The sequence below is a fragment of the Mandrillus leucophaeus genome, unplaced genomic scaffold (genome assembly GCF_000951045.1).
Source record: "Mandrillus leucophaeus isolate KB7577 unplaced genomic scaffold, Mleu.le_1.0 Scaffold241, whole genome shotgun sequence".
Classification (NCBI taxonomy): domain Eukaryota; kingdom Metazoa; phylum Chordata; class Mammalia; order Primates; family Cercopithecidae; genus Mandrillus; species Mandrillus leucophaeus.
The window spans coordinates 1394324-1464222 of NW_012102488.1; the positions used below are offsets into that span (position 1 = coordinate 1394324).

General features: G+C 51.5%; 2 protein-coding genes across 4 annotated transcripts; one reads left to right on the forward strand and one right to left on the reverse strand.

Annotated features, from left to right (window-relative positions):
- The first annotated feature begins 5095 nt into the window (after positions 1-5095).
- PSTPIP1 (proline-serine-threonine phosphatase interacting protein 1) lies at positions 5096-47477 on the forward strand. 2 transcript variants are annotated; one of them, XM_011982672.1, is made up of 15 exons: positions 5096-5607; positions 28130-28230; positions 28444-28518; positions 35387-35421; positions 35596-35702; positions 37943-38005; positions 38632-38730; positions 39612-39657; positions 40686-40765; positions 41367-41465; positions 42448-42544; positions 43022-43112; positions 45656-45711; positions 45952-46085; positions 47195-47477. In XM_011982672.1, the coding sequence occupies exons 1-15, from the start codon at positions 5572-5574 to the stop codon at positions 47324-47326; spliced, it is 1251 nt and encodes a 416-aa protein (XP_011838062.1). In that variant the 5' UTR covers positions 5096-5571; the 3' UTR covers positions 47327-47477. The 2 variants fall into 2 exon arrangements, with proteins under 2 accessions (XP_011838062.1, XP_011838063.1); XM_011982673.1 differs by lacking the exon at positions 43022-43112 and having other exon boundaries at positions 42448-42578.
- A 9110-nt stretch (positions 47478-56587) lies between these two features.
- TSPAN3 (tetraspanin 3) lies at positions 56588-68062 on the reverse strand. Of its 2 annotated transcripts, none has more exons than XM_011982674.1 (7): positions 67373-68062; positions 66682-66873; positions 66406-66480; positions 64788-64889; positions 63363-63515; positions 62972-63055; positions 56588-57529 (listed from the first exon to the last, which is right to left on the reverse strand). In XM_011982674.1, the coding sequence occupies exons 1-7, from the start codon at positions 67385-67387 to the stop codon at positions 57437-57439; spliced, it is 714 nt and encodes a 237-aa protein (XP_011838064.1). In that variant the 5' UTR covers positions 67388-68062; the 3' UTR covers positions 56588-57436. The 2 variants fall into 2 exon arrangements, with proteins under 2 accessions (XP_011838064.1, XP_011838065.1); XM_011982675.1 differs by lacking the exon at positions 67373-68062 and having other exon boundaries at positions 66682-66755; positions 66788-66851.
- Positions 68063-69899: the final 1837 nt, after the last annotated feature.

Sequence of the window (69899 nt, forward strand, 5' to 3'; positions counted from 1 at the left end):
TTTGAGACCAGCTTGGCCAACATGGTGAAACTCTGTCTCTACTAAAAATATAAAAATTAGCCAAGCATGATGGTGCATGGCTGTAATCCCAGCTACTCTGGAGGCTGAGGCCGGGAGAATTGCTTGAACCTGGGAGGCGGAGTTTGTAGTGAGCCAAGATTGCGTCACTGCATTCCAGCCTGGGCAACAGAGCGAGACTTTGACTCAAAAAAAAAAAAAAAAAAAGAAAAAAAGAAAAGAAAAAGAAAACAGGTGTTTATTTGCCTTCCATCTTGCCTGCATTTTGTCCATTTGTCCATCCATTTATTGGTCAGGGAAGGCTTTCCTGAAGAGGTGACATTTGATAAGAGGCCCAAGGGATAAGGAGTAGTTAGCTGGGCCAAGGCAGGATCTAGGATGGAACGGGAAGAAGCTTCCAGGCAGGGAGATCATGTGCGAAGAACCTGGGGTAGAAGAGAATGAGGCAGAATGGAGGAATTGAAAGAAGGTCCGGGAAGCAGTACCAGAAATTGACGGAAGCATAGTGTGAGTTGAAGTTTTGAAGAGTAGGCTGGACCAAATTATGCAGGGTCTGTAGGCCATGTAAGGGCAATGGCCATTGTCCTGAGAGTAATGGAAAATCATGGCAAGGTGACAGTGGGACGCTGACATGAACAAATGTGGATCTGAAAATGTCACTCTGCTATGTGGAGAGCAGACAGGAATGAGCAGGGTTGGTTTCATAGATGTGCAACTTGTGTAAGGAAATTGCACTTGGGGTCTAATGCTCTGAGATTGCCATCTTGGAATTCTTAATCACATTATTTTTGAATTTGCTTTTCTTAAGTACAGTCTGGTGGGACAATGAAGCATACATCAAGGACTTGGTGCTTTGGCTCCTGTGGTCCTGCTTCCAACTGCCTCCCCTGGACTGGTTCTCAGTCTCCTTCTCCACTTCTGCCTAGCAATCACTGCCACCCCCTGCCCCCAGCAGAGACCTGAGTGCAGGCATGGTGACAGTCAGGGTGAAGGGCACACCGGGTAGCATCTGAGGATTGGCCATGGCAGTGTGGCCCCTGCCCCAGGCTGGCAACACCATGGCAAATTCAACAGGTGACTCAGGGGGCTGAGCCTCTCACTCACTTCTGACCCAGGTCCCTAGTGCATCCCGGCCTGGACTTTGCAACACCCCTGGGAACTGCCTGTCCACTGTGGGTTGGTGAGGCAGGTCCATGGGAAATGGCAATGCCTGGCTTGACTTCCTCAACCCCCGCTGGGGAATGCAGAACACAGGTCAGCGTGGTGGCTGGCAGGAGCAACTGGTCAATTTCAAACAGAACTGAGTCAAGTCAGAGAGTGGGGCGGGGCAGGTTGTCCCACAGATATTCCCGTGCCCAAGGGAGTGTAATGTTAAATAACAAATCAAAAACACCATTCCAGGTTGAGAGAGAGACTGCAGTAAAGAAATAAGTTTTATATATTAGTACCTTTAACCACAATTTTGTCCCTGCTTTTTAAGTAAGAGGTCTCACATTTTTATCTTCCACTGGCCCCATAAATTACGTAGCTGTCCAGGCAGTGAGCAATCAGTGTGATTAAGCCTGTGAAACTGGTGGAGGTCCTGTAAATATTGATCCTCCTTCTGTGGCAGCTGGTGTTACTGGTTTTGTTGTTTATGTGGCTCAGAGGGATGGATGAAGTGTCTTCAGGAGCTGAGTCCTGCCAGTCGGTGGTGGGGGCTGTGACAATAAATGTTATAAAACCTGATTTTGCATTTTATTCTTAATCCTTGGAGCTACTGCTTCTTGAATTCTTCAAGCAGATGTGTTCAAATACCATGCAAAACAGGCAGGGGCTCTGCCTAGGAGGGAGATGCCCCCACAGCCTGGCTTGAGGCACAACTGCACAGACCTCAAGGCAAATTGTTTTGAAGCAGCTGGAACAGTCACTAAAAAGCGGTGATTTTCAGGACTGTATTCCTCTCTCCAGGGGCCTGGGCGTGGGTGTGGATGGGGCTGCTGGGAATAGGGGCCCCCTAGGACAGTACTCTTTTCTGAGGGGCACTCAGATGTGTCTCAGTCTTGCTCCTCCGTCTCCCTGACATCCCACCAATCCACCCAAGCCCCACCCCACCTGCCCCAACCAGACCTCATTCCTGTCTAAGTCATCACAATATCTTCTTCTGGTCTCACCCGCTCTGAGCCACTCCTCATGGAGAAAGAACTTCCTGGAACCTGTCTGTCAGTCTCTGGGCCCCTCAGAGCAAAAACCAAGTTGGCCTCCCCTTGAGGCCCCAGGCCCAGCAGGACCCTGCAGGAGTTGGTGCTCAGCAGTGCTTGTGTGCCTGGGCTGAGGAGAAGGTTGCGGTGGTCACGTGGTTGGCTTTCAGAATCCATGGCTGTCCATTTGCAAGGCCAACCATGGGGAATTATGAGCACATGACCCACTTTGGGCCAAGGAGACACAGGGGAAGGTCTTCTGGGGAGCTGGGCAGAAGGGAGAGTGCAGGGGTTTTGGAGAAAATGAGACACAAGGGCAGGTGTCCTTTTCTTTCTCTGCTTGTGGCTGTGTCTGGGGTTGTAGACTAGAGCTGCTGCAGCTCCTTGGCCTCTAGCCCAAGGAGGAAGATCATAGAGGCAGGAGAAACTCAGAGAGACTGAGCAGAAGCCCTCAAGTACCACAGCTGGAGGCTGCCCTGCCTCCAGCCCCTTTGTGTAGGTGACAGCACACATCCTCTGTGTCAGACCCTCTGGTTTATGTTCTTTGCAGCCAAAAGCATCCTCAACTGATGCAAATAACACAGTGACTGCAGAATAGCATGTGCTAAAGGCCCAAAGTGGGTCATGTGCTCATACTTCCCCATGGTTGGCCTTGCGAATGGGCAGCCTCTCATCCCAATAGCACCATCAGCCCCGGTGGCTTCTCTAGACTGTTTTTCTATCTATCAACTTGGGTGAGAGGGTCTCGAGGTAGAACTGGAGAAAGGAACAATGAAACCCATTTTGAATAGAGGGCTGTTGGTAAAAGACAACCGTGGAAGTTAAGAGCATGTGCTTTGACTTCCAACAGATCTCGGACCAAAGCCCAGCCCTCCGCTTATTGTCTGTTACTTGGGTGCATTACTTACACTCTTTAATCACTGGTTTGCTCATCTGTAAAGTGGGGATAATGACAGTGTAAGTGAGGCGGTCCATGTGAAAAGCAGAATGATGTACCCGGTGCTGGGTAAGTACTCCAAAGCCCAATTGGCTGTCTGGTCGCCCAGCCTGGGGAGCTGCAATAGGTAAGGGTGGAAGGGAGGGGAGGAGGAAGATTCTCTAGCAGAGAACTGCAGAGTCTCTCCAGGGGTTCCTCCCATTACTTCCTTCCCCAGTTGCTCCAGCCCATCACCAGCATGGCCCTCCATCCGGAGCTGCCCTGGCTGGACAAGTGCAATTGGGAAACGAAGGCCTCATGTGTGGGAACCTTAAGGTTGGCTTTGAGGGGTGGGAGGATTTGCCAAGGTAAGGAAGATCAAGGAAAGCTTGCCAGAAGGGAGGCTGGGAACAGAGCAGGTGGGAGTGGGAAAGGTGCCTCTGGGGAGAGGGAAGAGGCCTGGCCGGAGCGAAAGTCTCTGGGAGGTGATGGGAAGGACACCTAGAGAGGCAGGGCAGGGAGCCCAGCTGTGAGATTTTCTGCCAATAAGAGGGCAGGAGACTTCTGTTAACAGAGGGTCTCTACACTGCTCCAGACCTAGAGGCATCATCCCATCTGATGGATGGAGAAACTGAGCTCAGGGAGGCTGAGCCAGTGCTATCAGAGGTGGTGGTGCCATTGGGAGGGGAGGTGCAGCCTGCCTCACTCTATGGCCTACAAAGTTCAAGGGGATTTTTACACTATTAGTTATCTTCAGCTGCAAGTAACAAAAAACCTGACTGGGGTGCCTTACAGATTAAAGGTTAGCTCAAGTCCAAGGTTTCTGGAGGTGAGGGCCTTCTGGGGGCAGTCCCATTGCTCTGCAATTCTCCCCAGAGTGTTTCCTCTTGGGTGGCTATTTCAGAGCCTGGGTGTGCACCTCTCTCTAAACCCTGGGCATGCATAATGGGCACTTGGGAGCTCAGCTATTTCATCTGCAGCAACTCTCATCTATCTTACCACCCCGTCAGCTGTAAGGCAGACATCAGTGAGGGTGGTGATTTGTGGACAATCCCTGACTCATCCCATTTTGCCAGCCTGCCCTGGGCTCCGGACTTCCTGCTGCATCTTCTGCTGAGGGGGCAGGGCCTGGCTCCTCAGGGCTGGGGTAGGGGTTCTAGTCCAGGGCTCTTCCTCAGGTGGTACCACACAGTGCCCCCAGCACCTGCACACCAAACTGGAAATTCCAGAAATATTCTTGACACCGTCTCCTTTCCAAAGACTGGGTGTGGCAGATGAGGAAGCTGAGGCTCAGCGAGTTGGAGAGTCTATTAAGGTCCCTCAGCCCTTGAAGGGTAGGGTCAAAATGAAACAAAAACTGGGCCTCAGGCTGGGTTTCCAAACACCCTACTCTGTACCTTGATAATCCTGTTTCTCTCTCCGTCTATTCCCATTCACTGAGTCGGAAGTCTCCATCTTCAGAGGGGGGTTTTCTGCCCCAAACAGTGTCTAATCAGGAGACTTGCGGCGGTGGCGGTGGTGGGGGGTGGGGGGCAGTGCCGGGACCTCAGGCTGTTCTCCTTCATCTTGCTGCCTGCTCACCTCACCTCTGTGTGCTCACAGCCCCCCAGAGCACAGCTGTGTCTGCCCCCAGACTGTGGGACCCTTGAGGGCAGGACCTGGTTCGGGTCCTGGAGCAGCCGGGGTTTGATGCATGACAGATGCCCTAGGCCTGGGTAAGCCCCTCAAGAATGGTTTGCTTGTGCGGGGTAGAGAGTCTGGCATCTCTGGGCCCAGCCTGGAAGGGCGCTGGGCTGGCTGGCCAGTGACACACCTGGGGTTCCTGGGCCCCTCCTGGCCACACTGTCGGTGGACCTCAAGCTCCCTTAGCATATGACCTCTGGAATAGTGAGCCCGCGCCTCTGGAGGGGCAAGCAGAGGCAAGAGCAGGATGGCAGGTGGCAGGCGGGGCTGCACAGGGGAGCACAGCAACTCCACTTCCTGTGGGCGAGGGCCCCGCGCCCGCCCGGGGGGAGGTTGCACAAACCTTCCTGCGCAGGCCTCGGGCTGCCTGCCTGCCTGGCCTGAACTCCAGCCTGCCTCTTCCACTGGCCACTGCCTCCCACACAGGGCTGGCATCCCTGTTCCCTGCTCTGGGTCCCAGACTGTGTCCTCCATCACCCCAGGGTCGGCGAGGGGCTGGGCTGGACACCAGGGCCCGCCCTCCCATCACTGAGCTCCACTCCTTCCTCATTTTGCTGCCGATTCTAGCCCCAAACAAAACAGGTTGAGCCTTTTCCTCCCCTCGGCAGCTCCTCTCTGGCTCATGGCTGCCTTCTGAGTGCTGCAGACGGCGCCGGCCGGGAAGGGGGGCCTGGGCCAGCCCTGCCAGGACTGGGACGGTGCTGCTGGCGCCTGGCCCTCCATCAGGCCAGCCTGTGGCAGGAGAGCAAGCTTTGCCGCGGCAGACGCCTGAGGATGATGCCCCAGCTGCAGTTCAAAGATGCATTTTGGGTGAGTGAGGATGGTTGGGGGCACTGAACAAGTGGAGCGGGCAGAGCTAGGCTGAAATCTCCATGCAGGTGATGGGATGCGGCTCTGAGAGGGGAGCTTTCTCATAAAATAGTGGTTGATTCTTGGTCTTAATAGTCATGGAGGTGACCCGGGCCCCCACCCTTCTGGATTGGAAGGCAAGTGGACTCCATGAATGAGGGTCCTCCTTTCTGCTGCCCTAGCTGTTTTCTCCTCTGGGAGACCTCTCCCCATAGCAGGAGCTCCTCAGAAGAGGGTGACACATGGGTGGGGGCTTGAGGAGGATGTGTGGGGCAGCAAAGGAGGGGTCACAGATTTAGAGACCAGACAAACTTGGGTTCAGGTCTTGGCTCTGTTACTTATAGGCTGGGCAAGTCATTTCTGTCTCTGAGCCTCAGTCTCTCCATCTATATAATGGGGATAAATAAAAATCAACACACCAACTAAAGCATTGGATCAGCAAGGGGATCCAGTGCACTAAAGACCCCAGCCCCTTGCCTCACTCCAAATGGTAATTCTCTTTCCCTCACCCAGCCCCTTGTCCCTTGCAGACCTTAGGGATCCTTCAAGGAGGCAGCCAGGCGGGCAATTGCTTGCTTACTTTCTTAAATTCAACACAGGCTTAAATCAAGTCATTTCCCCCATGAAATAAGGGCGCCCAGCCAGTGGTAGAGGTAAAGTGACTTGGCCCGGGCCACGTAGCCTGCAGCCCAGCTTGGACCCCCGGATCATCTCAGCATTTTTCCAGCTGTCCTTCAACTCCCCCTCTGCCCCTCAGCTCCAGCTGTGCCCAGGGCTCTGGGGAAAAGCTGAGACCTCTCTGGTTGGAGCTGTCCTGGGGTGCTGCCTCCAACCCCGAAGAGGACTCTCTGGCCCTCGGCTCAGCCGGCTGAGCCCCAGCCAACTGCCCTGCCCTCCCTGGGCCCTTTCCTGGGGCTGCAGCCAGAAGGATGAGAGCCACGGAGCCAGGCCTTCCTTCCCTTCCGGCCAGCTCCACTTGGGGCCTGTGGCCAGCGTGTGAATGTTCTGCTTCCTCTGCACTGACTGCACAGTAGGCAAAGGACCCCACATGGGGAGGGCACCTTGTGCCTTTCTGGGCCTCAGTTTCCCCATCTCTACAAAGACAGGGTGGGCGCAGCCCAAAGAATCGAATGGAGGCAGAGCTGCCTCAGCCCATCCGGAGGACCAGGCACCAGGATGCTCAGGGCCCAGGCTGGCAGCTGGAGCCCTGGGGGGTGGGGGATGTGAGTCACCACCTTGCTGCCCTGCCTTGGTGTGCAAAGCTGGGGGAAGGGGTGGGGCCTGGAAACCCAGTCCACTCTAGCCCAGGGCAGGCCAGGACCCCTTGACTATCTTATCACCGAGACCTCTGTCCAGGCCCAGAGCCTAGTGCAGAGCTGGGCAAGGAGCAGCCCCTATGGCAGGATCTGGGCACAGGTAGGGGTGGCGTATAAGGGATCAGGGTGTGGCAGCAGCAGCAGAAGCAAGCAGCCAGCGCCTGTGGAGCTTCCTGAGCGGCATCCTGCCCACACTCTGAGCTCGTCGCACCTCTGGGCTTCCTGGCCTCCAAGTGCCTGCTCTCCTCTGTAGCTGGCTCCCTGGGTCTGGGTTGGGCATATAGTTTCCCTAGGGAAGGCCAGAGCAGGAAGGGGAGAGAAGTAGCCAGTGGGAACCTTTCACACTGAGTCTGGGCCGACACCCCGAAAGGTCACTGTACGCATCAAGGCATCACCTGCCCCAGGGCTCTGGATTCTAATACCTCTTCCTGATGCTCAGCCCATCCCAGTGCATAACAACTAACATTTGCTGAGCACAAAAGATGTACCAGGCGCTGTTCTCAAGATGAATGCATATTCACTCATTCAATCCTTCAAACAGATGCTACTGTTCTCTCTCTTATTCAGATGAGGAAATTGAGGCACAGAGACATTAAGAGACTTGCGCGAGGTCACACTGCTGGGATTAAACCCTGGCAGGCTGGCTCCAGCACCTGTGTTGTCGCAGGATCCCTCTATCTTTCATATCACTGGATCTTTTGGCTTCGGGGTAAGAGGAAATCCTCTTATCTCCCAGAGGGGTAAGAAGATCAGACAAGGTGGCTAGAACAATATTTTGAAGCTTCATTTGTAGACAAATCTGTAAAACAAAAAAGGCACACTACTCTGACCGCAGGTGTTATGTTAGGAACAGCCCAGCCAGCTTGGCCCTTGTCTGGGCCTTCCCCCACCCCAGCTCAAGGCACTGTCATTAAACTCTTCAGCCTGCCAGCACACTGTTTAGAAATGACTGGTTTTTAGGCCGGGTGCAGTGGTTCACGCCTGTAATCTCAGCACTCTGGGAGGCCAAGACAGATGGATCACTTGAAGTCAGGAATTCAGGACCAACATGGCCAACATGATGAAACCCTGACTCTACTAAAAATACAAAAATTAGCCAGGCGTGGTGGCATGCTCCTGTAATCCCAGCTACTTGGGAGGCTGAGGCAAGAGAATGGCTTGAACCCAGGAGGCGGAGTTTGCAGTGAGCTGAGATTGCGCCACTGCACTCTGGTCTGGGTGACAGAGTTGACAGAGTGGAGGAACCCTACTTTGGCTAAACTAGAAAGATCATGTTTGATATCACAGCCCTTCAGTTATCACCCATATCACCTCACCCATACAGAACATGGGGCGGAGGAGGGGAGCTAGCCCTGCTGCGTCTGGCTTTAGCTCACAGTAAGGGAGGAAGCAAAAGTGGTTTCTCAGGAGCCAAAGATGATTTCCCTAAGAGCTTTCCTTAAAGCTCATATACTACACTCCTAGGAGACGTCCCCTAGCTTTTACTCAGGTCCTGTGAACTCTAATTTCACCCACAATTTTAACGAACTTGGCATGGGGTCTTTTAGCCTATAGATGTAGCAATTGGTGGCAGTCTGCACAGTATCTGATACACAGTTGGTGATGGATAAATGTTGGTGGACCTGGACTATGAGAGGACATTTCACAGGCAGGGCAGTTAGCAGCCTGATTGTAAGGAAGGAGACAGAAACAGTCTGAAAAGCAGCTGTAATGGTACAGAAGTAGTGGGGACACTCAGCGTGGGAGCAGACACAGTCCTGTCCCTCGGTCGACCTGTTTTTGTAATTTTATCAGTGTGACCACACAGTATTTATTTATAGCCTGATTTTAGCTGCAGCTGAGTGTTCAGATGCATGCTGCTGTAGGAGTGAGGCAGGGCAGACCAGCCACAGGGGAGGGAAGGGATAATGTGATTTCTGTGATACATGCAGATGATAAAGAGCATCATCCCTTGGCAGGAAGTTTGTAAATGAGCCTCAGAGTGGGACCTGTCAGTGAGACAAGGTTGAGTCTGCAAATCCCAGCTGTCCGAGCGGAGAGGGCGTTAGACCTCATGTTGTCTGGCCTAGCACTGAGTCTAAGGAGCTGGGAAACCCAGAGAAGGAAGGGTCCTCCCCCTGCCCCCAGTTTGTCACGGCTCCACTCCCAGTAGGCGGCCGAACTATTGCAAGAAATGTCTGTCTGTATCCTCTGCACAGGGCTGATGAGTGGGGTACCAGCTGAGGATGTGTTCATAGAATAAATGAATGGACAGTGAATGTCTCCATGGTCCATCTCCCTTCCTGAACCCATTTTTTACTTCATTTCACTTTTTTTGGAGACAGAATCTTACTCTGTCGCCCAGGCTGGAGTGCAGTGGCACAATCTCAGCTCACTGCAACCTCCACCTCCTGGGTTCAAGCGATTCTCCTGTCTCAGCCTCCCGAGTAGCTGAGATTACAGGTGTGCGCCGCCACATCCGGTTAATTTTTGTATTTTTAGTAGAGGTGGGGTTTCACCATGTTGGCCTGGTTGGTCTCGAACTCCTGACCTCAGATGATCCACCCACCTCGGCCTCCCAAAGTGCTGGGATTACAGGCGTAAGCCACAGTGCCCAGCGCTTCATTTCACTTTTGTTATATTCTGCAAATATTTGGTGAGTAGGGCTCTCTACTAGGTGGTCCACCCTGGACCCCTGAGCTTCTTCACCCTGCAACATCTAATCAGATGAATGAGACTGTCTTGACCTGAAGGAAGCCATGGTCCAGTGCCAGGGCTGGAGGAATAACTGAGTCAGGCAAGGAGTGCTCTGAGAGGAGCAGCATCTCAACTGTGCCATCCCCTCCCAGGCCCCCCATCCCTCACAATATATATGTCCATCTAATGGCCTTTGCAAAGATGTCATTAGATATTGTTTTAAGAGGGAAAATCTAGTTCTGGATCAGATTCTATTGAGATCCACATCCTATCCCTTTTAGGGTAGTTAAAAGGAAAAGTAAGGAGCTGGGGAGGCTGGGCCACATGCACTACAGTGACCATCACCCACCCTTTGGGTGGGAACCACCAAGGGGGTATGGGGACAATAGGCGTGAACTTTCCCCTTGACATGTGGGCGTCTCTCCCCTTTGAGGTTGGGCTCTGGCTCCATCTGGAAACCCCTGTGCCACACTGGGAGGAGCTGAGCCTCCCCAAGCCCATTTAACAGGTGACAGCATTGATGCTGGGTGGGGCAGTGACTCACCAGCTTCACACAGTGGGACTGGCCAGGCTGGTCCGCCCCTTCCCTATGTGGCACTCAGCCGCTGGTGCCTTTTCCCTCCCCAGTTCTGAGACGCTGAGATGCCCATTTATGAGACTACAGAGGAGGGGACTGAGGGGCGCTACTTTGACCTGTCACAAAGCTGCCTGTCTCTACCCCCAGACTTGTCTACCATGGCCCAGGGGCATTAGGAGAGCCTGACATTTGCTGGGCACCTGTTCTATCCTGGGCATTTAAAGATATGTGTGTGTGTGTGTGTGTGTATATATGTATAATTTAAAGTGTGTATGTGTGTGTGTATATATATATTTAAAGTGTGTATGTGTATATATATACTGTCTAAAGAAACAAAATCGACTAATATAAAATCCTAAAAGGAAAGTGGGGAAATGGAGAAAACTAGGAAAAGAAAAAGCACCTTTAGTCTAATCACACAACTGCTAAGATATTGCTGTGTTTGGGTGAGATTGCCTTACATAAGTGCAAGCATATTGTGTACACAATTTCATATTTTCCCTCTCTTTTAAAAATTTTTTATTTTTGCAGAGGTGAGGTCTCCCTATGTTGCCTAGGCTGGTCTCAAACTCTTGGGCTCAAGCAATCCTCCTGCCTCGGTTTCCAGAGTGCTGGGATTACAGGCGTGAGCCACCATGCACGGCCCTCCCTCCTTTTTTTTCTAGTATTCTAAATTTTATTTTAAATTGTAGTGAAATACACACAACATAAAATGTACCAGCTTACCCATTTTTTTGGTGTATGGTTCAGTAGCGCTAGTGTTCACAGTTTGCCACCCTCTCCTTTTTTTAGTGTAACTCACTCCATCAGGAACACTTGCGGGTGTGGACATGGGTTCCTCATTTTCGGCCACACCGATGTTCATGGCCGCACAGTGCTCTAGCTTGTGAATTTGGTGACTATGCTGTGATTTTTTTGCCCAATCCCCCATGGCTGAACATTTAGGTTACTGACAATTATTTATTATTCTGGACAGTAACACCATAGGTAGATCTTTGACTCCAAAGGGTTTTCACTTGGGGATGATTTCTTTGGGCAGAGGAGGCTAATGACTCTTTTCCAGGGGAGGAGGCATTTCTGGGTGAAAGAGTGGGGGCAGTTCTTTAGCCATGGGCACTAGCAGCCACTTTGGGATCCCCCATAGTCCTCTGGTTGGGCAGGAGCTTTTTCACACAGAAAGGAGGGACCCCAGAATGGCCTGGAAGGATCAGGGCCTGTGGGTGGGGCCCTGCTGGAAACTAGAGCCTGCTCTGACTTTGGGGAAGGCCTTGCAGCCCAGCAAACTGCTGTGGCTTTGAAGGCCCTGGACATCCTGCCTTTGCTGCCACCAAGTACCTTCTCAGCACCTGCCTGGCTGCATCTGTCAGAAGGAGTGAGGACGGAGGCTCTCCCTTTCCTGATTGGGAAAGCTCTTTAAGACCTGGTGTTCCCTGTAAAAAGCAGAGAGTATCTAGCAGTGTGTCTGGTCGGCAACCCATTGTGAAAAGTGGGGAAATAAGCATTTATACTGGCACAGGCTTGTTGTATTGACAACAAAAATCTGTGGACGGATGCACAGGGAGCTCATTAAAGTGGTTGCCTGTTGGGAGAATGAGAGAAAAGAGATGGATGAGGGATGAGGCTGAGCGTCTGTGAATGTTTTCAGGATTGATGTTTTTATACTGTTTGATTTTTGAACCATATGAATGTATTAATTATTCAAAATTAAATCAAACAATTAAAAATGAAAAAGATGACATTTATTTCAAGTCCCATGAAGAACGTTTCCCTGAATCCCAGCTACTTACATCATCCCCTGAGGAGCAGCAATGCTGCCTGTTTGCTGAGTGCCTGTTCTGTGCCAGGCATGGTGCCATTCAGTCCACATGCTCCCAAACCCATCGTCAGTGTCTTCCTGACTCTGTGATGGGACCTAAGGCACGGCAGGATTAGGACCAGACCAGGGTCACCTGTGCAGGGTAGAGCAGGGACTCCCACCCAGGTCTGTCGAACTCTATTGCCCTCTGCCCCTGAATTCTAGAGAGTTTGCTCTTGCTTCTATTTTAATTTGTGTAGGATGAAAGGATGGCTCCCTACATATTAACATTGGTGTCTATGGATTTGGAAGTAGGATTCTCTCCATCCCCCATCTGATTTTCTGCAAGTCAATACAGAGTACCTGTGTCATTAAAAAGAAAATATTTAAAAAGAAAACTAAGTAATTCCTGCTTTCAAGACTGAGTTGGTGTTTCTACGCCAAATTTGTGGTTTGCTAGCATGCCCTTTCCACACACTGTGCATACTTTGTGGTACATGGGCCTCTGGTGACCAAGAACTTGGTTCATCTGTGCCCGTTCCACAGGACATGGCTGGCTGCTCAGGTGTTAGAAGATTGCAGAGGTTTGTGGTCTTGCTTGCTCTGCTTTTGCGATGCCTGCTGATGGTCACTGCCAGGATTTGCTAGCTGCAGGGTTCTGGGTCGATTTGGTGTTCTTAATTCAATTTTATTCTTGATAAAAAACAAGATCTGCTTCTTGATGACCTGCTTTGTGCTCCAGTCCCCAGGAACCCACGTGCTTTTCCTGGCTGCTCCTGGCATCTACACAGAGCTAGGGCAGCCCCTGGGATGGAGAAGGAGGGCCTTTCTTTGGGCTTTGGAGGGTCGGTGAGGATTTGAGATGTCAGGAGGACAAACGGCACTCAAGGTGGGAGGCACGGCATGGGCAAAGGTGTGGAAGGGGGTTTGGAAGACAGTTTTCTGGCCCAGAGCATTGTGCAAGGTGACTGGTAGGAAGGGAAGGCACGAGCTGGATTATGAAAGGTCTCTGCCCTAAGTGGTGGCAGAGATACTTTCTTCTGCCTTTCTACACCCTCTCTGGTGGTGGCTGTTTCCTCTCGTGCAAAAGAAAACAGAGGCTGCAGGCTGTGAGTGGGATGCCCTTCCTCCTCACCCAGAGCCTGGCTGACGCTGCAAACCACACAATGGAGGGAACTTTGGGTGGAAACCAAGACTGCCTCTGCTTCCAGCTAGAGAGAATGATGCCCTGGGCCCTGGGCCGCCCACACCGGGACTCCCATTTGGGTTGGCTCTGGAAGATTCCTCCCTCACAGACTCAGTAATGACTCATCCTCCAGGCTTAGAAGGAAATGGCTTCTTGAGAGGCCGAGGCGAGTGGATCACCTGAGGTCAGGGGTTCGAGACCAGCCTGGCCAGCATGGTGAAACCCTGTCTCTACTAAAAATACAAAAAATTAGTGGGGCATGGTGGCTCGTGCCTGTAACCCCAGCTACTCAGGAGGCTGAGGCAGGAGAATCGCTTGAACCCAGGAGGTGGAGGTTGTAGTGAGCTGAGGTTTCACAATTGCACTCTAGCCTGAGCAACAAGAACGAAACTCCGTCTCAAAAAAAGAAGAAGGAAGCGGGCTTCTTCGAAGCCTCACCCAGCCCTCACCCACACTTGCTGGATGGCCTTGGAGAATCATTTTCCCTTTCTGAACCTCAGTTTCCTCATCTGTAGGATGTCAGGGTCATCATCACTTAAGAAAAGGGCTTTGAGGATGGGGTGGCTCAGGGCAGTACTAAGGGAGCACCTCCTCCTGCGGCTCAGGGCAGCGCTAAGGGACCACCTCCTCCTGCAGCTCAGGGCAGTGCTAAGGGACCACCTCCTCCTGCTCACCATAGTGGGGTAGCAGACCAGGAACAGGTCCCAGGGGACCCAGATTTATAATTGGATATGCACCTATAGGGTGAGCCTTATACATAGATCTTGCTGTTTCCAGAATGCCTCCTCCACTGATGTTCAGCATTGCATGTTATACTCCACCATTAGAGAATCATTCCTTTGGTTTCAAGTAACAAGATGATCTATGTTATATCTCACTGAATTCCAGCAATAGTCCTGTGAGGTCAGTATTCTTATTACTGTTTTACAGAGAGGAAACTGAGCCTCATGGAAGGGATGTGGACCTGGGGGATGCCACAAGCATGGAATTTCAGACTGGGCTAGGCCTGGATGCCACCTTCCCAGGTCTGGGTCAGAGAGCCCTTTGCAGTTAATGGGAGGGTGTGGTGGTTTTCTGAGGCCTGGCACACTGAGCAATGGGTGATGGAGCAGGCAGGAGAGTGACAGCTCCTCCCACTTGTGTTGACAGGCCACCCACCATTGGGCAACAGGAAGTGCCAGCTGGAACCCTGGAGACCAGCAACCAGTGTGGGGATGTGGTGGTCAGATGGAACTCAGGGCTTCCCAGCTGTGGCAACAGGAACGGGAAACAGTCACACTGGGGAGGAAGTGAGGGGGTGATGGGCTGCAGCAAGAGCATGCCTGCATGGCTAGAGAGAGTGACCAAGGTTGAGAGTAGTTGGAGATAAGGTCAGAAATAGAACAGTGGCCAGGCGGGGTGATTCACGCCTGTAATCCCAGCACTTTGGGAGGCTGAGGCGGGAAGACCACTTGAACCCAGGAGTTCAAGACCAATCTGGGCAACATGGTGAAACCACTTCTCTAAAAAAAAAAAAAGAAAGAAAAAAAAAGTACAAAAATTAGCTGTACCTGGTGGTGCACACCTGTAGTCTCAGGTATTTGGGAAGCTGGAGTGGAAGGGTCACTTGAGGCCAGGAGTTGGAAACTGTAGTGACTGCATGATCACACCACTGCACTCCAGCCTGGGCAAAAGAGCAAGACTGTCTCAAAAAAGAAAAAACAAAGAAAGAAAAGAAATGAAGCAGAGAGCCAGACTGTAGGACTGTCATTCTAAAAAATCCCAATGCCTAGGCCACACCCCAGGTCAATTACATCCCGATTTCTGGGAGTAGGACCTGGACATCAGTATTTTTCAAAGTTCCCCAGTGCCTCCATGTAGAACTTTAGGTTGACAGGCGTCAACATAGATAATTGTGGTAATTAGTTACCATTGCTGGCCGAGCGTGGTGGCTCATGCCTATAATCCCAGCACTTTGGAAGGCCAAGGTGGGAGGATCACCTGAGGTCAGGAGTTCAAGACTAGCCTGGCCAACATGGTGAAACTCTGTCTCTACTAAAAATACAAAAAATGTAGCCAGATGTGGTGGTGCGTGCCTGTAATCCCAGCTACTTGAGAGGCAGAGGCAGGAGAATTGCTTGAACCTGGGAGGCAGAGGTTGCAGTGAGCCAAGATTGTGCCACTGCACTCCAGCCTGGGGAATAAGAGCGAACACTCAATATCAAAACAAAACAAAACAAAAATTACCATTGCTGACAATGGGCATACATCTGGTTTGTACCATTTTCATGACCTCATTTGACTCACCTGAGTGAGCAGAGGTTAAAAGTTTTGGGGGTGGTGGTAATTATATGTAACATAAAATTGACCATTTTAACCATTTTTAAGTATTGATTCAGAGGCATTAAGAACATTCACTATTTCCTGAACTGCTTCATCATCCTGAACAGAAATTGTACCCATCAAACAATAACTCCCCACTCCTTCACCTCATACCTTGTTCTACCTCGATTCTACTTTCTAGCTCTATGGATTTGCCTATTCTAGTCATCTCCTATAAGTACAATCAGATAATATTTGTCCTTTTGTGGCTGGCTTATTTCAGTTAGCATAATGTCTTCAAGGCTCATCCATGTCATATCATGTGTCAGAATTTTCTTCCTCTTTATAGCAAAATACTATTCCATTCTACACATATACTTTATTTTGTACATCCATTGATCCATTGATGGCCACTGGGCTGTTTCTTTGAGCTATTGTGAATAACACTGCCATGAACATTTGTGTACAAGTACCTGTTGAAACCCTGCTTTCAATTCTTTTATATATATACCTAGGAGTGGAATTGCTGGATCGTATGGTAATCCTTTATTTAACTTTTTGAATAACTGCCAAACAGTTTTACACTCCCATCAACAATGCAAAAGGGATCCAATTGCTTCATATCTTTGCCAACTCTTGTTAATTTCTATTTTTTTTTTAATCATAGCCACCTTAGGAGGCATGAAGTGGTATCTCATCGCAGTTTTGATTTACATTTCTCTAATAATGAATGATGTTGAGCATCTTTTCATGTGTTCATTGGGCATTTGTATACCTCCTTTGGAGAAAGTCTATTTAAGACTTTTGCCCACTTTTGAATTGGTTGTCTTTTTATTGTTGAGCTGTAGGAGTTCTTTATATATTCTGGATACTCATCCTTTATCAGAGATATGATTTGTAAATATTTTCTCCCACTCTGGAGTGTCTTTTCACTCTTTTGATATTGTCTTTTGATGCACAAAAGTTTTTCATTTTGATGAATGCAATGTGTCTACTCTTTGTTTTGTTGCCTATGATTTTACTATCATATCTGAGAAATAATTGCCAAGTTAAATATCATGAAGTTTTTCCCTATGTTTTCCTTTTAAAATTTTGTAACTTTAGGTCTTACATTTAGGTGTTCAATTCATCTTGAGTTCATTTTTGCATATGGTATAAAGTAAGGGTCCAGCTTCATTCTTTTGCATGTGGATATCCAGTTTTCCCAGCGCCATTTGTTGAAGTCTGTCCTTTTCTCATTGAATGGTCTTGGCACCCCTGTCAAAAATCAATTGACCATATATGTTAGGGTTCATTTCTGAGCTCACTATTTCCATTCTATTGGTTATATGTCTGTCCTTGTGACAGTACCACACTACTTCAATTACTGTAGCTTTGTAGTATGCTTTGAAATCAAGAAGTGTGAGTCCTCCAACCTTATTCTTCTTTTTCAAGATTGTTTTGGCTCTTCGGGGGCCTGAGTAGAGCTGCTTTTGTTGTTTCCATTTTATAGGTGAGGAGACTGAGGTCTGGACCCTCCTAAGTTTGCCCAACCTGGACTGGCCACGAGTCCATGACAGACTCCTCATCATATTCCCACCGTAGACACACATAGGGAGACACTTGCTTTAGAGGGCCCCTGGGTTGTGGGGTCCTCCCTGCGATTGCTCTGCCTTCCAGCTCCCCAAGAAAGTCCATCTATGACGTCTCGACTTCCTTAAGGCCCACCAGCTCTCACTCTTCTTCAAGGAGGGTCTGGAGGGAAGGCCTGGAGGCTGGGTCACCAACTTCCTCGGTGGATCAAGAGAAGACCCTGCAAGGAATTAATGTCTGTCCCAGCCTCAGCTTGCCTGGGCCTGAGGAGCCTTTAAAAATCAGGATTTCTGGCCCTGTGCAGTGGCTAATGCCTGTAATTCCAGCACTCTGGAAGGCTGAGGCAGGTGGATTGCTTAAGCCCAGGAGTTCAAGACTAACCTAGGTAACATGGCAAAACCCAATCTCTATGAATAATACAAAAATTAGCTGGGGCATGGTGGTGCACACCTGTGGTCCCAGCTACTTGGGAGGCTGAAGTGGGAGGATCACTTGAGCCCAGGAGGTCGAGGTTGCAGTGAGCTGTAATCATGCCACTGCACTCCAGCCTGGGCAGTTGCCGCCCAGGCTAGAGTACAGGGGCGTGGTCTCGGCTCACTGCATGCTCTGCCTCCCGGGTTCATGCCATTCTCCTGCCTCAGCCTCCCGAGTAGCTGGGACTACAGGTGCCCGCCACCATGCCTGGCTAATTTTTTGGATTTTTAGTAGAGACGGGGTTTCACTGCGTTAGCCAGGATGGTCTCGATCTCCTGACCTCGTGATCCACCCATCTCGTGCCTTGTGTGTCAGGCTGCAGAAATTTAATCCCAGGCCTCAGATAACTCCCAGTCCTCAAGGGAAGGAGCTTGTACTCAGGGTCCAGCCGTCTTTTTGTTTTGTTTTGTTTTGTTTGTTTTTCGAGACAGAGTCCTGCTCTCTTGTCCAGGCTGGAGTGCAATGGCACCGTGTCGGCTCACTGCAACCTCCATCTCCTGGGCTCAAGCAATTCTCCTGCCTCAGCCTCCCGAGTAGGTAGGATTACAGGCACCTGCCACCACACCCAGCTAATTTTTGTATTTTTAGTAGAGATGGGGTTTCATCATGTTGGCCAGGCTGGTCTCGAACTCCTGACCTCAAGTAATCCACCCGCCTCGGTTTCCCAAAGTGCTGGGATTACAGGTGTGAGCCACTGCACCCGGCAGTCTTGATTTGAGTCCTACCTCTGTGTAGGCTGAGAGTAAAATGTTAAATAATGAATGGTCCCAGAGAGCACCAGACTCCTCACACAGCCCAGCTCCCCAGGCCTGGGGTAGGGGGAGCATCTGACTCTACTTAGAGCCGTGTTTCTCCGCAACGTGGCTCTGTGCAACATGTCCACTGGCTGTGTTGGGCAGAGTAGAGCAATTTCCCAGGCTCCAACATAGAAGCCTTTACTTGGCAGGCGCCATCTTTGTCTCTCACTCTGACCTTAGAGCCCAGTGGCCCGCTTTGATCCTACTACACTGATGGGTGGCCCTGGGGAGCCCCTCAACTCTCTGAGCCTTGGTTCCTTGTCTGTAAACATTGTAGTAGTAAACCAGCGTTAGAGGATTGAGAGTGGAGACCTGCAGGTTAACGGCCAAGCAAGGATAAGGAGCCCCGCATGCCGTCCCCTGCAGGTGCGGAGTCCAACTAGCCCCCAGGCACGGAAGGCCTCAGGCTCAGCTCCGAGGTCCTGAACCTGCTGAGGCTGGCAGAGGGGGCTAAAGGGCCTCCAGAGGCTGCAGGGGTCTCTCCCTGCCTTCAGGGAAGGGCATGGGCATAGGAGTGGGGCTCCCCTGAAGCTCTAGGGGCCCATCTCTGTCTCTTGAGCAAGTCCCAAGCCCAAGGGAGCCTGCCAGCCCTCACACCTACAGCAATTGCCGCAAAGCAGGACACCCCATATCAGCCCTATAAGGGCTTAGGAGTCCACATATTCTCCCCAATTTACAGATGAAAAAATTGAGGCCAGAGAGTGGGAGCCACTAGTCTAGAGAAGTGTCTCAGCTAGGATGAAACTCAGTTCTTGTAAACGCCCCTTCCCTGGGCTCCTCTCAGTTAACATGCATGAATCCTTTCGGCTGCCCTTCCAGGAGCCCAGTGAGCGTCAAGTGCCCTGCATGACGCTCCTGCAGGTGTTGTCCATTTAGTCCTCAGAGCCCCTGGAAGCGGATGATGCTCTCATCCCCATCTTACAGAGGAGGAATCTGGGCCCAGGAGGTTTGTGACTCATGCAGACTGTGTGGAACGGGCCAGAACCAGAACCCAGTGCCTGAGCCTGTGCTCCTCTGGGACATCCCTGGCAGGTGTAGGTGGTGTGGGAGGGCAATGCCTGGGGACGGGCGTGTGCAACAACAGTGCCTGGACCACTGGTACCCCTGGCTGGTCACTCACAGGCAGGAACCCATGTAGCAAGGAGCCCTGCTCTTCCTGTGAAGACAGCTGGACCCCTCCTGGCTGGTTATAGGGTCAGTGCCTCCTCCAGGGCTCAGGGTCTGGGGTGGCTCAGCTCCATCCTCCCCTGCATCAGTCACCCCCAAGGGCCCACGGCCTCCCTTCCTCACTTGCCCTCACTGTCAGCCTCTGCCTCCTGCCTCACCCACTGCTGGATCCTAGTGAGCTCCCGACTGCCAAATCAGCTTGGCAAGGGCTGTACAGAGCTGTGTGACCTGGACGAGTCACTGTTATCCTCAGTTCCTCACCTGCCTGAAAGATGGGACAGTAACAGCACAGTACTGACTTGACAGGGTTCCCTGAGGATTGGAGGGGATCATGCGTGAGAGCCCCACCAGGCACCCTACCCACTCAATCCCTTCCCCTGAATCTGGAACCTGGTCCTGGTTCCTATGACCTCCTGGGAAGGTCCTGCCCCTTGCTGTGCATGACTTGGCTCTCCTCAGTCTGGCCTCAGGCCACCTTTACAGACACCTGCTCCATCTCCCTGCACCTGTCTCTGTTACCTTGAAGCAGGCTTGCACAGGAACAGCACTAGCACTGGACTTCCAGGCAGCTGAGCCTGAGGGGCGTGTCTCCATCTACCTCTGGCCATCTTGTGTTTGCTCCTTGCCTCCTCTCTCACTTTTCTTCTCTTTTCTTTTTCTTTTGAGACAGGGTCTTACTCTGTCACCCAGGCTGGAGTGCAATGGCATAATCTCGGCTCGTTGCAGCCTCTGCCTCCCAGGTTCAGGTGATTCTCCTGCCTCAGCCTCCAAGTAGCTGGGATTACTGGCGTGTGCCACCACACCCAGTTAATTTTGTATTTTTAGTAGAGACAGGGTTTCACTATGTTGACCAGGCTGGTCTCAAACTCCTGGGCTCAAGTGATCTACCCCCCTCAGCCTCCCAAAGTGCTGGGATTTCAGGTATGAGCCATCATGTCCAGCCCTCTCTCACTTTTCTGAATGTTTTGGTTTCATGACACAGGAGAAAGAAGTGGGAATTGGGCTGGCCCCATGAGAGTGCAGGAGGGAAGCAGGCAGGGGAACTGAGGTAGTGGGGCGCTTTCCTGCCTCGTCATTGAAAAGGCCTATTTAAAAGAACAAAGCTTTCAAGCCAGACAGACCTTGGTCACAAGCCAGACGCCCCACAACATTAGAGAGAGTCATCTCTCTTGTCATCACCTTCCTCATCTTCATGACAGACAGCTGCCTCGTGATCAGTATTGCTGAGGGCAGGTGCCACACTCAAGCGCAGTGTGTCCTTGTCCAGTGCCTGTATTGTCCCCTTAGTGGGACCCCTGGGAGTCCCTGGAAGCTCACAGGGCTCTGATGGGGCCCCTGTCAGCCATGGGCCTGTGGGCCTCCCAGCACAATGGAGCCCAGCCCAGGCATCTTCGGGGCCCGGCCAACTGGGCTGCTCAAGTGAGGGGCTCTGTAAGGCCCAGTAGAGGCCATCAGACTGGGACTCAGAGGAGAACCGTGGCACTCTGGAAACTCATTTCTAATCTCAAGGTCCTGTCAGCCCAGGTGAACACAGAGTTACTCATCTGACAACATTAATGCACATTTGTTCTCTAAAAATTGTCTGTCTTTGCCTTCTTGGCCCTCTCTGTTCAACACTTACCCTGGGCCATCTCAGACAGCTGTAAGTCATCCTCGTCCCATATTTATTTGCTTATCCATGGATCCCAGCAGCACTTGGGTCAGGGAACCCCTAGACAGCAAGTCTCTAGTTTCACATCTGAGGCTTGAGTCCTCTCTGTGGAGCCAGACCTGCTTACAGACTGTAGTGATGGGCGCTCTCCACCTGTCAAAGCACCCAGCCCTCTTTCCATACCTGCAGCCACTCGGGCTCCTGGAAAGCCTTTCCTTGCATTGACCAGGAGTTGGCCTCCCTGTCTCTGCCCCCATGAGTCCTGGCCTGGGCTGGGAAATGCCAGTCACTAGTGCTCCCTCTGCTCCTGATGCCCTCATAGAGATCTCCAGGTGAGACTGGAACCTCAGCAGTTCCCTCACAGCTTTGGCTTGGAACCCTCCTTCCCTCTCTATCACCTCCTCCCAAATACTCTGGGTAAGCAACTGCCTTGTTTACTGAGGGCTCTGGCCATCCATCCATCCCTCCATCCACCCACGCACCCATCCACCCATCCACCCATCCATCCATCCACCCATCCACCCATCCATCCATCCACCCATCCACCCATCCACCCACCCATCCATCCACCCATCCATCCACCCACCCACCCATTCACCCATCCCCCATCCATCCATCCACCCATCCACCCATCCACCCATCCACCCATCCACCCATCCACCCATCCATCCATCCACCCATCCATCCACCCATCCACCCATCCATCCATCCACCCATCCATCCACCCATCCATCCACCCACCCACCCATCCACCCATCCACCCATCCATCCATCCACCCATCCACCCATCCACCCGTCCATCCATCCATCCACCCACCCATTTACCCATCCACTCATCCACCCATCCACTCATCCACCCACCCATCTACCCATCCACCCATCCACCCATTCACCCATCCACCCACCCATCTACCCATCCACCCATCCACCCATTCACCCATCCCTCCATTTGTCCACCCATCCACCAGTCCACCCATCCACCCACCCACCTATCCACCCATCCATCCATCCATCCACCCACCTACCCATCTACCCATCCACCCATCCACCGACCCATCCACCCATCCATCCATCCATCCATCCATCCATCCATCCATCCATCCATATTGTACCTGAGTGTTTGGTTCTTTGCCTGCCTCAATTTGCCAACCAGTAATGGTGGAGAGGAGTCCCATTGTGGGGTACTAACTGTAGGGCAGTGGAATTAGTCTGGTTGCTACTCATTGACTTAGCATGCCTCAGTTTCCATATCTATACAATGGGGATGATAATTCCTGCCTCAGAGGACTGTTGTAAGAAGTAGAGGAGACCAGTATGTCTGGCTTCCTTAAAGGTGCTGGGTAATGGGTCACTGAATCTGCAAGCAAATGATCTGGTCCCCTCCATGGGGCATCTCAGGAAGCAGCAGTCATAAGGCCTTGTCCTCTTGAGGGCGTCACCGAGGCGCTTCTCCAGCCTGTCACTCAGTGTGTCTGTGAGCAGTGTGGTGTGTAGGCACCGGGTGCCAGGATCCAGTGGGGAACCTGAAAGACCCCCTCTGCCTCCATGGAGCTCAGCCCTTCCTACCCCAGGTTCTCAGTCCACAGAAGACAAGCAACAGGAAATAGGTGCTAGCAAACCCACAGTGTCAGCCACACCGGCTACAGAAGTCACTGCTGGTATGAGGGAGGAGAGCACCCCAGCACCATGCGGCTCCACAACTGCCATCCAAAACAGCTGGCCCTGACTCCCGAGGCGTCTGAGATGACAGGACAGGCAGGGAATCTACACTCCCTGTTCTGTTTCTTCACCCACCAATAAAAGATAATCTTTTTAAAAGGTTTTTTTAAAAAGGAAGGACCTATCAACCCAAGGGCATGTCAGCCATTAGAAAGATTTTCAGCAAGAATAGGAAGCCTTTTACCAGATGGTTTTTGAACTTGGTAGGGTGCAAGCAGAAACATTTTTCTTTCCTCTACCTTCCAAATCCGCTGCTAGGTCTTGCCTCCCCACCTGTGGGCCCATGCTGGAGCTTTCCTAGTCATCTTCAGGTGTAACCCAATCCAGTCCAACCTAGTGTCACAATTTCACTCTGTCATTCAATGTAAAGCTCCCCAGTCCCCCGACTTTTATTGGAAGCCTCTGATGGGGAAAAGAGAACAGGGTCGGTTTCCTCCCTTGCCGCGGGGTACCCACACTGCACTGCCAGCTGCCTCTGGGGTCTCCATGGGTGGGGTGGGGCACGGGGCCATGACTGTAAAGGGGAGAAACGTCTCATTGCCCTGGTATTCTTGTAACTGGTGATAGCGAATGCACACAGGTCAGCCCTTTCTCTCCCTGGCACCTGGGCAGGTTTTTTGGCGACCCTGCCCCGCTACAGTCCCTAACCACTCCGTTCCCTACAGCCTTCCACTTCCAGCCCCTCCCACTGCACCCAATAGTCTGCTCCACTCAGCTGCTCCTTAGGGTCCCTCTCTCCCTGTCAGGCTGTTCTCATGGACAGAATTACCAGGCAGCTCTTCCTGGCTACCTTCCACAGCCCCCACTTGGTTCCCAGGGAAGATTTCGGTGCCAATTCTTGGACATAGCAGATGGGAACTGGGACCAAAACCCAGGCGTCCCCCTCCAAGGTTGGAGGCTTAGCTGTCCTCTGATAGATGCTGCATTCTCGAGTGCCAGGCAAGCGAGCGTTTGAAAAAGGCTTTGCTCTGCTTTAAATGGACCCTCTGGTGGAGGAAGGTGTGTAAGGCGAGAGGGGAGGTGAGGAGGTGACTCACTTCTTCCAGCCTGGCCCCTGCTGAGGGAAGGTGTTTCTGGTGGGGGAGGTGGCAGACAGGCGGGTAGGGCTCGGGGAGCTGCTGCTCGCTGAACTGCCACTGGGTGACAGGCCCTGAGTGTGGGGCTTTGCAGAGAGGCGAAGTAATGGGAAGTTAACAGCCAAGATCGTGGCTTGGGATATCTGGGTTATATCCTGGCTGCATCCTGCAGGTCCCTGGGCAGACTGGGTAACCTCTCTGGGTTACCCTTTCCTCATCCATAAAATGGCAGTCATCATCCCTAGCCCAGTATCCGCCTTGTGGTGAGCCCTGATCTTGAGTCCACTGTTCTCACCTATGCACACCATTTCACTTGCTTCTCAGGACACCTCTCTGTGGTGAGAACTATTAGGCCCATTTTCACAGGGAAGGAAACAGGCTGAGAAGGGCCAGGGTCACGGGAGGTGTGAACCCACATCTAGTCGGTCAGACCCTTCCCAGCCTCTTAGACAGGCCCTAGGACCCTCTCTGAACTGTGGTCCATACTAACAGGACTGTGCCCTAGAGGGGTGGGCTGTCAGGGCCTGAAAAGGGGTTAGCCTCCTGCCCCCACTTCCACAATGAGGAAACTAGGTCCTGAGAAGTAAAGTGGCTTGCTTCAGGCCCTGATGTCTGTGGTCTCGCCCCTGCAGCCACCAAGAGTGTTATGGGCATGAATAGGGGGAAGTGGTGGTAGGTACAGAGGGTGCTTCTCCACTCAACCGGTGGGGGTGTGGAGGGCCCTGGTCAGCTCACAGGCCTGGGCCATGGCTCACACCAACACCCACCAGAGAATGAAGCCAGTGGGCTATCTCTGGACAGAACAGGCCACCCAGGCCTTGGCCGCACTGCCTCAAGGCAGAGGCAGGAATATGTTTCCTCCCAAGAGCCTCCTCCTGGAGTTCTGGGATGCAGCCTGGAGCCGATGGCCACACACCATGGATGGCGAGGGCTGGGTCCCACATCTGGCTCAAGTGAGCCTCCCAGAGGAAGGGACTGTGCCCGCTCCCCACCTGACACCCCTAGTCCAGGACAGGTTGTCCTGGGTGCCACATGGCTGGGCCGTGACCACTGGCTGTTCACTGGTTCTCCAGGGCTGCACTCCTCTGACCCAGCCTGGGCACCAGGCTACCCTCTGTGAATCTACAGTAACCAAATTATAGCCCAAAATACAGCTTTGATTTGAGGTGGAGATAATTTGAGTAATCATTTTCAAGAGTTATTTTTTCGAATCATGTTTGGACGTTCCAAAATAGAAAATGGTTCCTGGGCTGTCTATTAAATGGCTGATGTAGGTATATGGTTTTGGGGACAGGTTGACCTGGGTTCAGATCCCAAACTCTGCCCTTTGCCCATTGTGTGGCTTTGGGCAGTCTCTTTCCTTGCTTGGGCCTCCTGTCCCCATCTTTGCCTCCCAGGATGTGTGTTATGGTCAGGAAGATAACGCTATGATACCCTGTGATACCCTGGGAGCAGTGTGTGCCAGGTGGACTTGATAAATAGAGATTTCACAAAGGGCAGGGCCACAGGCAGCATTCAGATGATGGAGGTCGGACAGGAGGAGGGGAGAGGGAGGTGAGAGTGGGGGACAACTAGGGTAGGGCCCCTGGGGGTGATGCTGATGCTGGGCCTTGGGTGGCAGACCCACACGACTGATTAAGTTGTAGGATGGTGGGTTCATTCATTTCCTAAACACATCCTGAGCCTGACTCTCCCAGCCCAGAGCACTGAGTCAGACCCATGCCCTTGAGGAGGTGGCAGGGGTGGGGGTGAAGGAGGAGGACGTGGGCTGGGGGAAGGGGTGCAGGGCTGGGAGCCATCGTCAGCAGCCCCTGGAGAGTCAGGCACTTCCTCGGAACCGCCCAGTCCTTGTGACAGTAGCTCACTCAGCCACAGCCCCTGCCAGCAGCCCAAAGCTCTGAGCGGGGGACTGGGCGGGATCCTGGAGCCTGCAGCCTCTGGGGGCTTGAGCACGGTGGTCACAGCCTGCAGGGCCTCTCGCTGCTGTCTGACTCCTCCTGAATGGCCAACGTAGGTTCAACTTGCTTCTCTTTCCACTCTGGGGGCCTCCATAAGGACAAAAGAAGGGTTCCCTTGGCGTGAGGGCTGGGTGTGGGCTGGGCTCCAGGTGGCCACTCCAGAGGTATCAGGAAGAAATGACAGGTCCCCTGAGAGTCCAGATTCTCGTCCTGACTCTGCAGCCTCAAGCAAGCCATTTCCCTCTCTGGCCTCCGTTTCCTGAGGAGTAAGGGGAGCCGCACAAGGTGGCTCCCGGTTCTGGGGTGGGGGGATCTGTGGCATTCTGACCTGAATGCTGGTATCCCTCCAGGCAGGGGCAAGAGGCTGAGGCCCCAGATTTGTTTTTCTTCCCAGCCGCCGGGGGCTCCGACCTGAGGGTCTGAAGCGAGGGCAGAGGCTCAGGGATGGGAAGGGGAGGGCTGCGGGCTGCAAGCAGCTGCCCACCGTAAACCACAGAAATGGAAGCCTGGCCCAGGCTAGCCCAGTGACACCAACCTGGACATGGGGGTGGAGGCCTGCGTCTGAGGCTGGGGGCACAGCTTCTGGCCTTACAGGCTAGACACCCTGCTTGTTGCTCTGTGGGAGAGCTGAGCCTGGGCCAGGCCCTCCTCGGGAATTTCTGGGGATGTTTATGGAGGGGGTAGGAACTTGGGGTCCTAAGTGTCCTACAGGCCAGGAGAGTCCACCCTTCTGAGCTTGCTGATGGTGGACTGCAGTTGGTGGGAAGCGGGGGTGCTGTTGGGGCAATGTATGCCATTGCTACCCCTCCCTGCTGCTTCTGATTCTCCTTAGACCTTGGAGAATACCTTCTCCTTCCAGCACCTGACTCAAATGCGTCTTCCTGCAGAGAGCTCTCCTTGATTTTGACTCCATCCCTGCTCCCCTCATACCCCTAAGGTGGTGTTTGAGGGGAGACATGGGTCAGGGGAAGGAGCACCAGGCTTTACCTGAGTCATGTTAAGTGTGTGCGACCCTGGAGTGTGTGTGACCTTGGAGACTGTAATGTGTGTGGTCAGGGAAGCTGCGACTTCTTGCTCCAGTCTCTGAGGCTTTAGGGGTCCTCAGGGATAGAAAGGAAGACAGACTAGGTGCAGAATGTCAGGCCTGCCTTGGTTCAGTTGGTGACAAAAATCCTGTCTCCCCAGCACCTCAAGCTGCTCTGGAGTAAGCCTGCACGCAGCGCCCGGGAGAGCTTAGGGGGTTGTGGCGGGGAGCCTGGCCCTGGGACCCATTCCCCAGGCCTGGGAGTGTCCTGGGAGACCTCTGTTCCTTCATAGTCCTTAAAGACTACCTCCCTCCCCCAACTCCTCACACCAGCTTCCCACACCAGCAGCTCAGACACACACCTGGAACCCACTGCACAGGGAGAAAGGAGAATTGGGTTGGCCAGAACGACAGCCAGGGCAAGCTGGGCAAGTGCCAGGCAGCAGAGGGTAGCTGTCCCTGGAGAGTTCTCTGAGGCTCCCCACCCCACCCCAGTCCAGAGGTGGATGTAGGGTGTGTTTGCGTGTGCTCTGGCCTTGACTGAAGTAACCCTCCATGACCATCTCCCTGGATCTGCATGAGGGGTGTTTCCTGAGCCCACAGAGAGCCCAGCGTGGCATCTGGCACACGGCTGGTGCCCAAGAAACTGCAATTGCTGTAATGGTCATGGAGACTGCACAGTGCTGAGGCGAAGGGCAGGGACTCCAGTCAGACACCCTGGGGTTCAAGGCCAGGCCAGCCACTTTGTAGCTGGGCCACTCTGGATGCGATCATGTGTCATCCACCTGCACCTCGGTTTCCCCACTTAGCTGAGATAGGGATATTGGAAGGGTGGCACCGTGAGTGAGTGAATTTCAGGGCTGACTGTCATCAGGGGAACTTAAGGGTGGCCCTTCCCATCTGCTATCTCATGCTGATGTGTGTCCTGTCCTGTGAGCTCTGATGCCAGGCCCGGCACCTCCAGCTCTGTCAGCTGGGTGGGGTTCACTTATGTACCTATCACCTCCACAGATGTGAGGGGACCTCCGGTGTGCCTGTGTAAAGCCCGGTCTAGAGTCCCAAGCGCTTGCCCTGAGCAGGGGAGATAGAGGCAGGAGAGAGGCTGTTCCTGGAGATGGTGGGAGGGTCCCCACAGGGCTGTGCTTGGTGTTGCCTGGCCGTGGCCCTCATGTGTCCTTCTGTCCTGTGTCACAGTGCAGGGACTTCACAGCCCACACGGGCTACGAGGTGCTGCTGCAGCGGCTTCTGGATGGCAGGAAGATGTGCAAAGACATGGAGGAGCTACTGAGGCAGAGGTGAGCTGCTGGGCAGGCCACAGGGAGCACAGGGCAGGAGACAGGTGCATTCCGCTCAGCTCCTGGGGCAGTGCCTGAGGCCCCCATCCCAGCCAAGCCATGTCAGAACATGTCCTGCTTTAAAAAAACTATCCTGTGTTCCCTCAAACCTGGGCCTCCCCCAAAGGGGGCAAGTCACTGATGATCTTTCAAATGCCCTTTATTTTTTTGCAGGGCCCAGGCGGAGGAGCGGTACGGGAAGGAACTGGTGCAGATCGCACGGAAGGCAGGAGGCCAGACGGAGATCAAGTAAGAGCTCCCGGGCCCTTGGGCTCACTCCTCTCCTCTGCTGGCAGTTTCTGGGCCTTTAAATGAGGTTTAGGGCTCCCTGGCATGGGGGAGGCTGGGCAGAACCAGGGTAGGTCTGGATTGCTCATGAGGCATCGGGACTCCTCCTTGGTGCCTGGTTATCGGGCATTCAGGGTGAGGCCAGGTTCTGTGCGGGAGGAAGCCCGAGAGTCTGAGTGCTGGAAAGGATCTGGGCGGGGGAGGCAGGAAGCCATCCATCCTCAGTCGTTTGCAGTACAGCCTGCACCAGCCTGGGTGGCCTCCACTGAAGTCCTGAGGGGCAAGTGACAGGCCTCTCCACTGGTGGCCCAAGCCCCCTGCAGCACTGGCTCAGCATGGGCTTCAAAGATGGAGATGTAGCCAGAGACAGGGGTCCAGGAGGGGACACACCTGGGTTCCGGTGCCAGCTCCTCATCCCCCAGCTGTCTGACCATGGGCTGGCTGCTGACACACTCCGTGGCTCCATTTCCTCATCAGTGATGGGATAGTAACGCAGCCCTCCTCAAAGGAAGAAGTGGGCTCAGGGGCTTAGCTGAGGCCTGGTTAGAGGGCAGGCCATCAGGGGAGTGGCTCTGATGAAGCAGGGGTCTCCAGCCCCGCAGGGCTCTGCACGCAGACCGCTGGGGTGGGAGGAGGGGTGAGGAGATCAGGCTGAGTTCAGGACAGAACCACCCTAACAGTGGAGTGGAGAGGCTGCTCTGGGGAAGGCCCCGACTGTCCCCCTGGGTGAGGACAGAGCCAGGTCGAGGGGAAGACAGACCACCGGCCTCCAAGTTCTTGAAAGGTCTCTGCAGAGTCCTCCTGCCGAGGGGCCCTGAGACCTGACCTTGCAGCTGTTGTGGAACCCCTTCCCCTCCTGCCTGCTCCCCCGAAACAGGAACTGAATGTGCCATACTCTGAAGGTCCCCCAAAGACACCAGGCACCCTGGCGGCTCCTGCTTCCAACCAGGAACCAGAGATCACAGGAAGGCTTAGATGTGGCATGAGCCATGTGTGAGGCCAGAAAGTGTGCACGCAGCCCTGGGAGGACGGAGGGCTCCAGGGAGTCCTTAGAGCTCTGGTCCCAGCTCGGCCGATGTGAGCTGTGGGACTGTGGGCAAGTCGCCTAGCTTCTCCGAGTTTGTTTCTCATCTCCCACTCCAGTGAGCTGCTGTACAGATCAACAAGAACATGGTCTGAAGGCCTCGCAAGGGAAGGGCTGAGGGCCGGGTGCAGACTGGGCACAGAGGAGGGCTCAGAACATGGTGAGGAGCGAATGGGTGTATGCCTTCTGCAGGAAGCAGTGCCCAGAGCTCTCAGTCAGGTGGGGAGCAGCTGTGGGGGCCTGGCAGCACAACCAAGGGAGCCCCTCCTGGCCTCCTGGCCTCCCGGCCTCCCGGCCTCCAGGCCAACTGGAAGATAACTTTCCCGGAAAGAGAGGGTACCTCATGGGGAGAACTCAGAGACTCAGAAGAGGTGGAGAGGGTGGCCCCGACAAGGCACGATGGGAGCCAGGCTGGAGTGAGTCTGTGTGATGCAGGCTCAGGGGATTGTGAGTCACAGGGGATTTACAGCAGGGAAGGAGAAGCTATTCACAAAGAAAATACAGTGGGGGTGGGGGGCAGGGTGGGTCACGGGAAGGGGGAGGTACACAACATCTTGCTGCATTTGTAGAACTAGGAGAAGGGGCCAGGTGGAGGCGGCCCTGATTGCGCCGTGGTTATTCAAGGCCAGGTGGGACAGGGTCTGCCCTGACTTATCCCTTGTGTGGCCCTGGATGATGCTCCCTGTCTCTGAGTCCAGGGTCTGTACCTGTGGAAGGGGATGGTCACTTGGAGAGGTGTTCTGGGCAGTCACAAGGACAAGCAGAGAGTGCCAAGCCACAGGGGTTCACTGCACACAGTGGGGCTGTCCATAGTGTTGCTGTTGACCCATGAGGCATGAAGTAGTGTTGGTGAGGCCATGCAGCTGTTCCTTACAGTGTAGGCCAAGCATCCATCTTCCATCCATTTAGACACCATTTAATTGAGGACCTACTATGTGTCATGCCCTGGATGGGTCAGGAGGATTCACTAATTTAAAATAAAATAAAATAAAATAAAATAAAATAAAATAAAATAAAATAAGAGGGCTTTGCCATTCCTTAGCCAGAGTCCAGCACACTGAGGGTGACTTCCTTCTCCTTCCTAGTCCTTTGCATTAGGGTCCATTTATGCATCTCCTCCAGGCCCATCTCCTCCAGGAAGCCCTCCCAGATATCCTGCCTTGCCTCACTGTCAGTCTTGGCTTAGACCCGGTTACCCCTACCCATGCCAACCTGAAGGGCTTTTGGTGGGGAAGTGTGAACAGGTGAACAGTGGCTGTGGACCTGTTTCCTCATCTTGGACTCCTTGGGGGTGGGGAGTGTTGGCCCTCAGGAAAGGTGGCCTGGCTCTTCAGCATGGGGGTTGGTGGCCCACCCTCCAGGGCCCATCTCTGAGTAGGGGAAGCTCCTGGCCTCCCTGAGGCCCACAGCTGTCCCCCAGGTCTGTGGGATGCTCATTCCCGGCCCCTTGCAGAACAGGCAGGGGGTTGGGGGATGGGAAGACTAGGAACAGGGTGCAGAACGAGGACAAAAGTCAGGTGGTTAAGTGACCCTATAAATAGCCTAGTGAGCCCTGAGGGTGGAACTGGCCAGCTTCCCCAGCCCCACTGCCTGAAGGTGTTGCATTTCGGCACAGTCCCCTGACTTCAAACCAGCCAAGAGCCACCCTCAGGCCTGGAGGCTCAGGCCACTGAAATTAACAGGAGGTTACATCGTAAGTGATTTTTGACATGTACCTCCTTCACATGTTAGCTCAGCAAACATCCGTGGGGCAGTGGTAATGGAGGATGGACAAGTAAGACCCAGTCCCCAAACTCCAGCAATCCCCACCAGCGTGAAGGTGCATTTTAAAGACAGCATTAGGGCCAGGCGCTATGCCTCACGCCTATAATCCCAGCAATTTGGGAGGCCAACCTGAGGTCAGGAGTTCGAGACCAGCCTGGCCAACATGGTGAAACCCCGTCTCTATCAGAAATGTAAAAATTAGTTGGGCATGTTGACGCGAGCCTGCAGCCCCAGCTACTTGGGAGGCTGAAGCAGGAGAATCACTTGAACCCAGAAGATGGAGGTTGCAGTGAGCCCAGGTCGCACCACTGCACTCCAACCTGGGCTGCAGAGTGAGACTCCATCTTAAAAGAAAAAGACAGTGTTAGTATTTGCAGGGGGCTTACCAATATTGCTGACGTCATATGTCCAGCCCTGCAGAGACTTTGCCTGACTCTCCTTTCCAGCCTCTGGGCCTTTGCTCTTGCTGTTGCCCTGTTGCTCCCCTGTCCGGTCCCACCCATCCCTCAAGGCCTGCCTGAAATGCCACCTCCCTCAGAAAGCTGTCACCTCCACTCCCCTATTGCTCCTCCTGCATCAGGTAAGGTGCTGGGGGTGCTGCATGCCCCCGGAAGTTGCACAGGACAGGGGTTTGGGAAACAAAGGAAAATCAAGGCAAGGCCAGCTTCCTGTAAGCCTTCTGTGGTCACCAGTGAGCAGGCACAGCCCCCAAGGGGTGCAGGTCTGAATCCTCACGTCCCTGCCTCACCCCCACTTGCCACAAACCAAAAATGCTGTGGTTTTCCTGTCAGAGAGATTTTTAATTTTTTTTTCATGGTCTCTCTTCCTCTGAACTCAGAGAGAATGACGACATTGCTGAGGATATTGGCGGGAGACAGCCAGGCCCTGTTCCTGTCAGATGTCCCCTGATGCTGGCTCACTGTGGACACAGCCTCAGCACAGGGAGGCGAGAGGGCTACTCCTCTCAGCCGGTGGGCAGGCAGCAGGGACACAGTGGGGACAGAGCAGGAAACACACTGGAAATCTGGACTGTATATGAGCACAGAATTTCAGACTGAGCTTCCTGAGAGCTGAGTCAAAAAGGGCAATGGAATGAGTTACACATGAAGGCACTGGTGACAGATGGCAAGAGATAGAGGCCTGTGCAGGACCCTGTCCTTGACATGCGATGGAGACGCAGTAGAGGCACTCAGGGAGATCTTGACAGTTTCCCTGCGCAGATGGCGGGGAGGAAGTGGGAATTTCATGGGGCAGAGAATGACTTTATGCGGCCCCCAGACCCTCCACAAGATCAGAGCTCAAGGCTGTTCACTTTGGGAGTTCTGGGGCAAAGCTGGGCTCCTCCTCTCATCCACAGAGCTGAGGCTGCCTCCTTGAAATTTTTTCTGGGGCCAAGAAAGGGAGGAGTGTTCTGGGCCTTGTTGTGTGAGCTGAACTAGGGTGGCCTGATGGTTCCAGCAATGGGGACAGGATACCTGGGGCAGGAAGGCCTGCAGCCCAGGTGACAGCAAGAGGGGGCCTGGAGGGGCCAGAGCCTGCCTGCCCAGGTGCCCCAGACAGAGGCAGCACCAGCATCTATGCAGCCCCCAAGGCCTAGCCAGGTCATAGGGGCAAATGGGAGTTCAAGGTGAGCACAGACCATCACTGTCAAGACTGTCCCAGGGGTGGGACAGAGGCCGAATGTCCACCTGGCAGTGCTGTGCATTCAGGCAGGCTCCCAGCTTTCAGGTGGGGGCTGGGAAAAGGCCCAGCAACTGCCAGAACCTGCGATTCCTTACAGCACCCTGCAGACTGAGACCATGGACCAGGGTGGCCCATAGGTGGGTTTGGGGTTGAGAAAGTCTGGATTATGAGCCTGGGGACAATGAGGAGAAGAGCCGGAGAGCCAGGCATTGCCTCTGTCCTCAAGGGCTCATGGTTCAGCAGGGTGACAGACATCCACTGGGTCAGTCCAAAGTGACATCAGTGCTCAGAAAGGACAGGAGAGGATGCCAGGCAAAGATGCTGCAATGGAGATGGGCACATGCAAAGGCCCTGAGGCAAGAAGGAGCCTGGCACCTGGAAGGAATGGGGGGAGGGGCAGAGAGCAGGGCTGACAGGTGGGAGGTGGAGGTGGTAGGGCAGGGGCTGCAGCGGTGGTGGCAGCTCGCGGGGGACAGGCATGAGATTTAGGAGATAAAATAGAAGGTGGAGGCAAGGAAGGGAGAGGACAGAGCCCGGGGTGACTCCTGGATTTCTGGTGTGTATAACTGGTGGACAGCAGTGTCTTTGCTGAGAGGGGAGCCCTGGGAGAGGAGAGGTTTGCAGGACAGGTGCTGAGTCTGGTTTTGGACATGCTGAATTTGAGGTATCTGTCAGATGTGAGGCCCAAAAGCTGAGGGCTGGGCAGTGGATGTGCAGGCCCTGGGCTCTGGGAGGGGCTGGGCATGCTGTGGTCATGAAGGAGGTGCGGCTGGAGGGTGGTGTGTGTGAGGGCTGGGTTGAGGGTGGGGGGACCACGCTGTGACTGGAGGCCTCTAACTGAAAGAGGGGGACTGAGCTGAGAGGCGAACTGACAGGAAGCAGAGGGATGGGAGGTGTCACTGCTGGTGAGGAGTCAGAGAAGAGTCCTAAGTCCCACAAGGGAAGGTGGGATCACCACACAGCCACCCCTCTCCTTCCTCTCCGTGGGTTCTGCCTCTTACTGTAGGGTGGCCACGGGTGCAGCTTCTTCACTCCTGTGACCCTTGGCTTCTCATCTGTGAAGTGGGATAAATAAAGGCACCTGTGCCAGCAGAGTTGCGAGGAGGTCTCGTCACTCAGGCCAGCAGTTCTGACGTCTGGATGGGCATCAGCAGCGCTTGGGGCCGGGCCCCAATCGGAAGCCTCAGACTCAGGAGGTCGGGGAGGAGCCTGAGAATCTGTATTTCTAACAGGCTCCGCGGATGCTGATGCTGCTGGTCTGCGGACCTCACTTTGGGATCCACGAGTTTAGGGCGAGGGGCCTGGCCCCCACAGATCTCCCCCAGACCTGGATCCCCACGCTCCTGCCAGGCTGCTGTTCCTCCTTGGCCTCTGCTTCCCCAGGTGTCTACTGAGAGAAGAAGTCCCCTGAGAAGCCTGCCTGGTGTGCTGCCAGCGCCACCCAGGGCTGTCCGGTGGGCGTCATGAGGTCATGTAGCCGCCAGGGGGCAGCCGAGCTGCCCCACAGAGAGGCTGCAGGGAGAGTCAGATAAAATACTGGATGCCCAGGTGAATGTGAATTTCAGATAAACAACAAATACTTTAAAAATAAAAATACGTTTTAAATACTACAAGGAGCATACTATATTCAAAAAGTGCTCGTTCATCTGAGATTCACATTGCACTCAGTGTCCTGTCTTTATGTGTTCATTCTGGCAGCGCCCGCCCATCATTCCCTGCCTCCTATATGTGGTGCTGGGCCCTCCTCTCCCTCCCTCCCTGACAGACAGTGCCCACCTCTCACCTCCTGCACCCTACCCTGCTGGCCTCTCCCACGGCCATCCAACCTCCTCCAAACATCCCCTGGGCCACCTACTGAGAGCCCATCTGAACACTGTCCCCTCCCCTGCAGCCTCACCCTGGGGGCATTTGGTACTTGCAGAGGAGGAGAGAGGGCTGTGAGTGTGGGAGAGGAGTTCAGGGGAGGGAGGCAGGGTCCTGAAGACAATCCCCTCTTCTCTAAGAATGCAGCCAGGCGCACAGATGGTTGGGGGTGGGGCATCAGTACCTTCTTCTGCCATATTGCAGGGGGTTGATCGCTTTAATTTGCAGAGAGATTTGCCTTCCAGAAATCAGTTTGGGGCCCCAGTGGATGGTCACCATCTGGCTAAAGGGTCCCTTGGTTCTAGAGTGACCCAGGGTCTTCCCACCAAAATAAAAGTACCCCCCACCCCCCTCCCCGCCCCAGCCGGGGACGGCCTGGACTTCAGGTTCCCGCTGTGCTCTCCTCCTCCTGACCTGGACCCGTCTGTTTTGCAGCTCCCTGAGGGCCTCCTTTGACTCCTTGAAGCAGCGTAAGTCCCCCACCCTGGGGCAATGGGATCTTTTGGGGCTGGTGGAGGGTTTGGGGGGACAGAAGATGAGGTGTTGGGGCTGGGGCTGGGCTGGCCCAGACAGGGGCGAGTTGTAGGTGGCTGAGGCCCATCAGATCTGACACTGGGGACCAGTATCCATGCTCTGCCCCCAAGAAATGGAGAATGTGGGCAGCTCACACATCCAGCTGGCCCTGACCCTGCGTGAGGAGCTGCGGAGTCTCGAGGAGTTCCGTGAGAGGCAGAAGGAGCAGAGGAAGAAGGTGAGGCAGGTGTAGGAGGCAGGGGAGCTGCTCCCCCATTGCCAGCCTCTCAGTTGCTGTAGGGGTGGGGGGCTGACCCTCCTGGTAGAGTCAGTGGAGGGTGGCAGGGGGTGGTGGTGGGACAGTACCCCAGGCTTTGGGGCTTGAGGGTAATCTGAAGTGGGTGGGGAGGGCAGAGGCCTGGCCACTGACACCAAGGCCAACTCTTAGTCCCAGAGCCCTGTAGAGGGTCCTTCCCACCGAGCTGCCTCACACCTAGGAGGATCCTACTGCGGAAGACTCTAGAGGGTCTGTAGCCACTTGGTGGTGTCCAGAGGAGGCAGTCTAAGTTGTGGGGGTCACTGGAAACTGGTCTTGAGTCCAAGGATCGGGGCTGATTGTCCTGGAAAAAGGCAGACTTGCAGCCAGTCACCCCACAGGACTGCCAAGGCTGAGGGGGTCAGATACAGACGGGTGGGAGAGTTGTGTGGCATTGCTTAGCATCCAAAGGTACTTCTCACCCATATGTAGGGCATGGCCATCCCGAGACAGAGTGACTGCATGAAAGTGAGGTCCCCATCATGGGAGCTGTGTAAGCACAGGCTGGCAGCTGCTTGTCAGGGAGGCTGCAGGGCTGGGGTTGGGGATGGGTTCCCTGGAGGGCAGGCAGGACGCAGGCTGGCTTGGAGGCTGGGCTTGGGCCTGTGAGGATGGGGGCTCAGCCTCTCAGGGCCGTAGTGATGAGGGTGGTGCCCTGCATAGGCTGGGAGGGCAGCACACAGACCCGCTTCTTCCTTGGGGAGGAAGGATCATTGTATACTGGCCGAAGAACTGAAAATGAAGACACAACTGAGCCTTCAAGGGGAGGAAGCTGTATCTGAGGCTGGGGCCAGGCTGGGCCTGGGTGTCCTGGCCATATCAATTCCCATCTCTGTGCCTCAGTTTCCCCCTCACAGGATGGGACACATATGTCTACCTCCCAAGTGCTGAGAACTCAGCCCAAGCCATGCTCCCCTCAGTCTCCACAGACAGGGCTTCAGCTCTGGTTAGCGGTTCTGCTGGCAGAAATGTCGCGTGGCTGCCTGTGCCACCTGCCCGTCTGCCAGCTGGGCTTTCAGGATTCTAAATGTGGGGTTCTGAGCAGACAGTGGGTCCCCAGAAGCCGGCCCAGGCTTGAGGTGCTGCAACAGACACCCTCTCTGAGTTGGGACCTGCCCACAGAGCCTACAGAGAGCCTGCCAGGACAGAGGGACTCCAGCCCTGCTATTTTGAGCCATCCTGTGGCCAGAGGAGCTGCGCTGGCTGCAAAGGCTGTTTTGGACAGAGCACTCCTTCCCCAAGTGGCCAGGGCCCCGCAGGCAGAGTGCTGTCTTGTGGAGTGTGCCATGTGTGTCTGAGCCTGTGTGTGTGTGTGCGCCACAGAGCAAGGACACATGCTCACAGGAGTGTACACATATGCCCACACTCCCCTGCATATGCCTGTGAGCATGTGTCCTTGTCCAGCCCTGCTTGGGTGTTTTAGGGTGTGTGTGTGTGTGTGTGTGTGTGAGTGCCTGTGCCTCGCTGGTCTCCCAGCTGGCACAGAACCCCTCCCCTGAGACCCCAGGCACAAACTGGCTCAGTTCTCCTCCTACCTCATAACCCAGTCGCTTTCCTGCCTGTTTTGCCTTCTGTATCAGAACAGGAAGCCTGGGAGGTGAGGGGAGGCTTGGCCCCAGACCTTGGCACAGGGGCCCAGTAGCCACTGTGCCCGCATGTGGCCTGAGGTTGTGTGTGGGTGACTGTGGGAGTGTGTACTTGTGAGTGGCATCTGTGGGTGTGCACAGGGATGCCTGTGATCATGCGTGTGCGCAGCTAGGGATGGGGCCGATGTGCCTCCGAGTTAACGTGGAGCTCTGCATGTATGTGTGTGTCATAGTGTGCATACATGTGTGAGCAACTATGATGCCTGCAGAGGCTCTGGGATGCAGGATGAACGACTGTGTGTGCACATGTATGGGGCTGGGAACTCCCCAGCTGGAGATGAAGCTCTGGCCAAGGTCTGCAGCCAGGACCTCAGGGCACACCGATGCCCTGGGCTTGTCTTCCATTGTGAGGGTCACTGTGAAGCAGCAGGCTCTGGGGGAGGGAGGGCAGCCTGTCACCCCCTCTCCAGAGCCAGGAGAGGTGCTGCGCCTCATCCCAGGGACACACCGTCCTCTTGGCCTAGGGGAGCCTCCCGAGGCCGCTGCCCTCGGCTCAGAACCTCGTGTCCCCTGCAGTATGAGGCCGTCATGGACCGGGTCCAGAAGAGCAAGCTGTCGCTCTACAAGAAGGCCATGGAGGTGAGCGTCAGGGACCGGGGCCGCGGCCTTCCCTCGAGGAGCTGAGAAGGGCTCAGGGTGCGATCCTGGGCTGTGGCCCCAGGCAGGGCATTTGGAACAGGCTGGCCTCGGCCTTGGTCCTGCAGGGCGCACCAACCTACGGGGTGCTTGGGCCTGCGCTGGGTGCCATGGTCCCGTGGGGATGGGCCCGGGCCCTTTCCTTGGGTGCTCGTGAATGAAGGGTAGATGAAGTCGGCTGGGGACTCTTAAGGGTGGAGTGAGGAGGGACCCCTGAGCTGGATCCTGCGAGACGCGGGGCAGGAAGGGAGAGGGGCTCCTAAGAGGGCGCGGCGTGGCGAGGGGCGTGGCGAGGGGCATGCCCTCGCTGAGGAGCACAGCCCAGGAGGCGGGGCCCGGGACAGGCTGTGCTGTCCTCAGTGGAGAGGGCCTGGGAGCAGGACTGCCAGTACCCCCACACCTTCTCAATCTCCTTCCGGACCCCCAGATCCCTGTCCCTGGTGAGATGCCCCCACTCCACCCACAACCCTCGCCAGGCAAAAAGGGAGGCTGGGCTCAGGGAGCCTCACTCCCGGGGCACACAGAGCAGGGCTGTGCAGCCCCCAAGTCACGTCCCTCCACACTCCCAGTCCAAGAAGACTTACGAGCAGAAATGCCGGGATGCAGACGACGCCGAGCAGGCCTTCGAGCGCATTAGCGCCAACGGCCACCAGAAGCAGGTGGAGAAGGTGCGCTGGGCTGCTGGGCGGTGTGGGTTGCCCAGGGCTGGGGGCAGTGGAGGAGGCACGGAAGGGGTGCCGTAGACACCCCCAGGCAAGGTCTGCATGTGGGACACGCTAGCTGCTCAGCCCTCTCTGACCCCCAGTCTCCTCATCTGTGAAATGGGTTTCCTATAGAGAACCTCAGGGCATGGACAGGCAGGTCAGCTGGATCCCCTTTGCCACCATCAGGTGGCACTCAGGGACCCATTCCTCGGAGCAGGCCCACTGAGGCCCACGGGGCGATGAGAGCAGACGCCAACCCTCACACAACCTCGGAGAAGGGCTCAATAGGCCCATGTCACAGAGAGGAAACTGAGGCTCACAGTAAGTGACTTGTCTAAGGTCTCAGAGCCAGGAAGCTGCAGAGAAGGGACCCCCAACTCAGGTGGTCTAGAGCCCATGCTCCTGAGGCTGTGGCCCCTAGGCCAGAGTGGGGTTATCAGAGCTCCCAGAGCCCAGGAAACACATCACCCATTGCACAGACAGGAAGCCTGAGGCCCAGAGAGGGAAATGGCCCAAGGATGAGCCGGGGGCAGTCAGTCAGGGGCCAGGGCCCAAGTCCCAGCCAGGGCGCTCAGCGGTAGTTGCATCTCTCCTGTGGGTTGTGGTCCCACTCTTCACAGGCATCCTTCTGGGCTGGGTTCCTATCTTCATTCCCTTTCCATGGAGCTAGCCTGTGGTCCGCTGTGAGGGGAGGTTGCTTGTAGATGATGTTATCTGCCCACAGTTGGCTCCTGAACTCCCCCGCAGGGTGGCTGGGGAAGGTGTGACACTCACTTCAGGGTTGCCGGGGTGGGCCCGGGCTCCTGGGGCAGGGTCTCAACGCTGCTTCCCCTCTGTTTCCTCAGAGTCAGAACAAAGCCAAGCAGTGCAAGGACTCAGCCGCTGAGGCAGGTATGTGGGCCCTGGCTGCCCCATCCGACCAGGGCAGAGGCCTGGGTGGTACTCCCCACACACACCTCTACACCCTGGGACACACACACTCCCACCTGGCTGCACAGTCATGGGCGCGGCCCTCTCATTCCAGAAACGTGCAAAGTAAACGCTGTGCTCCCCCATTCGCCGGCCATTCTTGGCACTTCATGTGTTCAGTCCTCACAGCTGCCCTCCGAGATGGCTGCTGTTATTATTCCCTTTCTCAACAGATGAGGAAACAGAGGCACTAAAAGGTCCAGTACTTGCCCCAGGTTACAGCCAATAAGTGGTGGGGACTGCATTTGAACCCAGGCCATCGGGCTTCAGAGCCCAGGACTTGCATGGCACAGCCCCAGAAGACAGGGCCGCTATCTGTTACATGCATGTGCGCACACACATTCAAGCTCGGGCACACGCACGTGTGCACATAGCCTTCTCTGGGCCTCTGTCCTTCACTTGATGCCCAAATCCTACCAACACCCTTGTCTCTGCTGGTGCCCCACCCACCCACTGGACACAGCGCCCACCCTCCTCCCTTCCCCTGGGAAGGCCTCTCCCTTGTGCTCTGTCTCTATCAGGACCCAGCTACTCTCTTGGCTGGGGGACAGGTGACCTCCAGAGATCTGGGCACAGAAGTTGTGACCCAAGCCTGTGGGACTCCACCCCTCCTCCAGCACCCTCTGAGCTGCCCTCTCTGAACCTCAGTTTCCCCTCTGGAAAGTGAAGTGGGGCGCCCAGAGATGCCCAGACGCCAATATTCTGGACTTGCATATATGAGGCTCCACTGCAGCCCTCAGGCAGCTCAGAGCACAGTTGGGGAGCAGAAGCAGTACCAGCATGAGTGGCCCTGACAAGCATTCAGATGAGGCTCCACCAGCTGCTAGGGCACGTCCCACAGGGGAGGCGGGGCTCCCAGGGGGGAGGAGGCCTCCAGGATGGGACCCAGCAGGAGCCAGGGCTGGAGGAACTCGTGTCAGGGCCCTCCCTGAGGCTGCCTGCGCTTGCAGAGCGGGTATACAGGCAGAGCATCACGCAGCTGGAGAAGGTCCGAGCTGAGTGGGAGCAGGAACACCGGACCACCTGTGAGGTGAGTGGCCCACGGGGAGCCTCGCTTTCCCCAGCCGGGAAGTGGAAGACACCCATCCCTGCTCCAGCTGCTTTTCAAGGGGCCCAAGCGAGGCAGTGGGGGAAGGTACACGTTACTCAGTTACTCATTTATTCAGCCTCCTGCTCACAGGCCTGTGCTGGGGCCTGGCCCTGGTGCTTGTCACCTGACCTTGAGTCCCGGGCCCCTTCATTGCAGGCAGGCATTCTTTCACCGTTTTTGTTGAAGCCAAAACTGAGACTTGGACAAAACCCACAGCCTCTCTGGGCGCTGCCGATGGACAGGGCCTGGGGGATAGGGCTCAGGACTCCTGTCCGAGGCTCCTCTCACTACCCCTCTGCCTCAGTGTGGTGCGGCCTGAAGGGAGGCTGGGACAGGGACCCCCTGGGCAGTTCTACCTCCCTCCCTGAAGCCTCAGGGCTGGCCCACAGTCGGGATGGGGACTCCAGGGCACTCTCCTTTGGATCGGGCTTCCAGCAGACAGGACTGGCCTGGTCAGCTCTGGCTGAGCTGTGAACAGGGCTCAGCCTGGCCAGGCCTTGCAGCACCTCCTCACAGTTCATCTCCCTCCCACTGCCCCTAGGCCTTTCAGCTGCAAGAGTTTGACCGGCTGACCATTCTCCGCAATGCCCTGTGGGTGCACAGCAACCAGCTCTCCATGCAGTGTGTCAAGGATGATGAGGTGGGGACTGAGGGCCTTGGTGGGGTAAGGGAGGGCAGCCTCTAGGCAGCAAAGTGCCCAGGTCCGTCTGAGCCAGTCAACAAGCACCTGGTCCTTTGTGGTCCAAGCTTGGCCCCAGGGGTCTCAGGCCTCAGCAGCTCAGCCTTTGCCCCCAGAACCCCAGGACAAGAGATCAGTACCACAGGGCCAAGGCTTCTCTGCCTGGAAGATGGTGACTCTGTGGTTCCCCTGTGGTTCCCATCTGACTTCCTCCTCATGCCTCAGAGCCACAGAGCACCTGCTCCCTCTGCCAGGGATGGGAGGGGAGGTGGACATAGCTCTCAGAAGCTGGCGGAAGCTGGAGGACCCTGGCTTCCTCTGCTTCCCACATCTCCAGGGTGTCCTGGTTCCCCTTACTGAGCCCAACCTGCTGGGTGGGTCGTCCTCAGCAGAGAGGGCCCCCCGCCAGGGGCCCTGAGCTCTGTTGATATAGCCCAGCGCATGGCTCTCCCGGGCAGCCCTGGCCCCCTTGCCTGCTGTGTTTCCTGCCTGACCCTCCTGTCCAGGGCTGTGGGGATCGATTTTCTTGTTGTTTTTGCCCAAGTGACTTGAGCCCCCTGCTGCCTCCTCGCCTCCTCGAGGTGGAAGGGTGAGCTCTGGATCCACTCTCACTAGCCCCAAGACCTGGCTGTGCTGCATGCTCCCTCTGTGACCTTGAGCAAGTCACTCTCCTCTGAGTTTCCTCATCTATCCAATGGGAAAAGTGGGGTCTACCTCAGAGGACAGGTGTGAGTTAAGTCCCTTGCACAGGGCCTTGCGCATAGAAGGTGTTCAGGAAACAGGAAGCCGTCAGCCAGGGCTGTGACCCCTCAGGATCAAAGACCCTGAGCTGCGCACAATGTCCTGTGAGGAGGCCAGTGGGTGGGGGCCGCTGGCCAGAGTTCAGGCCCACAGAGGGGCAGAGTGGGCATCGGGCTGCAGCCTCTGCTCTTTCCTGCCCCAGCTCTACGAGGAAGTGCGGCTGACGCTGGAAGGCTGCAGCATAGACGCTGACATCGACGGCTTCATCCAGGCCAAGAGCACGGGCACCGAGCCCCCGGGTGAGGACCAGCCTGTGGACAGCACAGCCTCTGGGTGCACTGAGCCCCTGGGAAGGCCTGGCCCTGAGCCTCAAGTGCCAGGACAGCGCTGGGGTAGCTCATAGCTCCCTTTCAGGCAGAGGAGCCCTAGCCAGACCCAAGGGGTTGTGGGAGGTTGGGTCCCAGGCCTGCAGCCTCCTCTCAGGCAAAGCTAAGGGCACGATAGCACTCAGAGGAAGAGGTGGGGATGGGGATTGAGGTGAGGAGCTCCCACGGTCCCCACTCCCCGCCTGTTTGGTTCTGTTGGATCATGGGTCCAGAATATTAGGTCTTGGTGGTACCTACAGTGGGGTCTCTCATGGGAGCAAGACAGGCACCTCCCCAGGCACCAGGGTGGGCCAGGGCCAGATTGGGAACGTAGGGCCCCAGCTGAGTCTCTGGCAGGGCCAGAATGGGGTGTTGGGGGCTGCCCTGGGCCTCACAGCTTGCTGTCTGCAGCTCCGGTGCCCTACCAGAACTACTATGATCGGGAGGTCACCCCACTGGCCAGCAGCCCCAGCGTACAGCCATCCTGCGGCATGATAAAGAGGTGAGGCCCCAACAGACGGTGTGACGGCCTGAGGCTGGGCCAGGAAGTGGGTCAAGCCCCTCCTCTGCACCTGGCCCTTCCTCGTTCACTGAGCACCTACTATGTATCTGTATCTGGTGCCCAGTTAGGTGCTGGGTACCCTGTGGAGACAAGATACATTCAGTTCAGCCTATGGAGCCCTCAGCCCGAGGGACCCAGACACTAAGTGAACAATCACATCCCAATTATTCAGCAGGGGATGTGCTCTGAGCTCTGCGGAGGCCCCTATGCTGGCTTCCTTGTCCCTGGAGCCTCGCGTGAGCCTGGTGCCCTGTCGGGCTGCAGTGGCAACGCTGTCTGGCTGGAGCAGGACTGGGGCATCTGGAGAATTCTCCAGGCTTCTCCAGGGTTCCTTCCCTGGCCTGGCTGCAGTCAAGTGCCAAGGTCCTGGTGCCGGGCCTCAATGTATGACCTGGGCAAGTCATTCGCACTCTCTAAGGCCAGGGCCCTGAGTGTTGGGGTCAGATTCAGAACCTAAGGACTCTCCTGGTTCAGGCCTTGAGTGACAATGGTGACAGCCCATTGGGAACACTATAGCCGGCTCAGGGAGCCCTCGTAGCCAGGCCTTTGAGGGAGGCCATGTGCCCTGTCTATGAGCATCCACAAGGGTCTGTGGGTTTCACGTGGCGCCTGTGTCCCCACTGCCATGCTGCCACTCCTCTCTCCAGCCAACCTTCAACCAAGAGGGCCCTGCCTCTGGGAGGTAGTGGACTGTGGGGAGGGGCTGATGCAGTTCCTGGCCCTTCGCAAGGACCGGCTCATTCCAGGGCCTCAGGAGCCCCTGGAGCTTCCTACTCCTGGGAGGCAGAGGCTCGTGGGAACCACCGGTGCTGAGAGCGGTACACACACACACCCCTTTGAGAATCTTGTGAAAGCAGTGGCCCCAGGGCGCAGCACATCCACAGCCTCACATGCTACAAAAGCTTGTGAGACTCAGGCTTCCCTGCACCTGGTGAGGACCTGGATCCCAGCAAAGGTGGTCATTTAAGCAACTGGACAAAAGAGCTCACCTGAGGCAGTATCAGGAAGGGGTGGCCCCAGAGAGGATTAGAGAGAGAGAGAGAGAGAGAGAGAGATGTCCTGCAGGGCGGAGGGAGGCCTGGCTGCTGGAGGGGGCTGGTCAGGCCTCTGGATGGGGCAGCTAGAAGCCAGGCAGGGCTGGGAAGAGGTGGGGGTCAGTGGCTGAGAGTCAGAAGTATAGACAGTCTGGGAAAAAGAGGTGTGGGGCAGGCCGCACAATGGCTCAGCAAGCCTTGCACACCTTTCCCCCTGCTCTGGCCGCTTCCTCCTCCCGTCCCCAGCCCCTGCTGGCTCTCACCCTGTCCTTTGCTGCCTGGGGCGCTGGTGCGTGTCTGCCCGCCTCTGTTGGTGTCAGGCCCTCCCATGTGCTGGGTCCACGCATGTCCACCCTGTGCATGTGTGTGCACTCCTAGGGCCTTGGCCCTCGGCCCCTCATGTGGGAAAGGTCCCCCACATGCCACCTTGAATTGCAGGGCTGCCTCCCACAGGCCCCTGAGTCATGGCTCAGCCCCTCACCTGCATTCAAGGTCCCTCAGGGTCTGGTCCAGTCCCTATTTCAGTCCTGTCCCCACCACACCCAAATTGGTCTGGTCCACTCCACAAACCCCACCTGTGCCGTGCCTCCTCCCCTGCACTGGAGTGCTCCCTCTCCTGGTCACCCGCAGTGCCTCATTCCCCTTCTCTCCTAGGAAAGCTTCACTCACCTTTGAAGACTCAGCCCCACCCCACCAAGAAGGCTTCTGGCCTTGGAGGCAGTGTCAGCCTCTACTTGTTGAGCCCTCACTACTGCCCACTTCAGGAGGTGCCCCCAGCATCTGCCTCTTCTGTTTTATTTTCCTTTATTCAGTAAACCTTCACAACCCCAGCTCAGTCCAGGCCTAAGCCTGGCACGGGGCAGGGATAAAGTAGCCCAGCGCTATCCCAGAACTCCTGTGCACAGGGTGGCTGAGCTGGCCTGATCACTGCGGGCCCGCAGGGAGGAGGGCTGGCTCAGCCCAGGCAGTGGAGGCCTCAGCAGGGCACGTGAGCCAGGCTTTGTGTGGCAGTGCACCCCCACCCCTACTGGCCGGGGAAGCTGCTAGGGCAAGCTAGAGCAGGGGTCTGGAGGGTAAGGACCGGGTGTCTTCCCACGAGGCCTCAGCATGGAGGTCCTAGAACCCCCAAAAGGGCCATGGGAGTCTTCCCATGAAACTGCAGCTTTGGGGGTTCTAGGATCCCCCCAAACGGCCCTGCAGGGAGCAGGTGCTGCAGAGGGCACCAGTGGAGGGCACAGCTGGGGAAGGAGGAGCCACCGGGACCACCTTCTGGGGGCCCTCCTGCCTGAGGGGCACCTCATAAATCACATCCATGCCAGGAGGCTAGGGGCAGCCCCAGCCTTGGCAGAGCGTGTGCAGCTCTGAGACTTCTCCGTGTCTAAACCCTCCTCCCGGTGGCACCCTGAGTGTGGAGCGGGGGCACTCACCCTCTTTCCTCCCCATCCCCAGGTTCTCTGGACTGCTGCACGGAAGTCCCAAGACCACTTCGTTGGCAGCTTCTGCTGGTAAAGGGGGTCAGGAGGGGACTCCCAAACACACTGATCCAGGGGGGAAGGAAAGGTCTCCCACATGGCACAGATGGGGCCACTGAGGCCCCTCAAGGGGAAAGGTGTGTCCCCCAAAAGCAAGTATGGAGAGCGGAAGGAAGAGGCAGGGCCCAGCATGGAGAAACCCTGTTCTAGCAGAACCTCCAGGGGCCAGTGTCCCCAGAAAGGGGAGGGGTCCATGCCTCACCCTGCTCTCAGCCTCCACAGAGACCCTGACCCCCACCCCTGAGCGGAATGAGGGTGTCTACGCAGCCATCGCAGTGCAGGAGATGCAGGGAAACCCGGCCTCGCCAGCCCAGGAGTACCGGGCGCTCTATGACTATACAGCACAGGTGAGGCCTCCACACCCTAAACCCACCTGTGCCACCTCCCCTGCACCTGAGCGCTCCCTCCCCCATTCAGTGCCTCGCATCCTCATCTCTCCTGGTGGTTTCACTCATCTTCGAGCATCCTCTCCTGCTCAGGAGGGCACATGTGCCCGAGAGTTATGTCCACACTAGCAAGGGCACCTGGGAATGTGCTCGGGCATGAGCTCTGAGAACAGCACCCAGGGCTTGGGGGGCCTCAGCGTGCATGTACTGACTGGAAGCTGGTGTGCAGCAGGCCTGTGTCTGCCGGGGCCTGTACACAGCACACATGTGGGGCACATGGGCCTGTGCCGTCCACACAGGCTGGGCGCTGCGTGGTACACACATGCGGGGAGCTGGCAGAGCCTGGGGTTGCCTGCAGGTCATAGCTTGAGGGCCAGGCTCTGCGCCTTTGGGTCAGGGCCCTGTCCTCTGTGGCCATGGGTGTGGAAAACTGTGGCCAGAATCAGTCTTGCAATCGTGCCAGGATTGATTTTCTGATGTGCATAGGGTGAGGATGTACCAAGGCAGCCACAGGGCAGCTATGAGAGAGGGTCCACTCTGCTCCCTGCTTGAGGGGAGGGGTGCATACCCAGGCCTCACATCCACTGGACTGAGGCTAAGCACCCCCCATGGCCAGGCAGGCTGGGTGTGGGCTCCACTGACAAGGCCAGGGCTCGGGGAGGTAGGGAAGCCAGGCCAGGAGAGTGACGGGGTACTTGGATGGCAGTTGCTACCTGGGGCTGGGGACCACAAAGGGGAGGCTGTTAGGTAAGTTTGGGCGTGTGTCCTGGGCTTGGGGTGTGATGCATACCCCTGGCCCCTGACATGCTCCAGTCACTGCATCTCCAGAGTGGGAGAGGGGAGGTACGGGTGGGGAAGAAACCCAGGTTGGGGGAGGCCTATGATGACAAACTGGGGTGGATGGGAAGCCAGGTCCCTTGGGTTACCCCCATCCTGTGTCTCCAAGGGGCTGCCCCAGCAGGCAGGGACACAGCTCGGCATGCCGCATTTACTGCTGGGTGGGGGAACACCAGGCCACGCCCCTCCCCGCAGGCCCTTCCAGCGTCATGTGCTTTCAATCTCTTGGCCAGAACCCGGATGAGCTGGACCTCTCCGCAGGAGACATCCTGGAGGTGATCCTGGAAGGGGAGGATGGCTGGTGGACCGTGGAGAGGAATGGGCAGCGTGGCTTCGTCCCTGGTTCCTACCTGGAGAAGCTTTGAGGAAGGGCCAGGAGCCCCCTCGGACCTGCCCTGCCAGTGGAGCCAGCAGTGCTCCCAGCACTGACCATGCCTTGCTGGGCCCAGAACCAAGCGTCCCCAGCCCTGAGAGACATCCTGTCTCCCAGAGAATAAAGGAGTGCGTTCTGTTCTCCTTGGTGTGCTGGGGTCTTTCTCTCCTTCTCCTGCTCCAGGGTCCGAGTGCTCAGTTCAGAGGAGGTAAAGGAACAGTCTTGGGGGTGGCCAAGTCGGCCCACCCCACACCCGCCTGGGATCCCCACCCCGCCTTGGAGGCAGGCAGGTGCAGGACTGTAAGGGGTGGGAGGGGGGACACAGTGGTCCTCTGCTGGGACCATGCTGACGAGCTGCTGCAGGGCACTGCTGTTACCCGCGGACTGTCTTCATCTGGATTGCGAACTGCTCGGCCTCTCCTCATCCATACCCTTTGAGGACTGCTCTCTACGGACACAGCTCTGTGCCAGGCCTAGGGAGGGCCGGATTTGCCCTCAAATCAGAGGAGCAAAGCCTCAGTCTGCTCCATGCAAGGAACTCTTGACGCAGTAAGGGGACCACGCGGCCCAGAAAGTTTAAGAACTCTACAGGAAATGTCCCAGTGCACAGAGATGTCACCAAGGTTTCTGGGAAGAGGTGGCCCTGAACACGCAAAGGAGATAGGGGGACTCCTTTCTGCTCCTTCCTGCCTCTGGTAGCTCCACCATGACAGGGAGGGAGGGAGAGAGAGAGAGAGAGAGAGAGAGAGAGAGAGAGAGAGAGAGTGTGTGTCAGAGAGAAGGGAGTGAGGTCACCCCTGGAATTCCCCAGGACTGAGGACTAGATGAGACTCTCTTGGCACCTCCCGCACGATGCCTGCCCCGCCACCTCTGGGGAATGGGCATCCCAGTGGGCTTTAACATCTCTAGTGACAGGGAGCTCATCACTGTCATGAGGCTTCCCCACCAGTCCTGGCTCTGCCAGGCTGGCAGCCAGCTGACATACAGAGGCTCTCCCACGTGCCCAGGCTGTCAAATGCCACCATGGCAGAAATGAGGCTTTTCACCAAGCTCTGCTCTAAGAAGAGGGCAAGAAGGGGCTCGCAGAAGGGGACTGCTCTGGTGTTTCACACGAATGCCCATCTTTATACCCTGATCTTTACTTGAGCAAAAAATTGGATTCAGTTAAGCAAGCATGAGACATGGTGAAGGCGGGGGAGGGAAAGCACCCTTGGGTTGCCACCTCAGGTGCGTGGGCACCTCTCAAGTCTGCAGTGCAGTGAGAGGGCTGTTCTCCCACCAAAGTGTTATTCGTGCTGGGGCCAAGCAGACATGCAAAGGTACAGGCAGCCCCCAGGCTGCAGGTGCGGGGCCCGGGAAGCTGGGCTCCGGAGCTGGGGTCAGGCTAGCCGTCTGCTGAGCGTCACCCATCACTGCTTCCCACCAGAGGGTGTGTGGCAGACAGGGTGGGAAAAGGATTTGGTTCTCTGGAAAAATTCAGTGATGCTTAAATCCTTCCTGAAATGTCATTTTCCCTCCTAAAGCCATCCTGCGAAAGCCAACCAAACGCCCACTCCTGCTCTCATACATCCAAGGTTTCCCAATAGAGATGTTTGGAGAGAAAAATGTCATCTGGTGCTTGGTCTCATACTCTCCTGAAGGAGAGAGAAGTCCGTGAATAAAGCCTTGGATGTGAAAATGCTTGCCTGGGCCAAAAACATTGCCCAGGACACATGTCTGAAGCCCTACCAGGTCCAGCTGGGTCCCAGACCTGTCAGGTGGTCCAAGTAATCCAACCAGGATATTCTGATGACTTCTCTGTGACCTGCACTGTACCTAATGGTGGGGGCGTGGTGCTAAGATAAAGGGGGCCCTCAAAGAGGTCACTGAGCCCAGGAGGACAGACAGGCACCCACTAGGTCCTGAGATGTGAGGCAGTGAGCGGGGTGAGTGGGCCCCGGGGGCTGGTGCAGGCCATCCAGCAGAGGGGAGGGTGGCTTGTCTGGGAAGCGGTGACTAGGCTGGGGAACAATTCTGGAAGAACACAGGGAGCAGATGAACTGGACTGGACTTGGTAACTTATGCGATGAGAGACAGGTAGGAAGAGAGGAAAGCGAGGAGGTCAGGAGTGACTTCGGAGCTGAGACTTGAAGATGGGCTTCTCCCTAGGTGGAGGAGCTGGAGGGGAGTGGTGCGGGAACAAAGCCTGGGCAAGGGCTGGGAGAGGCAGGACAGCCGCGTAGGCTTACCACTGGGTCGGGCAGGGAAGGAAAAGGAAAGAACAGAAAGTCAGGTATCAATACTTTATTCCTTGAAGATGCCTTGTCATCTTGATTGAACATTCCATTCCACTGCAAAGACTTTTTTACAAACCTTTGGCCTAGATATTTATCATCTCTGACAGGTGCCGCAGTGTCTGTGGGCCCTGGAGGATGATGGCTAATAAGTGTTAGATAACAGAGCCTGTTCTCCAGTCATTCAGGTGGCTAAAGAATAGAACTGAAGGCAACTCTTGGGTCACAATTTATGCCAGGGGGAGAATGCCCACAAACGAATCCAAGTCAGATTCACTGCCTCTGCAGCTTTCTCCATTCTCCCTTCATCCCAGTTGGTTCAGCTGCTGGGAACCAACTGCATGGATGGATGGCCTTCCCAGCAGAGATGGTGCCAGATAAAGAGCGAGTTAGCGTGTAATTGGGTGTATAAATAACTGCAGTCTCTTCCTGACAGAGGGCCACTCAAAGACAGCACGAAGCAGGAGGACAAACATGGTCTCTGAATCAGAACATCAGGGCCTGAATCCAGGCTCACACTTCCCTGGGTGGTCTTAGGCAAGTCACAATTTCTCTGGGCCTGTTTCAGCATCAGTAAGATGGGTGCAATATGCCCCTATGCAAATTGCTATCCCCTAAGGTTCAAATTAGACAATGGTTAGGTGTGACTTACCAGCAAGGGATACCACTTTGAAGGAAAAGGCCCACAACCTCTGAATCTCGGCTACACTCAATAGCAGCTTTGAGCTTGGCATAGACACCCTCGCTCAGCACGCCCTCTGGGACAGCTGCGGTTATGTCAGTGAGTCCTTCACCGTTGTGACGAAAAGCAAGTCACATTTGGCCAAACTGGAGGCACGTGCCACTGGTGTGCAACACCTAATTCCAACTGCTCTCTCACAGCCTTTCCTAGGCCAAGGAACCTCAGCATAAGGGTCACCTGCCTGCCTTGGTCTGGCTGCCTTGGTCTGGCTGTACCCGGGTGTCTGCCTATTTCTCCATCCTGGCATTTGAGCCATCACAAGCCCAGGACAAGGTAATACCAGCAAGTGGGCTCGCTGCCCTCAGCACCCTCATGGGGTTATCAAACTGTGCTCAGTAGAGCCCTCTTAGGGGCCAACGGGAGGAGAAACGGGGCACCCACTCCACTTTGAGCTCTACTTGGACAGTTTACATATTGCACGTGCAGTGGTTCTCAACCCAGCTAGCTGCTCAATGGAGTCACCTGAGCAGCTTTTCAAATGCTGATGTTTCAGTCCCACCTCAGACAAACTGAAACCAAATCCCTGCAAACTGAGCTTACACATAAATATTTGAAACATTCTCCTGGTGATTCTGATATGCAGCCGGAGCTGAGAAACCCCTGGCTAACAGGATATTCAGCTAAACATTTTAAAAAGTTTGAAAAACATTTATGGCACCATAGTGATTTATCTCAGATGATGGTGGGGATGACAAATATCAGCAAGCAGGCTGGGCGCGGTGGCTCACGCCTGTAATCCCAGCACTTGGGGAGGCCAAGGTGGGTGGATCACGAGGTCAGGAGTTCGAGACCAGCCTGGGCAACAGGGTGAAACCCCGTCTCTACTAAAAATACAAAAATTAGCCAGGCATGGTGGTGCATACCTGTAATCCCAGCTACGTGGGAGGCTGAGACAGGAGAACTGCTTGAACCCAGGAGGCGGAGGTTGCAGTGAGCCAAGATCGTGCCACTGCATTCCAGCCTGGATGACAGGGCAAGACTGTCTCAGGAAAAAAATAAAAAAGATCAGCAAGTCTCTTTTCTACCCTGTAATTTCTACATCTGTCTTACTTTCTTCATTGGATAAACTCAGGAGAGCAGGATTTATGTATGACTCCCTGACAAACAGCAATGCAGCAGCACCATCCAAAAAGGTATTCAGTAGATAGGAGATTTCTGCCAGGTCACTGTGTTACACCCTCAGGAGACCTCACAGACCTCACAGGCACTGCAATAGAAAGCCAAGTGCAACACACAAGTTATCTTCAAGAACTGCAAGGATGCACCCAAAAAGCAGGTGCTGTTACACACCAACACCAACCAACTAGGAAATAACTCAGGAAAACCACTGCATTCACAATAGCTACAGACATTAAGCTTCAGAGAAAAGTTTCCCAAGTAAACTCTGTTAAGATCCGAAAGAAAAAAACCCATTAACCAATCAAACCGGGCAGAGGACAGTAACAAAATTCAGAAGATACAAATAGCTGAAACACTTTTAAAAGCATCCTGGCCCTAGCTAACAGTCAAATAAATACATATTTTCATTTCTCAGACTGGAAGAAAAGATGAAACCTGATCATACAAAAAGTGTTGACAAGGGTGTAAAGCAATGCACATTTCACACACTGCTGGTGGCAGCAGAAACTGATATAATCTTTCTGGAGAGCAACCAGATGTATCCATGAAAATGTTTCAACATGACTTTTTTTTTTTTTTTTCGAGACAGAGTCTTGCTCTGTTGCCCAGTCTGGAGTACAGTGGCATGATCTCGGCTCACTGCAACCTCTGCCTCCTGGGTTCACGCCATTCTCCTGCCTCAGTCTCCCAAGTAGCTGGGACTACAGGTGCACACCACCATGCCCTGCTAATAGAGATGGGTTTCACCATGTTGGCCAGGCTGGTTTTGAACTCCTGACCTCAAGTGATCCACCTGCCTCGACCTCCCAAAGTGCTAGGATTACAGGCGTGAGCCACCGCGCCCAGCCAAACGTGACTTTCGATCCAGAGTAAATCCAACTATCAAGAATCTACCCTTGGAGTTCATGTAAAAATACATGACACAGGGTGATGAATGTGCTTTGAAACTAGATACAGGCAGTGGTTCCACAGTATGGTGAATGTACTCAAGGCCACTTGTTTACTTTAAAATCGTTAATTTTATGCCATGTGAATTGCATCTCAATAAAAACTTTTAATTTTAAAAACTGTAAATGACTGCAGTGTGTGTATAGAGATGGTCACTATGGCGAGTAGTGGAGGCACTGGAGGCAGCCTGCAGGCCTGCCCTTTATACACCTTGGTTAATCATGGTACTAATGTACTCACACAGCTAACACAACGGAATGACAAATTCTACAGTCCGACATGGAAAAAGCACCAGACTATGTTGGGAAGACAGAAAGAGGACCTTGTAGGATAAAATTCCTATTAGCAAAAAGCAAAAACCAAAACTGACCACCAAGTCTGTTTCTGTGTACGTAGAGTCTGCAAACACACAGGCCATTGCTGAACTTGCTTCCCTGTGGGTACTTTGTTCTTTATAGATGTCTGCATTGTTTACATTTTTAAAGCACCAATTACTTTTGTTTAAAAAATATATAATTAAAAAAGGCAGTAAGACAAGCTCTGTCAATCTATAGGACAAGAAGCAAAGACACCCCAGTTGCAATAAGCTCACCTAGTGCCAAGGACCAGGGCTCCTGGGAGAAACACTGATCCAGGGCTGGTGCCCAGGGGCCCGGAACATCTTGTTAGATCAGAAATTAGGGGAGTGCTTCCAAAAATGCTGGGATATAGGAGGAACTCAAAGGGGCTCTCACTGGCCAAGTCTGCAACTATCTGAGGAACTCTTCTCCCACCCCTAAAGGTCAGTGATGAAGTAGACTGTTGAAAAAATGGGAATCCATAGTGGATGTATGAAAACAAGTGGAGGAGGAGGGAGGGATGACCGGCAAAAGAGGAAGGAGTGCTGGACTGCAGAAATGTCGCTTGGCAATCATCATAAAGACTGAATCAGGCCAGAATCAGCAACATTTCCTGAACCTGAGTGGGGAGGCGTGGATTCTGACGAGGAACAGGGTATGTACATGGAGACAGTGTGTCTCCAGAGATTTCTTATTAGTTGAAAAGAAAAAAACAGTAACTATGCTATGGAGAAAGTGGACACACCTCGGCCAGGTGTGCCAGGTATTCATTTATTGCCTCTTAGCTCCAAACTCCCTTGACCTTGCCCTTCCTTGTCACACTGAAGAGGGGACGCTGCAAACTCCTTTATCCTTTGCCAGCCTGACCCACAGTGGGCTCTCAAGGGGCCCACAAGGCTAGAGGAGGAAGATGGCCTTTTTCTTCTGTCTCCTTTGGTCTGGCATGGGTCCCAGCAGCATTCCCCACCGTGGCAGCTCTCTGCTCCCGTGGCTCGGCGACGGGTACCTTCAGTGAGCTGATTCTCTAGCACGGGACAGGTAGCATATCCCAGGCAACCACAGCCACCCCTCGGAGGTCTCTCCCCCTTGGCGAATCTCCTCTGAGTTTCCAAGTTCCTTCTCTGTGTTCTCTTCCCTTAGCCCTAGGGGTGACAGCTGTTCTCTGCTAAGCTGCTTTAGAGCTTTTTTATCCCTTTTAGTAGTTAACTACCTTCTACACAGTTAATTATTTATATTAAAATCTTCCTGTTCACATTTCCTCCTTCTTGGACTAGATGATCAAAACGAACATCCCCACTGAGGGGCAGATGGGCACTGTGTGCCTTAAGATGGGATGCCCTGAGAGGCATCCCACGTGATGCAGGTAGTGGTTCAGCCACCTGGAATGCAAAACCAAATCTAATGACAAGGAAATCGCAGACCAACGCAGATAAGCAGCACCACCTAAAACGAAATGTATCCTTACAAACTGTGCCTATCATCAGAGACAAAGCTATGGAAATGATCCAGATTAAAGAAGACCAAGGAGACATGACAACTCAGTTGATTACCTGATCCAGACCAGATCCAGCACCACAGAGGGAAAGGTGCTATCGAGGACACAATGCGGCCAATGGGAATATGAGTGGTGAGGTATTCTATCAGTGTTAGATGGATGGAATTTGACAACTGTACTGCAGTCGTCAGAGAGTTATCTTCTTGTTGGTAAGTACTCACTGAGGTATTAGGGTTTTGTAAAAGGTCATGACGGGTGTGGAGGCAGCAGGAGGGAGGGAGAGGAAGAGACGGGTTTGGGGTGAGGGAGAGAGAATGCACACACATTTGAGAACACACATGACAGACAGAATGAGATGAAATGTTAATAGGTATATCTGGGCAAAGGATATTTGAGCCTCACGTGTACAGTTCTTATTCTTGCAACTTTTTTGTAGGTTTGAAATCATTTCCAAGTAAAATTAACTTTTTTAAAAGAGGCCATACGATATAGCAGTGGTCCTCAACCGGGGCTGTGTCCTGGACACACCCTAGACCACCTTAGAAGCTCTGGGAATCTGTAGTTCTCAAAGTGCCCCGGTGCTTCCAATGTGCAGCCACGGGCGGGAAACACCAGCCTAGTGAGTGAGCTCGCTCACTAAATTTCAGACATGACGAGCAGTGCTTTTGCCCTCTGAAGAATAAGCACTGGGTAATGCAAACTCCGAGCCTCAGTTGCACGGGGAAAGGCAGAGACAAGATGTTGAATTTGCATGGCCCTGGCCAACACAGACAACATTCCTCTTCTAGTGGTTCCCAGGCAAGAGAAAAAGGCATTTCCAGGACAACTGTGTCAGGAATTAAACATAATTTAAAGCTGGCAGGAGCCAGAATGGTTTCCCAGACCTCAGAGCTACCTCCCTACCCCCATCTTTTTGGTCTCACTGCTATTATGGCCAGTCTGGGTCCAGCTGGCAGAGCACACGGGAGGAGGCTGCTCTCTCACCAGGCAAACAGAGGACTGAGTACCGGAAGGGTGTGGAAAATTATCCTCTTGGGCAAGTTCAAGGACAAGGCTACTGCTCGGCATATTTCTCAAAGCCATTTCCCACTCTAGAGGCCCCGTTCTGTCCTGTAGAAAGAGTGGAGGGCAACCAACATTACAGTCCAAATACTGCTCACCTCAGGGCCAGTCTGTGACAGGTTGCCACAGGACGGTTCATATTGAAAACTGGGGGGACCATGCTGGGGGGAGGTGGTAGTAGCGAAAGGTCACAAACATTCTTGCCCACTGTGCAACAGGCAGGGGCAAGAGGTGGGATGGGTCAGTAGCCACATGATTAATCCCTTGGGGCCTCTGAAATCACAAATGTTCTGGTAACTTCCACTTTGTGAAGAGGAGTTAATTTTTACTCCTCTCCTTTCCCGAGTCTTCTCCATTTTCAGGTGGGACAGATTTGCATATTTGGGCATCTCAAAACTGACCATGAGCTCACACCCCTAGATGTGTTCTCTAACTACTCCCTATCTCTGTGACTTTGTTTCCCCAGTTGACTGAGCCAGAAACCTGGGACTCATCCTAGATGAGTCTTCTCTTCTCCCTTCTCTGTCCCACATCCAATCAGTGATCGAATTCCGCTACCGTCCTGCCTCCAAACAGTCAGAATCCACCGCTCACCACCACCCCCAACAGTGCCCTGCTGCCCACTGCTAAGCTCTCTCAACTGCTACGCCAGCCTAACTGAAGCCCAGTCACGCCAATTCATCCTGGCTCCAGCACGGCCGGCTTGCATCACCACCTTCTTCTCAGTTCACCCTCCAAATCAAACCTCTGAAGAACTGCTTCCACCTACAAGTCAGGTCTCACCTCCACAGGATGTTCCGTAAGACACTAGAGGACCTGGGTTTTCCTTCTTCTCCAACTTCTTTCCCCAGCCTTGTATTTTAAGCTCCCTGCACACACAATTTTGTTTCACACTCTTGTGTACCATCTTTCAACAAAGCCTATCCAGCCTCCAAGCTTGCGCATCTCTAGGAAGTCACCCCTGACCTCTCCGGGACTCCTCTTTGGACTCCCATTCTATTACTACCACCACTGCACCTTTTGAAAATTATCTGCTCCTATGTATGTCTCCTATACTAGGACTCCAAACTCCTTGAAGACAAGGACAGTATCGCCACTGTATCCCCAGTGCCTTGCACAAAGTAGAGTTCTATATTTCTAGGATATACTGGACTGAAAGCATTTGTGGTTTTTTGAATATCAAGGCCTTTAGAATCTGGCAACAGCTATAATGAAAACACATGCAAATCATGATGAACTATAGACAGCACCAACAAAGAAAACACGACACTGCTGCTCTGAAACTGAAATATCCCCAAAATAATGAAAAATGACATGTTGGGGGCTGATACAGAGTTTATTGAATTAGATTTTTCTATTTACAACTGAGATCACATCTATATACTATTTTGCTAGTCTACATGGGTACATTATTTCCAACAAGCTTAAGACTTACCATAAATGGGCTCATTCATACAAAAACACACTCACACTAATTCTTTTAAAACAGTAGTGCATACACTCTACTCCTCCTATAAAGCCAGCTTTGATTAAAAACCACTAGTTTCAAAGATCAGTCTCCGATTTTGAAGATGAACCAAGATATACATCGTATGATCCTAAAACCTTTTTTAGTCATTTTGTACAGCTGCTATCTTATTGGACTACAGTAAATATTTTTTAAAAGGACACTGATGAGGGGCACCATCTGGTGTTAACCTTAACCAGATAGCTGGTTTCCTCCTCCTTCCCCGAAAAACCTTTGGCCAAGAGTTCTCCACTGTGAAGACTGAAAGGACCTGGTGACATTTCGGCATCAGTCCTGTTACCACTTGGAGGTAACAGAAGCAGGCTCGTGTCCTCCTTTAATTCTACCACACTACATGACTTGTGATTGGTTCTGAAATTAGAACGTTCACCATCGTACTTAAAATTTTAGGGGCATGAAGAGTCAGCTAGAATAAGGAAAAAGGAAGTCGCAGGTAGGTAGGTAAGTAGGTGGGCACATGAAAAGCCAAGCTGCTCTGTCCAACACCAGTGTACGTGTGCTTTAACTAAATGAACTCAGGAGGCCAACGGCAGCAGACCTGCTCAATTCACCTTCCAAATCAGAACAAGACCAAAAAGCTCAGGCTTGAGTTGTCAACTATGCATAGGTTCCACCAGTGATGAGGAGCTCATAAGCAGGATCTCTACTCCTTCTGCACAACACGATGCAGGCACACAGCATGCCCAGCAGCTGTTGAAAAAAAACAATGGGGAAGAAAGGCTGAAAACCCTCTCACGGCAGGTGTGTATTTCTTTGTTGGTAATAGAGCTGTTTCGAAGTTCAATGACTTCAAATCATCAAAAAGGCAATAACAACAGTGACAGAAGGAATTTCTTATGAGTACATTATTTTTTAAAGAACTAAGTCCTAAGCTTCAGCTTCCCTCCCAGGAACTCTTTGTAAAGCCAGCAGGGAATCAAGTCTCTCTTATTTGGCATCCCCACTACTAGTCTAGCCAGTGCTCTCCAAAAGAACTTTCTGCAGTGATGGAGACATACCACATACGCACTGTCATGTGGCCTCATGTAGCTACTGAGCACCTGAAATATAGTTGCTGCAACTAAGGAGTTGTACTTTTTATCTTATTTAAATTAATTTAAATGTAGACACATGTGACTAGTGGCTACCATTCTCGACAGCAAAGGCCTGGGGAGTAGAATGAGCAAGAATGTGTGTGCTTAATGGTGGTCTTTTCAGGCCCTTCAGTTTTTGGAGCAATAGGCTTTACAACAATCCACAAAATTCACTATGTGAATAGCCCTATGGTGGAAAACCAATTCTGATGCCAAAAAAATGTAGTTGGAAGATTTTTGTTTCCTTCACATTTACCATTTTTGAAATCCACGGTTCTGTGGTATTGTATACATATTATTTTTGAAAGGTCACTCTTCCTTCATCATTTTATTTTAATAAGTCCTAATCCTTCTGTGGTAGCATATTGGAGTAGTGATAAAGTCAAGCCATGTTATTTTGGATAAGCAAAACGATTAAGCTGGATTAAAGAGAAAGTGATTCTAGAATTTTTGACCTACCTTCTCACAAAATAAATTTTTTTGTGAGATAATTTGCTGTTTAACTTATCATTGATGGGAACAAGCCTCAGTTATCTGATTTTAAAAGACAGGGTCCTCTGTACATACGTGGCTCAATCTAATTTCTGCAAAATGTACCCAATCCATAAACAGACTCTCCAAGTTTGAAGAGGAAGATTACTACTAAGACAAACATACACATAAGGATGTCCCCAATCTGAATTCTCCACGGTATAAAGTCACCCCCTCCAATTTCTACCCTCACATTAACCTATATTCTGCCCATTTGGGATATACATTTCCTGCTCAAATCCATCAGTTTCACTACTTCACAATTTGCTGAGTGCTTACTAGTGCAAAGCACCTTAAACACACTTAAGAGGTGAATATTATTTAAAGTTTACTAAACAGTTTAAGTCAATTCTAGACCGATGAAGTACCTAATTCCTAGAGAAACACATTTCTGTTCTCTGTACATCAAAACATTGTTAGAACAGCTATAAACTCAAACGCAATTATGTTCCCAGGCAATATTAAATTGAGCAATAAAAATGCTAAGCTCAGAAATGACTAATTTGCTAGGGGAAAAAAAATCTCTCTTCCCACCCCCACCTCCCCACATTCCTTTCAATTGGTTAAATTTTATTATAGGAGTCAGCATTTTCAAAATGAGGTCTGAAATAAGTATTTCTTTCCCAATTTGTTTATTTCAATGAAATCAACTTGTATTGATTTTGAAACAATTAAATAAACTTGATAAAATTCTACTCATGCTTGGGAATCAGTCTGCTTAAGAACATTAAGCTCTACACAATAATTTCTTATCCTCACCATTAAGTATTATTACAGGTTCATTTCCAAAGGCCTGTTATACTGAAATTCCATTGATTTTTGAAATATTCCAACAGACTTAGAAACATTACACAAATATTTTATCTCCAACATTATCTCTTGCAATGAAATACTCTCTTGCAATATTCAAGGCATGAGAACTAAACTTCACTTAGCCCAAATATAACACCTAGCAACTGCAAAAATTGCAAGAAAATGACAAGCAGTGATTTAAAAAACTGACTGGCAAAGTAAAATGTTCTATGATATACCGTGCAGGTGGTGGTAGGGGGAAATAGGCATTCTTATACAAAAGTAAGAACTTTTGCACATTAGAAACACTCTTTTCTGAGAAAAAACTGGAAATACCTATCAAAATTCATTCATACATTCTGATACTGTAATTTCATGGTTATAAATTTTTGCTATAAACAGCCCATTAATGTTGATTAAAGTATGCCTATAAAATGGAATACTATGCAGACATGAAATTAAAAAGACAGATCTATATCCAAAATACACTAATTTGTTTTTAAGAAGGTACAAAAGGTTGCAAACTGTATGAGTTCACTTATATAATATTTCGCAATGTTGGCCAGGGTGTGAGGGGAAGGAGGAGGAAGTTACTCATTTTAATGAATAACTGGTAATTAAGGAGGAGGAGGAGGAAAGGGCCCTCTCCACTGGCTTCACATGTGGCATAGAGACCAGGAAAAAAGCAACATGGCCTTGGGAAACAGTTCTCTACGAAGTCTGCTCTTGATTGTTCTATCTTGAGGACATGCCAACTTCATGAGACTCCAAAGTAAAGACTTAAAACATTTTCCCCATATTGCCTTTGTAGAGAGAGAGCCTTACTCACAGCAGATACTCAGGAGCTTGACAAATCAAAACCCAGATTTTTGTCAATTATTACAACTAGACTCTTTAAATATAAAATTCATAACTGATCATGAGTTAAGAGAGTGGCTACTCTCAAAGAAGTGAAATATCCTGCTAATTAATAAGCAGGATATCAAAAATCAAAAAATTTTAAATCTCATTCTTTTATATCCAAAAGTCCTGTTATAATAATTAATTGGTATTTTTCAGGTTTTTCTTTCTTGGTCACTTTGGTCCTACCCAAATCTTGATTATTTAATGGACTAGAGCAAGAGTCACCAAACATTTTCTTAAAGGGCCATATCATAAATATTTTAGGCTTTCCAAATCAAGACAAAAATCAATCTCTATTGTAACTACTCAACTCTGCCATCTTACCTCTCTATTTTATCCAGCTAAAGTGTCAATTAACTGTCAGGTTTCCTGACAAAATTTAGGAATTTAATCTTGTAATTGTAGGCAGAGTACAACAGAGGCAGGGGTCTTTAGTGTTGCCAGTGTGTGTGTGATGGTCATGTCACGCTATCCTTGCTCGCCCTAAATTTTGTGCCTAAACAAAGAGGGCCAAGACTGGAGAATCTCCAACCATCCTCTCCAGTTCTAAATTTCTATATTAGGATTCGTGTACAAGCACAAAAGCTCACTGATCTTTCAGTTATTTCTGCCTTTGTTCAGGTTTTCCACACCCAGGGCACCAATCTATCAGATTTTGAATACCAAAAGCTTAGAATGTTTACAGGTACTCTTAAAAACAATTAGGTAAAATTCTTTTATTATTTCAGATAAATTTTCTCCCCTTAAAACCCAAGTTTTTAAAATGTTCAAAACCACTAGGTTTTGAGTCTGTGAAAGTTCTGAATCCCTAAACTTAAGCAGTCTTGCTGAACTGAAAAAAATCAAGCTTTATCAGCTTTTACTTAAGTCAGGGTGACTTAAGTATATAACACGTATGGCAGTTATATATAAATTCAGAGACTAGTTATATTTATTAGCCCCTATTGAAAAATTAATAAAGAAATATCTGGCAGGCTAAGCCGCTTAACTAGATGAGGGACATAGCTAAAGTGATTATTTTTATCAGTCTTCTACATACATGTTGCATATTTCATGACCACAAGTACCATACAGGTCCAAAGCTTTTTCGCTGCATGCTAATACATGTGGCTTTATTACTGAACATAAAATCATTAAGAATACACAGATCAGAATTCTATTTGGGAAAAGAGACCTTCCTCATATTTCATTATTTTTAGCTAAATGAATGTGTTTGCATAAATAATCAAAATATGAAATAAATCCCTGCTGATCATCAGATTACTGCTATGCAGAGCTGCAAAGTAAATACTTAGAAGGGCAAAGACCATGGCAAATAAAGAGGTAGACTTTTTAATGAATCATTTCAGGACTGTCTGAATATCAGCAAAGTAAACAATCATCCTTTCACCTTTCCCATTAAATACACTAGCTTCTGTTCAAATATACAAAGAGCAAGCAATTCAAGCAACTTACATTTAAACTAGCAATTACATTGGTTTTATCTAACAATTAAAAGATATCTACATTTTTCTTTCTTAAAACAAAATTTTTTTTTGGTAGAAATGGAGTCTCACTGCCCAGGCTGGTCTCAAACTTTCGACCTCATGGGATCCTACTGCCTCTGTCTCCCAAAGTGCTGGGATTACAGATGTAACCCATCACACCCGGCTCTTTTAGCTCTTGAAATAAGTTTCAGGCTTAAGAAAGCATAAGCTGAGGCTAGGCGCGTTGGCTCACGCCTGTAATCCCAGCACTTTGGGAGGCCGAGGCAGGTGGATCACCTGAGGTCAGGAGTTCAAGACCAACCTGGCCAACATGGTAAAAATCTATCTCCACTAAAAATACAAAAATTAGCTGGGCATGGTAGCGGGCACCTGCAATCCCAGCTACTTGGGAAGCTGAGGCAGGAAAATCACTGGAACCCAGGAGGCAGAGGTTGCAGTGAGCCGAGATCACACCACTGCACTATAGCCTAGGCGACAAGAGCAAAACTCTGTCTCAAAAAAAAAATAAAGAAAAACAGAGAAAGCATAAGCTGGGTGCAGTGGATCACACCTGTAAATCCCAGCACTTTAGGAGGCCAAGACAGGAGGACTGATTGAGGCCAGGAGTTTGAGACCAGCCTGGGCAACATAATGAGACCACATTTCTGCAAAAATAAATAAATAAAAATAAAAATAAAAATTAGTCGGGTGTGGTGGGCTGTGCTTGTAGTCCCAGCTACTCGAAAGGTTGAAGTAGGAGGATCACCTGAGCTCAGGAGTTCAAAGTTACAGTGAGCTATTATCATGTCACTGCACTCAAGCCTGGGTGACAGAGTGAGACCCTGTCTCTATCTTTAAAAGTTGTTGCATTTAGTGCAAGAGACCAGTGCTGTAGTACCAGTTCTTGATTTAGATATATGAATACATAAAACCCATGAGGACAGAAAAACAAGAACTAGAGGGAGAACTAGCATACAAAAAAACTGAATAAAGCTTTGTATTCCCAAACTGAAAGAAAGAAGTATAAGTTTTAAAAATTTTGTGACATTCTATTAAAATATCTTCCAATAATACACTATGACAACAGTTCATTTACGTTTTGAACAAGTCACTCACTAATCAAGAAAGACAGTAAGACAAGGAGTTCCCTCAACACATAGTCCCTCCCCATCCAGATTTCTGGTTTCTTTAGACCATTCCGGGTCTAGGTGTATAGACAAGAAATGGGACACTGGAGGCCAGTACCTCAGTCACTTCCACATTACCTACATACACAAAGATTCACTGTGATGGGGATTAAAACCATGCAGGGCTGACATCAGAGAACCAACTCACTCTGATAGAACTCCTTGGCAAGCTGTGCTTACCTGAATAGCTGCAAATGCCAGTGCAGCCCAGATCACATGCATCATGATTTCTTGTAGCTTCTTCACAACTAGAGCCTCACACCCCTGTAACAAACACAGTCATCCTCATTAGACGTCTTCTTTAAAAGTTAAAGCTGCAGATTCACAGGTTACTACCCACTGACAGAAAGGAAAATGACAGAAACTGAAAGAGGGGAAAAAAGATTCCATGATTGGTATAATTTACAGACATGTAATTAAAGCAAAAGACAATGCATTTTATAATTTACAATAAAACAACATGACATTAAAGACAAGCAAAAGGTGGCAGAAAAGAAGTCCCAGATGGTGATAAGACATGGTGAAAAACAGGTTAATCAGGCTAGACTCAAGTCTTGGCCAAGAGACTCACCTCAGCATAGAGGTCAGAAGGGTGGGCCAGGCTGCCATTACAATTGCTGGCAGTCTCTCTGCAGCAGCTAAGAGGGACACTCTGGTTTTTCGTTTCTTTGAACCAATCTGTATTTTCCCAGTCTGAGTAGTTGTGAATTCCACAACAATGCAGCTAGAAGAGAACAGGTATTATTCCTCACAAAACCCAAACATCTGAAGTTCCATGTACTACAGAGCTTTAAAATAAGCCACTCTAGACCAGTGATGTCCGATATAACTTTCTATAATAATGGAAAGTCTGCATGATCCAACATAGTAGCCACTAGCCACATGAAGCTCTACTGAGCACTTAAATTGTGGCTAGTGTGACTAGAAAGCTGCCTTTTAAATTTCAATGTAAACAGCCAGACATGGCTAGTGGCTCCAGAACCCCCATACGAAAAGTACATTGCCAGGCCAGGCACAGTGGCTCAAGCAAGTAATCCCAGCACTTTGGGAGGCCGAGATAGGCAGATCACCTGAGGTCAGGAGTTCAAGACCAGCCTGACCAACATGGAGAAATCCTATCTCTACTAAAAATACAAAATTAGCTGGGTGTGGTGGCGCATGCCTATAATCCCCGTTACTCAGGAGGCTGAGGCAGGAGAATCATTTGAACCCAGGAGGTGGAGGTTGCAGTGAGCCAAGATCATACCATTGCACTCTAGCCTAGGCAACAAGGGTAAAATTCTGCCGTCTCAAAAAAAAAAAAAAAAGAAAAAAAAAAGAAAAGTTCATTGCCTGTAAGGCGTAGTTTCTAACTAAGGAAAAACTTCATGTCTTACATGTTAAATATCTGGTTCCAAGTTAAATATTATTTCCAATGACAAGTGTTTAAAATATTTTGTCTTAAAAATTTTGAGATTTGCTTTAAGATAATGAAGCAAAAAATAAGTGGGGGCAATTAAGACTGACAAAAAGTTGATATTATTGAGACAGGGTCGGGGTGCAAACATCTATTATACTATTCTTTCTACCTTCGTGTATATGAAACTGTCCATAACAACTTTTTTTTGACAGTTTGTCTGTTGTCTTTTCTGATCCTGTTTTCTAAAAGTATATATAGACCTCCCACCTCCCCTGGAGTCTATCTGGACTCCCACCTTTCCTGTGACACATATCTCTCTCCTGCATCATCACCCCTTTGGCTAAGTACTTTGGGAGAGTACAGACTGGGGTCAGGGAAGGGGAAGTCAGATGATAAAAAAAAGTTCAAGATGTTTCTTATCTGGCTAGGTGATGAAATAAACTTTTCAAGGGTGAAGGCTGGGGAAAAATATTGGTCACATCAGGATAGCCATGGATGTGAAGGGACGTGGCTAATTTACACAGAAATCACAGTTAGTTTAATGTTGACCCAATAGTGATTGGTCCTCAAAAACAAATCTGCCTCAAGAAAGCTCACCTGTCTCTGTACATAATCAATAGCCCGGCTAGCAGCATCAGGGTTGGTTCCATTGTAGGTCTTATACACTTTCTGAATGCTGCGATCAACCTCATTTTCCACCTGAATCAGAACAAAGAATTCAGTCCCTCAAAAATACTAGCAAAAGTAACATTAGTCAAGGCTCCTACTAAAATACTTACATGAAATGTTTGCAAGTTGCCAGATCTCTATGAATTTCTTGTAACGTTTTCTCCCTTCCTGCCTTCATCTTCATATAGATATATATGAAGGCAGGAGGGAGAAAAGTGACAGGTAAAAATTCAGACATATACCACACAGATTAAAGCATTCAAAGAGAAGACTGTGTACAAAATGGCAGGCTAACAATGTATCCAAAAGGGAGAACAGTTGAGGCTTGGGATAGATGTCCTAAATTATAAATGGACGCCTTCCTTTTACAAATAAGTTTCTCAGAAGACTACTCATTTTCCTGTCCTAAAGGAGGTAAAACAAAACAACTCTGAAGCTCCTGTAAGATACTTTTAGGACAAATGCCAACATTATTTCCATTTTATTTATTCTGTTTAGAGTTGGTTAAATGTGCAAAAGTAATCAGGGTTAAAAACATCAGTCCTTAGAAGTGGCACTTAATGAAAAAGCTGCTGTTCAATGTATTGCAAAAAGAAGACAGGAAACAAGCTGCATAGCTTATTGCTGCCAATTACTAAAATGGCAAGCAAGTATCATTTAGTAAAGTTTGCTTGTACCAGATCCTTCTTGCCCCTCTGAGGACTGGACTTACCTGGTAATTACAACAGTAATAAAATAAGTCCATAAAATTGATAACCAGATCATAGGTAGGGACATAATCCATTGCATTTTTTTTTTTAGCACAGCTTTACAGTACCTTACGTATCAATGATCTGAAAATTAACTTGGCATATTATGTCCTTGACTTAAAACCATTAAGTTATAATGAGAATGAGTCTATTATGTCTTTACCATGCCTCTAAAATTATGCCCATATTAATTAATTTAAAGCAGCCTATTTAGCCTTAAGTGGTACTAGAGGTAGACAGCAAAATCACGCAAAATAGAAAGGAAGGAATGGTGAAATGACTAAAAAAAATGAAGGGCAAGAAAGGAGTGCTGGCCCCAGCTGCCTTGGTGTTCTAAGTTGGCAGGACCCCTTGTTCCTCAGGACAGGGGTGGAAGGTGGGATCACAACTCACAGCATCTTTTTCTATGTTCAGGACCAAGGCATTTTTTAAAGAGACAATGGAAAACGAAATCCTGAGTTTGGTTCTCTAAAGCAGAAATCAGAAAATTATGCCTCCCCTCATATAGGCAATCTATGTGCTGAGGAAATCTGAACAAACTTCTCAGCTAATTATTCATTTGCAGCTATAAATACCTATAATCAAGAACAATACATACACAATACTCTGCTATATTAAATGTGGTGAGGAGTCTTGATATGTAAATATATGGCAATTAACTTTAGATATTTAAAATACAGATTAAACAAGTGAGGCAAAAGAAAATGTTTACTCTGATAAAATGAATGTGTTCTATTTTAATTGAAACACTTAAACTACCTTTTAAGGCATTATGTGAATTACAGTAGACAACATACCTTTGCTCTGTAAACATATCCCAAAACCACTACAACAACTTCTGTGACAAAAACCAAGAGCAGGATGATGACAAACTGTAAGAAAACATTGTTTAAAATTATATACAAATGAAAAAATAACTTTAAATACACTCTTGATTAAAAAAACTTATCAGAGATAATTGCTAGAAGTTTAAATGCTAACTTTGTTCCAACTGTAAGAGCCAAAGAGTCTCAGGTTCAAGAATAGAGTAGCGTAGACTAAACACTCCCGCGTGTTCTGACAACACATCTTACCGTGGCAAGTCCACAGCGACTTTCCCGGATTGTGGCACAGCAGCCAATTAGCCCAATGATGAAAAGCAGGGCTCCTACAGCTATGATCACTACAGCAGGGATGAGCGTGTACACATCTTCAAAGAAGTGGTCATAGTCATCATAAGTGATGAAGACATAGGCTCCCACATAGCATAAAATGCCAGCTGCCCCCTGTAGAAAACAAAGTCAGTACTGGTCTCTAAGCACTGCTGGTAAAAATTTCCTATTATTGCTTAGTATGGTATAATTTAATGAGAGTTACCGTAACTGTTATAGACTTTTTTCAGTGAAGCTGAAAAGTCTTCTATGATTCCTTATTCAGAGCATTTCTATACTAAAGTTAAAAAGTTATCCACACTTCACCTACTTTTCAATAATTGATGGTTCAGCTAGGACCAAGAAACCATAACCAAAAAATAATGATGATGACACACACCTACACATCCCTAAAGGCCTACTGTAGCTCAATTCCACATCCAATACGGATCAGTATGGTGGCAGGGGGATCTTTGCTCACTGCAGTTACCCTCAATAAGTGGGGAAATGTGGTAGACATGACAGAGCTTGGATTTGAACTCAGGCAATCTGACTCCAGAATCTGCACTTCTAATCTCTATCTACCCCACCTCAGGGAAAAGAAAATAAACCAACTAGTGAGCATGATACCCACCCCACTTCCAAACATCTTGCTGTCCTAGAGACAGTGAAATGGCAAAGCTAGAGGGCTCAGTCATTAAAGAACATTATAAGCCCTCTATTAATTATTTAGAATGGTGGTTCTCAAACTTTCAAGTATATAGGAATTGCCTGAGGATCTGAATAACATGTAGATTGATTCAGGAGATCTGGGGAGGACCCTGAGAGTCTGCATTTCTAACAAGTTCCCAGGTGATGCTGGTGCAGCTTCTTCTTGGAGCACACTTTGAGTAACAAGGTATTAAAGACCTAAAGGGGAAGTGAACACACAAAGGCATGCGATAGGTGTGCCTTATTTCAGCTGCTTCTCCAGGCTTCATTCTCCAGCTGCAGAGTCTTACTTTCTCCGCTATTGTCAATTTTGCTATCTTTGGGTACCAGCTCTGTGCTGACAGCCCAATGCCACTGGCTTATATGCAAACAAGCAAATGCAGTGTCAGAGTAAGTGTTAAAACATTTGGTTATCATTTGTATAAAAATGAGTTTTCATTTATAGAGTACTTTGAAACTTTCACAAGAAGTATTTCATCATCCTTTTAAATTTAACATATAAATCATCTTCAAACTAGAAACAGCTGCCACAATGATATTGGAAATATCATTAACTTCCCTGAACCTGAAAACCCAGCTCATTTAAGTTTATGAAATTCAGTAAGCTTGGGGATCATCAGTATATTTTCTTACACTAGGCCATTAGGATCACTGTCAGATGAGGAAGAAAAAGACTCCATTTATGTAAATTTGGGAAAGTAACTTGGTTTTTTAAAATGTAACATGAACTTTTTAAAGTTAGAAGACAACTAGAATAATGAAGGCAATTTTAAAAAACATCATTTTAAAACTCTCTTCCTCTGGCTTCCAAGAGGCCCCACTGCTGGTTTTCTTCCTACTTCCCCAGCTGATCACTTTTTCATTCTCTTCACGGACTCTGAGATGTTAGTGATCTCCAGGGTTCTGTCTTCAGCCTTATTCTTGAGTCATTCTCTGGGCTCTCTGTGGGCTATAGCAGCTATGGCTTCATTAGTCATTGTAGCTCACTACCTGAGCTATCATCTCAGACCTACACATTTCCATCTGCAAGTTCCAGAGACACACCATCCTCAACCTGTCTCAAACCCTTTCTGCCTTCCTGCCCAGCCCATCTAATCTTCCCTTACATTCCTATCATAGCAAAAGGTACCAGACATCTAATTTTCTGGTCAAACATCGGAGGATTAACTTTCCTTGCCCCACCTCTATAGCCCATCAATCACAAAACTTCAAGTTTACCTCCAAAACATTATTTGAATACTTCAACTCCTCTTCAACCCCACTGCAGTGCTTCTGCCTTAATTTGGGCCTATCCCCCTAAATCTTATTTATTGACTCTCCCTGCATCTTAATACATTCTTTATACTACCAGGCTTATTTTTATTAAAAATACAAACCAGATCGACCAGGCGCGGTGGCTCATGCCTGTAATCCCAGCACTTTGAGAGGCCAAGGCGGGCGCATCACAAGGTCAGGAGATCAAGAACATCCTGGCTAACACGGTGAAACCCCATTTCCACTAAAAATACAAAAAATTAGCCGGACGTGGTGGCAGGCACCTGTAGTCCCAGCTACTCGGGAGGCTGAGGCAGGAGAATGGCGTGAACCCAGGAGGCGACGCTTGCAGTGAGCCGAGATCATGCCACTGCACTCCAGCCTGGGCAACAGAGCGAGACTCCGTCTCAAAAAAACAAAACAAAACAAAACAAAACAAAGAACAGACCAAGGCATAGCCTTACTTAAAATCAGGATGAGGCAAGTGAGTCCCCGATGAACCAAGCTGTTCCTCTTTTCAGCCTCAGATCTCATTACCCCTTGTGAACCATGAACAATATAGAACTGTTATACTGAAATGGACCATATACTTTCATTTCTTTGCCTCTGCTGTTCTCTCTAGAATGCTCTCTTCAAATGCCTGGGAACTCCTTGTCGCTCACTAAGGTGAAGCTTAAATGCTACCTCTTCCTTTTGGAAGCCATTCTTGACCATTTCAGGCTGGATCAGCTGCCCTTGGTGGACACACACATCTCCCAGTACATGGTTCTAACAGAATATTTATTAAAACGGTTGCAATTATAGCTATACCTGTCTCAACACACCTTGAGAGCACAAATTATACCCATCTGTCCTTCACCCTTGTATCATCTAGAACGGTGCTTGGCAGACAGCAGGTATCAGTTAAAATGTATTGAGTACACCTCACCTTACCCCTTTCCCTTGAAATCACCCTCCCAACTCTATCATAAGCTTTGGTTTGTATTTGCTTTGGTTTATATTTGTATTTGTTTGTATCTGGTTTCTCTTCAGTTCAATGCTTATAGCTTTTACTTCACTATTCAAACATTTGGCAACTTAATCCAGCTTGCTGAATTCTGATGGCCATTACATCTGGAATATATTAATATATCATAAATATCTGTCATAAATATAAATGCTGTACTTACAGCAAACTGTTCAAAGGTTCTCAGAGT

Bases quoted from the DNA above. Each gene is read 5' to 3' on its own strand.
- PSTPIP1 (XM_011982672.1), top strand. From the start codon at position 5,572: ATGATGCCCCAGCTGCAGTTCAAAGATGCATTTTGG. The intron at 35,422-35,595 runs GTAAGTCCCCCA...TCTGCCCCCAAG, and splicing joins CTTTGACTCCTTGAAGCAGC to AAATGGAGAATGTGGGCAGC. The intron at 38,006-38,631 runs GTGAGCGTCAGG...CCACACTCCCAG, and splicing joins TCTACAAGAAGGCCATGGAG to TCCAAGAAGACTTACGAGCA.
- TSPAN3 (XM_011982674.1), bottom strand. The intron at 66,481-66,681 runs GTAAGATGTGTT...GTTTTCTTACAG, and splicing joins GTCGCTGTGGACTTGCCACG to TTTGTCATCATCCTGCTCTT. The intron at 63,056-63,362 runs GTGAGTCTCTTG...TGTTTGTTACAG, and splicing joins CTTCTGACCTCTATGCTGAG to GGGTGTGAGGCTCTAGTTGT.